General features: G+C 45.8%; 1 protein-coding gene across 2 annotated transcripts; it reads right to left on the minus strand.

Moving 5' to 3' along the window:
- Positions 1–5,639: 5,639 nt before the first annotated feature.
- On the minus strand, positions 5,640–53,090 carry LOC125632960 (stonustoxin subunit alpha-like). Of its 2 annotated transcripts, XM_075124654.1 has the most exons (5): positions 52,947–53,090; positions 50,717–50,841; positions 35,699–37,744; positions 26,570–26,643; positions 9,485–9,548 (listed from the first exon to the last, which is right to left on the minus strand). In XM_075124654.1, the coding sequence occupies exons 2-4, from the start codon at positions 50,814–50,816 to the stop codon at positions 26,600–26,602; spliced, it is 2,190 nt and encodes a 729-aa protein (XP_074980755.1). In that variant the 5' UTR covers positions 50,817–50,841; positions 52,947–53,090; the 3' UTR covers positions 9,485–9,548; positions 26,570–26,599. The 2 variants fall into 2 exon arrangements, with proteins under 2 accessions (XP_048697903.2, XP_074980755.1); XM_048841946.2 differs by lacking the exon at positions 26,570–26,643 and having other exon boundaries at positions 5,640–9,548.
- Between the last annotated feature and the right edge of the window lie 18,999 nt (positions 53,091–72,089).

Here is a 72,089-nt window from a genome sequence, read left to right on the forward strand (position 1 = left end):
CACAGGAAGTAGGGACTGGGTTCTGCGACACTGGCCGAGAACATTAGCATAGGCTGTCAAGCTGACTGATGACTTCTTAGCCACCAAAGGTAACCTGGGAGTGGCCACCCTCCCCAGGAATCTGAAGATTAAGGGCATTATGTTCCAGAGTATGCAAGGCTACCAGGGATGATGTGCATCTTGGGGACTGGTCATAGGCCCCAAATCATGACCCAACAGCAGCCCGGATATGGTCATGGGCATAGGGGTCTGGGCATACGAAAATTCCTGGCTGCCATCCAGTATGAGAATGGAGTCCCCTGACCAAACCCAGATGGCAAGAAGGGAGAGGGGGAGTCTCCTGAAAGGCCCGATTCTCCTGTGGGCAGTTGGCCGTTTCTGCCAAGACCTTCCATTTATGGATTATTCCTATGGGCAGGCATGGATGGCAGGCACCAGTGACAGGAAAAAAGGGGGCTACCAAATTGACTATCCCAGAGTGGATAAATGGAGTGTGGGGACCCAGAAACACCCAAAAGCCCCACTAGTCCCGCTCCCAATAATCAGGTTGCCATTCAAAAGGATCAGGATGGATCTGTTGGGACTGCTGAAAAGACAACAACTAGCTATGAATATTCTCTCAAAATATCAATGGTGAGGAACACCCCATACTATACCTCAGTCAGAAGATGTTTCCACAGGATATTTCCTATTCAGTCATCAAGAAGGAAGCCCCAACCGTAAAATGGGCTGTGGATGTGCTGAGGTGTTACCTGTGGAGGAACTCCTTCAAGCTAGTGATGGTCCATGCCCCGCTGTGCTGGCTGAACACTGTGAAGGATACCAATCACAGGATCATGAGATGGCACCTCTCGTTAGAGCTGTATAGTTTTGAATCCTTCACCAGGCCAGGAAGGACAATAAGAAAGTGGATTTCTTTTCATAGAATCATAGAATATCAGAGTTGGAAGAGACCTCTGGAGGTCATCTAGTCCAACCCCCTGCCCAGAGCAGGACCAATCCCCAACTAAATCATCCCAGCCAGGGCTTTGTCAAGACTGACCTTAAAAACTTTTAAGGAAGGAGATTCCACCACCTCCCTAGGTAACGCATTCCAGTGTTTCACCACCCTCCTAGTGAAAAAGTTTTTCCTAATATCCAACCTAAATCTCCCACACTGTAACTTGAGACCATTACTCCTTGTCCAGTCATCTGCTATCACTGAGAATAGTCTAGATCCATCCTCTTTGGATCCACCTTTCAGGTAGTTAAAAGCAGCTATCAAATCCCCCCTCATTCTTCTCTTCCGCAGACTAAACAATCCCAGTTCCCTCAGCCTCTCCTCATAAGTCATGTGTTCCAGACCCCTGATAATTTTTGTTGCCCTTCGCTGGACTCTCTCCAATTTTTCCACATCCTTTTTGTAGCATGGGGCCCAAAACTGGACACAGTACTCCAGATGAGGCCTCACCAATGTCAAATAGAGGGGCACGATCACGTCCCTCGATCTGCTGGCAATGCCCCTACTTATACAGCCCAAAATGCCATTGGCCTTCTTGGCAACAAGGGCACACTGCTGACTCATATCCAGCTTCTCGTCCACTGTCACCCCTAGGTCCTTTTCTGCAGAACTGCTGCCTAGCCATTCAGTCCCTAGTCTGCAGCGGTGCATGGGATTCTTCCGTCCTAAGTGCAGGACTCTGCACTTGTCCTTGTTGAACCTCATCAGATTTCTTTTGGCCCAATCCTCCAATTTGTTTAGGTCCCTCTGTATCCTGTCCCTACCCTCCAGCATATCTACCACTCCTCCCAGGTTAGTGTCATCCGCAAACTTGCTGAGGGTGCAATCCACACCATCCTCCAGATCATTAAAGAAGATATTGAACAAAACCAGCCCCAGGACTAACCCTTGGGGCACTCCACTAGATACTGGCTGCCAACTAGACATGGAGCCATTGATCACTACCCGCTGAGCCCGACAATCTAGCCAACTTTCTACCCACCTTGTAGTGCATCCATCCAGCCCATACTTCTTTAACTTGCTGACAAGAATACTGTGGGAGACAGTGGCAAAAGCTTTGCTAAAATCAAGGAATAACACATCCACTGCTTTCCCTTCATCCACAGAACCAGTTATCTCATCATAGAAGGCAATTAGATTAGTCAGGCATGACTTTCCCTTGGTGAATCCATGCTGACTGTTTCTGATCACTTTCCTCTCATCTAAGTGCTTCAGAATTGATTCCTTGAGGACCTGCTCCATGATTTTTCTGGGGACTGAGGTGAGGCTGACTGGCCTGTAGTTCCCAGGATCCTCCTTCTTCCCTTTTTTGAAGATTGGCACTACATTAGCCTTTTTCCAGTCTTCCGGGACTTCCCCGGATCGCCATGAATTTTTAAAGATAATGGCCAATGGCTCTGCAATCACATCTGCCAATTCCTTTTCAAGAGACCGGGGGGAGAAGAATTGCAAAAAGGCACCCCAAGCCTCCAAAAGGGATCTCAGGAGGAGGGTGTATGAGATGGGATGTATAGACACCTCACTGGCCAGGAGGGGATTAAGGAACAGTTATGGGCTAAGGAGGCCACACCCCTTAGCCCTTGCTGAGCATGCTCAGACTGGAAGTGGGGTTTAAAACCAGCCACTCAGCTCAGTCTAGGCCTGATCAGTCAGGGAGATGCACATACCCTGAGAGCTCCTGGGAGGACTGGATCTGAGCCTAGTCTTCTGCTGGCAAGCCAGAAAGATACAGCACCGGGTGGCAGGAGCAAGGGCTGGGAACCCCAAAGGTGACATTCCTTAGCCATTGGGTGGCAGCTAGATGGGATACAGACTGGAGTAGGAAGTGGCCCATGGAAGTTGACAGGAAGCTGTGCCTTTGTTAATGTCTTTAGCCCTGTCTCTGGACTAAGTCCTCATACTCTTCCGGGCTACCTATAAGTCCATGCCTGCCCTGGTATGCTCCAAAACAAAACTTGTTCCCTCCTCAGGGCCAGTGGGCGCCCACTACTCCGGATCCCAAACCAGGGACCTTACAAATAGCAGCCACATGCTGCTTTCTTTAACAGCTGCTGGTGCTGCATTCCCTGGGCTGCTGCCCATTCTGTCCCACAATCTTTACCCATTACTTTAGGATTACGGTCCTTGGATTCTGTGTCTGTTCCCAGTTTGCGCAGAGTTTCTCCCCTGTCCTCTTTGCCTGGAGATTCCTTCTGTCTTATCCCTTCTGATCCTAGGCAGGAACTGACCTGCTCAGGCCCAGCAATTCCTTTTAACTGAGTTTGCTGTGCTCTGATAGGCTCCAGGGAAGCAGCCATTCTAGGCAGGTCTGGAGGACTCACCTTCATTGCTCCTTTCCTGGGACAGGATGTGTTAGGAACCCCGAGGTCTCCAGCAGGGGGCCTCAAAGGTCCTGCTACACCCATCACAGAAGGTCTAGGCTTACTTGGTCCTTTCCCAACATGGGGGAATGCACTAGATGATCTCTCAAGATCCCTTCCAGCCCAACATTTCTAAGACCATGTTCAAGAGAGGGCATATCAATGATAATACAATGAGCATAAATAAGATACTACCACTCACCCCCCCATCCACCGAACCTGCACAAAGGACTATGCTTGCGGACTGCCTCTACCCACTACTGGCTCTCTTGTTTTGCCTTGTGCCTAGTATTCACCTAAGACCACTGTTTCCCTCTTTGTGCCTCTGCTCAGGGGTTTATGCACTGTGGCCAGATTTATAGAGGTATTTTGGCATTGCACCATGCAGCATTGTGAGGCCTCAGAGACTTTGATCGTAGAATCATAGAAGATTAGGGTTGGAAGAGACCTCAGGAGGTCATCTAGTCCAATCACCTGCTCAAAGCAGGACCAACACCAACTAAATTATCCCAGACAGGGCTTTGTCAAGTCGGGCCTTAAAAACAGCCAAGGATGGAGATTCCTCCACCTCCCTAGGTAACGCATTCCAGTGCTTCACCACGCTCCTACTGAAATAGTGTTTTCTAATATCCAACCTTGACCTCCCCCACTGTAACTTGAGACCATTGCTCCTTGTTCTGTCATCTGCCACCACTGAGAACAGCCTGAATCCATCCTCTTTGGAACCCCCCTTCAGGTAGTTGAAGGCTACTATGAAATCCCTCCTCACTCTTCTCTTCTGCAGACTAAATAAGCCCAGTTCCCTCAGCCTCTCCTCGTAAGTCATGTTCCCCAGCCAGCTAATCATTTTTGTTGCCCTCTGCTGGACTCTCTCCAATTTGTCCACACCCTTTCTGTAGTGGGGGGCCCAAACCTAGATACAATATTCCAGATGTGACCTCACCAGTGCCGAATAGAGGGGAATAATCACTTCCCTCAATCTGCTGTCAATGCTCCTACTTATACAGCCCAAAATGCCGTTAGCCTTCTTGGCAACAAGGGCACACTGCTGACTCACATCCAGCTTCTCATCCACTGTAATCCCCAGATCCTTTTCTGCAGGACAAGCGGCAAAGAGTCCTGTGGCACCTTATAGACTAACAGATGTATTGGAGCATAAGCTTTCGTGGGTGAATACCCACTTCGTCGGATGCATGTAGTGGAAATTTCCAGAGGCAGGTATAAATATGCAAGCGAGAATCAGGCTAGGGATAACGAGATTAGTTCAATCTGGGAGGATGAGGCCCTTTTCTAGTAGAGGAGGTGTGAACACCAAGGAAGGAGAAACTGCTTTTGTAGTTGGCCAGCCATTCAGAGTCTTTGTTTAACCCTGAGCGGATAGTGTCAAATTTGCAAATGAACTGAAGCTCAGCAGTTTCTCTTTGAAGTCTGGACCTAAAGTTTTTTTACTGCGGGATGGCTACCTTTAAATCTGTTATTGTGTGTCCAGGGAGATTGAAGTGTTCTCCTACAGGTTTTTGTATATTGCCATTCCTAATATCTGATTTGTGTCCATTTATCCTTTTAGGTAGGGACTGTCCAGTTTGGCCGATGTACATAGCAGAGGGGCATTGCTGGCACATGATGGCATATATTACATTGGTGGACATGCAGGTGAATGACTGAGGCCCTTGTGGCCAGATTTTTGAAGGTCTTTAGGTGATTATAGATGCAGACAGGTATCAAGATGGATTTTCAAAAGTATCCAGGCACTTAATTTCTTAACACTCCAAAACTGTTCGAAGGAAGCTACAGGGAAGCAGTGGGACACTATGGTAGCTCAATTTCACTGCCCCAGGGGGTAGGAAGGAAAGGTTTATGCACATGGCTAGTGGACATGGCTAGTCAAAAGATTCTGGACTCGTGCACATGAGGCACACACACACCTAGTGGGGTCTGTGTGGACAAACACTCAAAGAAGAATTCTCCTTGAGCCCCCCAAAGAGGACTTTATGACCCTGTGTGCTCCCACAGAAGTGTCCAAGGGCTGTAGTAGAAGGGAGGATCCCTTCACTCATTTATAAAAGAAAGCAAATACTAATTTTAACTATAAGGAGGCAATAACTGATCCATAGTAAATGTCGCCTTTTACTTTATTTAAAGTGAATTTAGTGATGTTGTTTGGCTCTGGTTGCTACAGTTTCCACTTCAGAGTAAAATTCCCTCTGGAGTTTTTATCAAATGTGGAGGCTCTCAAGTCTAAGGATAATGGCCACAGACACAATCACAAGTACAAAGTCTTATATGTACTACAAGTTTTATTAAAATGATAAGTAAAGTTACAATTATCCATGTGTGATGGATTCAGTCACAGAGACCCCCTTGAGACTGTCATGTGATGTGCTGAAAATACCTCTGAGCCCATTTTGTATGCCAGGCTGGGACTTCCAGAATCCTGCCTTGTTGATCCAGACATGCTATCCTGCTGCAACACAGACCCAGGGTCCGGATCACACCCCCAAAACTGCAGACTTTAACTAAAAACAGCTCAGCAGGTTATCTGTCTCCAGCACCCAGACACCCAGCTCCCAATGGGAGGCAAACTCCAAATAAATCCATTTTACTCTGTATAAAGCTTATACAGGGTAAATTAATGAATTGTTTGCCCTCTATAACACAGACAGAGAGATATGCATAGCACTTTCTTCCTCCAGGTATTAATCACTTACTCTGGGTTTACTACTAAACAAAAGTGATTTTATTACGTATAAAAAGTAGGATTTATGTGATTTCAAGTAATAACAGACAGAGCAAAGTAAGTCACAAAGCAAAATAAAGCAAAAAACACACAAGTCTAAGCCTAATACGTTAAGAAACTGATTACAGGTAGTATCTCACCCTCAGAGATGTTCCAATAAGCTTCTTTCACAGACTAGACTCCTTCCTAGTCTGGGCCCAATCTTTTCCCCTGGTACAGTCCTTGTTAGTTCCAGCAGATATCTTAGGTGGTAAGCAGGGGCTCTCTCATGACTGGCCCCTTTTGTCCTGCCCCCCCACCCTTTTATAGCTTTGGTACAAGGTTGGAATCTTTTGTCTGTCTGGGTCCCCACCCCTCCTTCTAAATGGAAAAGTACCAGATTTAAGATGGATTCCAGTACCATGTGCCATGGCCAAATGTCCTGTGAGACCCCAGCCTCCATTCTTCCCGAGCTGGCCCACATGTACACAGGAAGGTTTGCAAGTAAACAGAGCCATTTACAGTTAATTGATTCTGAAGCACCCTTAACGGCTTCCACTTAATATGTTTACTTCAGTAATACAAGTTTATATCTTATTCTCCTAACTCCAGACATAGAAATAATGCATGCAAACAAATAGGATGAACACACTCAGTAGATTATAAGATTTGTAATGATACCTTACAAGAGACCTTGTGCATAAAGCATATTCCAGTTACGTCATATTCACACTCATCAGCACATTTCAATAAAACATATGGGGTGCAACGTCACAACATGCATATAGAAAGCCTACAAAAACCTACTGAATAATTATAACTGTAATGAGACTCACATCCTGAAAAATATTCTAGGGTCCGACGACCTTCTCACCAACTGATCATCAGTCGAGGGATAGTTCCTGCTGGGATTTTTCCCGTGGGTGTTCCCACTTTTACTTAACCAGGGAACCCTTTATATATTGCAATTCTAACTGCACCTAACACCTTATGCATATGTATGAAGGTGTCAGTCCTCTTTCCCTTATCTGTACTTTTACGTCTCATAAATATTGGGGTCCCCATTTTTCATAGGTTGTTTGTAGTTCCTCTTATTCTCATTAGCATCTATGCATGACACGTACCCTGTGATCAAGAGAGACATTCAAAGATGTTACAATCATGTCTCTCATAGTCTCGGACAATACATTGCGATCTATTGCAATCACCTATTGGCACATCTTAACAGTAATCTTGGGACCTTTGGGGCATAGGGTTATTCATTGGTCAACCACTCATGTCAAGGATTCTTAAGTGTATGGCCTAGTGTGGTTAAGATGAAAACTTACAAGTCTCAGCCAGTAGGCCATGCATTTCAGTCATGTTTTATTTATATACCTAGTACACATTCATTACTTGTAAATACTTATCAGCCGTATACCTCTGTAATCCTACAACTTTAATCTATTTAGCATACATTGATTGTATATGAAATAGCATATAAATTGATCATAACATGACATAGCACAATGATACATGGAAGAGAAAATTAACTAATTGGCTACAGAAATGATACCTGGGTTAATGTGTCTTAAAATTCAGCATAAAACTACATAATGTCATCAAATTCTATAACCCCAAGTGCTGACATATGCTTAAATGTAAATAGAATTTATTTTTATAACATCATTTATAATTAATGGAAATTATCACATGACATTTCACAGCAAATCAGAAGCTGAAACAGGAAAATATAGAAGTACATTACATAATTATAGGTAGGCTATATCTATAGGTAGATGTGGTAGAACTGTGAATATTTTTAAAGCATTTAGTCACAAATAGTTTAGTGAATAGAAGTGCTGATTTGAATGTGAAAAAATATTTGCAAACCTTGAAGGTTTCATGAATTTTCAGATTATTGATTGGAAAATCCACATCATGCATCACTGATTATTCTCTTGTTTACAAAATTTTAATCCAGAAGCATAAACAATATCATGTGACTTGGGTGGCCAGTCATAATTACAAATACTGAATACTGACAAGTCTGAATGAACTGCTTGTGAACAACCAATGAGCTGAGAACTGTTCATCCAAACTGATGAGTGAATGCTTATGAATGGTTATTTTTATGAACAGATTGATTTCAGTAAGTGATTCCTGAACAGAATTAACATCTACATTTACAACCATATTGTCAACAATAGTAGTCACAATTAATATCTTATATCAACCCAAGGTTATTCCAACTCATAGTTCAGAAGAGATCAAATAACTGTAGCTGGAACCACCACCTAATGTTAAGAAAGAACAAAAGCTAATAGCTTCATTTACTCATGCTTTGTATGCATCTGCTGTAGGGTATGAAAGTATAAGCCTGACTATGAAGCTGATACAAATATAAATTTCAATGCAGAAAAAAATTAGGAGGTTAAATGGTTACAAAGCACTGAAATTTAATTTATGACTATTGAAAAACTGGCAAAGTGACAAGAGAAGGAGAAATTATAGTAAGTCAATCGTTATTAAAACCAGCTTTTGATTTTTGAAAATATATGCCTGAATTCTAATAAAATGGCTTCTATTATAGAAGTATCGTCAGCTTGTTCCCTGAATTTACGTAGCTCTTCCTGGTAGTGGTTATTTATTTTCTCTAAATCTTTTTCCAGTTTTTGTCCTAGGGCCTCCTTCTGTTGGGTCTTTTGTTTCAAAGTGATTTCATCATGTGAGCCTTCCTTCTTTAGTTCCTTATCTATATTTTTACATTCCTCATCATGCTCGCTTTCTTTTCTTTCCATCTCTTCCTTACAGCTTTCTCTGAGTAGCTTGATTTTTTCTTGAAGTTTCATGTGAGCATATTTATAGATGTTATTAGTATAATGTAAGCCTCCTTTCATTTGCACCATTTTATCAGTTATTGTAATTAGCTCTGAAATCTGGGCTTCCTGGTCCTGTCCTTTTGCTTTGTTATTGAAAGTGCAGCATCGATTCCCGCACTTTTCCATCAACTTCTGAAGATCTTTGTCATCCAAAGCTTTTAAATATTCATCTAAAGTCATGTCACCTAAGTCATCTTTTCTGGTGAACAAGAAGATCATGTACTCCAAAGCTTTTTCCCCAAAAATGTCTTGTATTCTTTTAATTGTTTTTTTCTCTTCTTCAGTGAAACGACCCAGCTGCATCACCAGAACTATAGCATGGGGTCCTGGGGAGGAGACTACAACACAACGCCCTATTTCTTTCATAGTTTTTTCTAAAGGAACTTTTGTGTCAAAAAGACCAGGAGTATCAATGACTGCAATGTCCCTGCCGTTCCAATCTCTTTTCCTGACAGTACATTTGTCTGTTACTGATTGTGCTGTGATTTTAGACTCAAATAATTTCTCACCGAGGATGGTGTTTCCCGTTGCACTTTTCCCAGCTCCAGTTTTGCCAACAAGAACAATCCTTAGTTCGGATTTCTCAATGTAATGTCTGGCAGCTCTTGGGCCTGGAAGAAGTAAGTTTGACAATGTCATGGTAAAGATAATAAAGTAACAATGTGTGAGTTTGGGGGAATTTCCCTTTCTGTAATTATATCTGTTGTAAGGCCTTAGTTAATTGGCATGGAAACATTTTGCATGTTGGAGCAGAGCAGCAAAGTGGGTGGTTAGCACTGACAGCCGGTCACCTTTGGAGGCCTCGGTTCAGATTTGAGTGAGTTCTAAGCACACAGCAGGCTTTGGGCTGGAGGGGCCAGCACAGGGAGCAGGTGTTGTTTCTGGGAGGGATGCTAATCTGGATCCTTACTGTTCTGTTTTGGAATCACTGCTCATGGTGCAGTGTTGCCACCAGGTCTCATTAGCTCCCTGTCCAGCCTCTACTACATGCAGAAAGGAGCAGCAGTCACCAGGAGCCAGCCCAGCAATGTGGGAGCAGCAGAAAGAGCCAGGGCAGACTAGAGAATGGGTCCCCTAGTTGCCAGAAGATGCCCAAGGAGTTTAACTTGGACCTGACTTCCAGAGAAGTGGAGCACGCCCAGCTCCCCCTGACTTCAGCTGGAGTTTTGGGTGCTCAGCACCTCTACAAATCAGCCCCTCTGTTTTATTTTTGGGGTAATGAGGTAAAAAGAGAAAGGAAGGAGACTAGGGAGATAAAGAACGGAATTAAAAAAAGATGAAAAGGGAAATGGGACAAATAATTGGGACAGATGGATGAAAGGGGAAAAGAGTGAAGCCTGTGGAGCAGGAGAAGAAAAACAGGAGTGAGGAGGGAAAACAGTGAAGGAAAAGAGGGCAGGACAGGAAGAAAACACTGTAGAAGAGGTACAGACAGTAAAAGTAGATGGAGAACATGCACCATGCCCACAATAGCAGCTCTTGACACTCTTAGTTAGGGGAGCTGATTAACACACCCGGGGAAATAAATGCAATAGAGCTGCATTGCCTGGCTTTAGAGCCAAATCCCACCTTCTCCGTGGCATGGAGCCCTTAGGACCTCCATGGGTAGCTGGTCTGCACAGCAGCAGAGGAGCAATGGGATCCTAGAGAGGAGCCCCTCTCTCGGCAATGGCCACAGCATCCCCCTGGCTCTTCCCCTTGCATGGAGTCGGCATGGCACTCAGCTAGGGGGGACTTATACCAGGGGAAATAGTGCCTTCCCAACTGTTTCAGCCAGTAAGGCTATTCATCATCTGGGTAACAGCCCAGGACACTGAATGGGTGAGCAGCCCAGGGAAAGCCGCTCTGGCTGACAGGTGCTAAGTGGAGCTGTCAGCTGGGGAGGGTGGGCCTGTCAGGGTGAAGAACAGCCACCTAGAGAAACTGGCCTGGGAGGAAGAGAAAATGGCCCTTGGTGATTTAGAATCATAGAATATCAGGGTTGGAAGGGACCCCAGAAGGTCATCTAGTCCAACCCCCTGCTCAAAGCAGGACCAATTCCCAGTTAAATCATCCCAGCCAGGGCTTTGTCAAGCCTGACCTTAAAAACCTCTAAGGAAGGAGATTCTACCTCCTCCCTAGGTAACGCATTCCAGTGTTTCACCACGCTCTTAGTGAAAAAGTTTTTCCTAATATCCAATCTAAACCTCTCCCACTGCAACTTGAGACCATTACTCCTCGTTCTGTCATCTGCTACCATTGAGAACAGTCTAGAGCCATCCTCTTTGGAACCCCCTTTCAGGTAGTTGAAAGCAGCTATCAAATCCCCCCTCATTCTTCTCTTCTGCAGGCTAAACAATCCCAGCTCCCTCAGCCTCTCCTCATAACTCATGTGTTCCAGTCCCCTAATCATTTTTGTTGCCCTTCGCTGGACTCTCTCCCATTTATCCACATCCTTCTTGAAGTGTGGGGCCCAAAACTGGACACAGTACTCCAGATGAGGCCTCACCAATGTCGAATAGAGGGGTTTTTTTCATTAAAACTCCCCTTCCAGGTCCCCTCTCCCTGTGGTGTTGGGCTGCACTGGGTCAGCAGTAACTGCCCTGGCCCCTGAATGGGGGAGAAATGGGGAGTAGGATCAGTGGAAGGCTCATTGGAGGAAGGGAGCTAAGTTGCATGGGAGCAGCTGGCCTGCCCACAAGTGACCCCCTCACTCTTGGTCAGGGAGGAGTTGCAGAGTCCCACCGAACCTGTGTCCACATCAGCATGACTGCCCTCAGACCAGCAAGATTGTTGCAGAGATGGAGTATGCCACAGCTCATCATTCCTACCATGCCAGGAAGCCGAGACTGTCTGTGGAGCTGGCAGTGCAGCTTGGGAAAAGTCTCTTTGCAAACTCAGAAGAAATGCAGGGACAGGATATGGAGAATTAGGAAAACACTGAGAAAACTGGAAAAGAATTATTTAAAATTTGGGGGTTTTTTTGAAGGCATTTGTGGGAGTGACTGCAACCCTCAAAGGCGTGGGATTGAGTGAGAAAATGTTTAGCCAAGTACAGTGTGAACTATGATCATTTCCAGTATAAGGACTGCTCTTCAGTAAACCTATGTTGGTTCCTCCTTGAACATAGAAAACAATTTCCCACATCACAAAACCACTGCATGATTTGGCTTGATTGTTAGTCTTCATTCAGGAGAAAACCGGGACCGAAACACCAGGGTCTATTGCAGGTCAGGACTAAGGTGCATTGGCAAAGATTTGAAGAGGCGGCTGAACACACACCAACAGTATCAAACATTTATCTGCACATGCAAAGACATTTCAAACAGTATTGTATCTAAAATGTAAATATGTTTCTTTAACCCAAACACCAAAATCCCATCAGTACTGTCAGAAGTAGAGCTGGTCAGAAAAATTTTTTTTTTTTTGGACAGAAAATTTCAAATGTTCATAAAAAACAAGAGAGTATTCAGCCTAAATCCATTGGCCAAAAGACAACAACTTTTTGGTTTTCTGATGAAAAGTCCAAATTTGCCATGGACTTCGCATAAAAAGTTTTGTTTAGTAGAAAACCCAATTTTTTCATCAAGAACCCAGCTTTGATGGAAACTTTTCGGCCAATCCTGGTTAGAATCCCACAGCACCCAGCCAGGTGACCTAGCAACTTCTTCTCTTGTTTTTAAAGCAATTGCATCTGCCCTTGCTGCTGAACAAAGAAGCCAACCTCGGGAGTGGGTACTATTGAGCCCTGTCCAAACCTGCTGAGTGAGAGGAAAAATTTCTGGAGCATGGATCAAACTCCCAATGCTAGTGATGCTCTCAATTTCATTTCAGAAAAATCTGAGCTGATAATTCCTGCAGAAATAAGGACAGCAGAGGAGAAATGTCATTTTCTTACCCTTTTCTCCTTCAGTTTTCTTTCCTGGATCACACTTTGACTGAAATATTTGATTTTTTTAAAATGCAATTATTGCAAAATGATTAGAATGCAGACATAAAGAATGCATGAAATAGCAATTGTTAATATGTAGGCTTGTTTGTCAGCCTCAGATAGAATTTTGAGTTTGACTTTTTGATACTCGTATATATTATACTAATATGTGAGAACAAAGACACTTTGTATGTTGCTTTGGCCTAGCCTAGGGTTGCTAACTTGGTTGGACCGGATGGACCGGATGATATTTGTGGCAATAGCATCCAGTCCATCTGATCCAAACGAGTTAGCAACCCTAGCCTGGCCAGATGGGTTTGTTAGTATATTGGGAACAGATAAGAACAGTTAAAATATTACTGAGCATGGTGGGAGAATAATATACAAGCTCACATTTTAAGACTCCCCCAACTCCTATATCAAGCAACGAATTAGGATGGGCAAGGAGGGCTCAGGGTGGAGGCATAAGAAACACTAAAAGCCAAAGAAAAGCCTGGCGTTGGCCAGAGCAAAACCTCATTCCTTACCCCCTCCCCCAACGGGATACAAAAGAAGTGGGATGAAGACCCCAGACTCACGGCCCTCCGAAACGGAGCATGACCATAAGTGGTAAGGTGTGTGAGTAGGGGCGTGCACTGCATGTATATTTGGGGCTGCTAAGAAGGAGGAAGTGGGAATAGAGACTGGGGAATGGGTAACAGAGACATGGACAAAGGCTCTGTGGTGTCAGAGCTGGGAAGGGGACATGGGGTAAACACTCTGCGGTGTCAGAGCTAGGAATGGAACCCTGGGAAACAGACTCTGCCGGCATGTAGAGCTATGGATATGTTTGCTTGGAACTATCCCCAGTAAACATTGCATTGCCTGCACTTCAGACTTCTTGGCACTTCAGACTTCTTGTCTTCTGCTTTCTGTCTGCATGACAAGAACCAGGGAAAGGGGTTCAGAGAAAGCCCTCTAACAGCAGTGTATCAACCTGAGCTGCCATCGCCCACTTTGGGCATCATGCAATTACATTTGGCAAAGCTTCTCTGCTCACAAACTGAGAAATGAACGTATCTGAGAATTACACCATACCCCAGCTCTCATGCTTACTTCCTCAGAAAGGCCCTGCCGCGTCACTTCTCTCCCCCATGAAGACCCCACTCCCCTGGCCAGGACAGCAGCTGGAGCCCGGGCGGGGATCCCTGGCAGCTGTGGGGCACTGCACCATGGACCCTCCACCTGCCCTGGGTTGGGAGGTCTGCAGGGTGGGGACATGGGCGGGGGAATGCTCTTGGTCCCTGTCAAGGTTCCTCCCCCACTCTGAACGCTAGGGTACAGATGTGGGGACCTGCATGAAAACCTCCTAAGATTATCTTTACCAGCTTAGGTCAAAACTTCCCCAAGGTACAAAATATTCCACCCTTTGTCCTTGGATTGGCTGCTACCACCACCAAACAAATACTGGTTACTGGGGAAGAGCTGTTTGGAAACGTCTTTCCCCTCAAATACTTCCCAAAACCTTCACCCCACTTCCTGGACAAGGTTTGGTAAAAAGCCTCACCAATTTACCTAGGTGACTACAGGCCCAGACCCTTGGATCTTAAGAACAATGAACAATCCTCCCAACACTTGCACCCCCCCTTTCCTGGGAAATGTTGGATAAAAAGCCTCACCAATTTGCATAGGTGACCACAGACCCAAACCCTTGGATCTGAGAACAATGAAAAAGCATTCAGTTTTCTTACAAGAAGACTTTTAATAGAAATAGGAGTAAATAGAAGTAAAGAAATCCCCTCTGTAAAATCAGGATGGTAGATACCTTACAGGGTAATTAGATTCAAAACATAGAGAATCCCTCTAGGCAAAACCTTAAGTTACAAAAAACATACACAGACAGAAATAGTTATTCTATTCAGCACAATTCTTTTCTCAGCCATTTAAAGAAATCATAATCTAACACATACCTAGCTAGATTACTTACTAAAAGTTCTAAGACTCCATTCCTGGTCTATCGCCAACAAAAACAGCATATAGACAGACACACAGACCCTTTGTTTCTCTCCCTCCTCCCAGCTTTTGAAAGTATCTTGTCTCCTCATTGGTCATTTTGGTCAGGTGCCAGCGAGGTTACCTTTAGCTTCTTAACCCTTTACAGGTGAGAGGATTTTTCCTCTGGCCAGGAGGGATTTTAAAGGGGTTTACCCTTCCCTTTATATTTATGACAGTCCCCCATCCCAGTCAGGTGGAGAACCTGTGGTTCCCGGCCTACTCCGGCTTTTGGCTTGGCAAGGGCAGGGACTCGGGTGGAAGAGGAGGGGTAGGGAGCCCTGCCCCCCCCCCTTTTGGGCAGGCTCTGCCATTCTTGCCATCAACAAAGGGGCGAGAAGACCTCAGCCTACATACAGAGGCTGGAGAAACTGCTTCAGAAAGCTGTCAAGAGGGGAGCAAGAGGGGTAACTGCTGAGCAGATGGAGCTGACCAAACTGGCTCAAATTGTAAGAGGAACTGAATATCAGAACCATAGTCCAGTGTGGCCAGGATGGACATGGAGCTGCCAAGTGTCATAATGAAGAAAATCCCTCCTTAGTATATGGAAAGCTGAGGACCAGTTAGGAGATGAGGAACTGCCAAAGGGGCTTGGGAATGGGGCCACCCAGGTCCACACGACTTGAAGGCTTCCCTGGAAAAGGCTGCCTAGCTGGGATAACAGCAGGACTGATAGGGCCTTGAGCAGAGGTGAGGATTAAAGGGACAGAATGTAAGGCATTGCTCGACAGTGGATCTCAGGTGACTATTATATTTCAGTCCTTCTACCAACAGATGCTTAGGCACCTGCCTATACTGCCACTGACTGGCCCTGGTCTGTGTGGCCTCAGCATATATGAATACCCCTGCCAAGGGTACGTGACAGTGCACCTGGAATGTTCAGAAGATGTTGCCAAAGTAAGACAAGATGTGGACACCACTGCACTGATATGCCCCAACCCTAAAGGAGATTCTTATGTGTTTGTGCTGATAGGGATTGTCAAGGTTCCTTCCCCACTCTGAACTCTAGGGTACAGATGTGGGGACCTGCATGAAAACCTCCTAAGCTTACTTTTACCAGCTTAGGTTAAAACTTCCCCAAGGTACAAATTATTTTACACTTTGCCCTTGGATTTTCACTGCCACCACCAAACTTTATCTGGGTTCCTGAAAAAACAGAGTTTGGACACGTCTTTCCCCCCAAAATCCTCCCAACCTTTGCACCCCACTTCCTGGGTTAGGTTTGGTAAAAATCCTCACCAATTTGCATAGGTGACCACAGACCCAAACCCTGGGATCTTAGAACAATGAAAAAGCTTCAGTCTCCTTACAAGAAGACTTAATAGAAGTAAAAAGAAAAGAATCACCTCTGTAAAATCAGGATGGTGAATACCTTACAGGGTAATTAGATTCAAACATAGAGAATCCCTCTAGGCAAAACCTTAAGTTACAAAAAAGACACACAGACAGGAATATTCATTCTATTCAGCACAGCTATTTTCTCAGCCATTTAAAGAAATCATAATCTAACACATACCTAGCTAGATTACTTACTAAGTTCTAAGACTCCATTCCTGTTCTGTCTCCGGCAAAAGCCTCACACAGAAAGACACAGACCCTTTGTTTTTCTCCCTCCTCCTAGCTTTTGAAAGTATCTTGTCTCCTCATTGGTCATTTTGGTCAGGTGCCAGCGAGGTTACATTTAGCTTCTTAACCCTTTACAGGTGAGAGGATTTTTCCTCTGGCCAGGAGGGATTTTAAAGGGGTTTACCCTTCCCTTTATATTTATGACAGGGATCAACTCCAGTCTCTTCAAGGTACCCTATGAGTACTGCAGCCAGTCAGCAGGGGACCAATACCGAAGCATCCTGAGGATCCATACGCTTTGTGCTTCAGCCTATAGAAAAACCAAGAACCCTAAAAAGGAAAGGTCTGAGCTATCAATGAGAGTGTTGAAGTACAGGGCCACAACTCTGTTAGTAGTCTCTGCAGTGATGGAGAGAGAAGTGCTTGCTATGAGTACCTGTCTAAAAGGCAGGAAAGGGACATTAGCAATGGTAGAGCAGCTGGCTAAGGGAGGGCTCCCTGAAGGAGTGCTGGTTCTCAGTGGAGTCATAACCCTACCTGCTGAAGCCCAGGAAAAGGTGATTATACTGATTGCTAACGAAACAAGCCATGATGTTGTTGTGAAATATGGACTGAAGATAGCAGACCTCTTTGAGCCTGAAACCATTGTGAGACTCAATGTGAAGCTGAGGGTCCACCAATAGACCTGACAAAGTTTGACTTTGGAGATTCCCCATTGTCTGAGGAGTGGAAGGATCATGTAAGGAAGGAACTTTGGGAAAAAATCCAAGTATTTTCACGCATGCATAGGATGTGCAAAGGGAGTGGAACACAACATCAGACTACAAGACTCCATAACCCTTCTGGGAGAGATCTAGGAAGATTGCTCTCTCAGAAATGGAGAATGTGCAGCATCATCATCAGGAGCTTACCGTGATCATATGCCTGAAACCCATATTCCTCCCCCATTGTGGCATCTGTTAGAAGAGTGGGAAAATCCAGATGTGTTTTGACTACTGCACTCTAAATAGGTGTACTGTAGTTGACCAGCACACCATGCCTCAAGTACAAGAGGCCTTGGACTGTTTGCTGGTGAGACAGTAGTTCCTAGTGTTGAATCTTCTAAGTGGATACTACCAGATTCTGCTGGGAGCAGAAGATAGGGAGAAGACAGCCTTCATCAGCCCATTAGGTTTCCATCAGTGTGAATGCATGCCCCAATTAATTTCTGGAGTCCCTGCCACGTTTCAATGTCTTATGGAGATAGTTGTGGGAGACATGAACTTACTGCAAGTCTTTGTTTATTTGGATGACCTGATTGTGTTTGGAAGAACCTTGGAGGAACATGAAGACAGACTTCATAAATTGCTAGAACAGCTGTAAGCCTATGGACTGCAACTTTCAGTTGATAAATGCCAGTTCTGCAGGTCAAATCCATGGGTCACATTGTGTCCCGTGCAGGCATGAGTATTGATCCAGATAAAATAGAAAAACTCACTACCTGACCACAGCCACATAATTACAGAGAGCTCAGGACCTTTCTAGGATTTAGTGGCTACTATCACTATTTGTGAAGAAGTATGCTACCATTGCAAAGCCTCTGATTGATCTCACCAGGAGGTACCTGTCCAGCAAGAGTAACTCTAGGACCAAAGGTAAGGCCATCCTGAGCAGTGACATTATGGCCCCTTAGAAGCCTTTGGACCCCGATGGGATGAGAGATGTGAGGAAAAGCTTCTCAATAAATCATTAATTGCCTAGCTCATGCTCCAGTCCTCATCTTTGCTGACTCAGGCAGCTGATGCCAGTTTGGAGGGCTTGGGAGCAGACTTATACCAGGAAGTTGAAAGTAAAAGTTAACCTGTGGTCTTTGGCAGAAGCAGACTCTGTGATAGCAAGACTCACTACCCCATTCACTAGCAGGAGTTCTTGGCCTTGAAATGGGCTGTCACTGAGACGTTTCAAAACTACTTGTATGTGCTCAGTTTCAAATGTGGACAGACAACAATTCATAGACTTACATGTTAACAAGTGCTAAGCTGGATGCTGCAGGCCACCTTGCCTAGCTATGAGTTCAGCATTCAGTACCAATCAGGGAGAAATAATAGAGATGTGGATACATTGCCCCAGCATCCACAGACATCAGAAATTGCTGTGAATCCTATAGGTGGAGTGAGAGCTATTTGCACTAGGTCATCAAGAGTCAGAGGTGCATGAGTCTCCATGGTTGTGTTTCTCTGGGGCTGTCCCCTGAAAGTATGCCATTAGCCATGGTGAATTACATTGTATTGGACCAATCTCCATTGCCTAGGCTCAATGTTGTTGTCTGGCAAGAAGCCCCACTGTAAAATAAGGATGTTCGTGAAACACTGCTTGCTGAAAATGAGGGTCAAGCTGTGATTATTCCATCTACCACTGAGGGTAAATTACCATTGAGAGAATGGAGCAAACTAAAACTGATTCAGTGAGTGCTGCACCAAATCAGAGCAGATCCTTTACAAAATCAATGAACACATCTAGTACTACCAAAAAAGTGCACACTCATGGCCATGAGGGCTCTGCATGATGACTTTGGACATTTGGGAATGGAGTTATTGTTCATAAACAGTAATACTTTTAGTTCTTTCTTTCTGTATATTTGATTCATATATACATTAACTATTCTTTAGAATCTTTATCTTCAACAAAGAGTGTCTGAATTCTAAGGCCTAGAACACTGGTCTGTTGACCAATAAGTAACCTTATTTAGGAATTTATTCATTATGCTGTATTTAATAACTGGGATGCCTTCATGTCTTTAAAACTCCAGATATTCTTGGAAAAGATCTCCTGAACATATATATATTGTGACAAAGCTCTGTCCTTGTCTACATGGGTCCCGCGTTTCCTGGCGGATTTCGCTAGCCTCAGAGACTCACTGTAACCCTCCACGTAACCCTTCTCTCTCTCTAGAGCCATTTTCATCATAAGCCAGTGAGGGAGGTGAGGAGAAGCTATCCTCCCTTGCTCAGTCTCTGTTGTCTCCCACACTCAGTGATTAATCTGGGGGGGGGCAAAGAGGGGAGCCCAGGCCCACCCTCTACTCCAGGCTCCAGCCCAGGGACCCTAATAGCATCAGTTATGGTAGCTGACCTTTTAGAAACATGACACATACAATTCCCTGGGCTACTTCCCCCACAGCAGGCCCCGCTTCCTCAAGCTCCACTTCACCCTTACCTCAGGGCCTCCTTCCTTTCGCCTGATATGATGTGTACTGCTCAGTCTTTCCAACAGCGCAACTTCCTCCCACAGCTCCTGACATGTGCACCCACCTGACTAACTGGGAGGCCTTTAACCAGCTCCTGATTGGCTTCAGGTGTCCCAATCAAACTAGCATTTTCCCTGCCTTCTGGAAAGTTCTTAATTGGCCCCAGGTGTCTTAATTGACTTGGAGCAGCTGCCATTTAACGTATCCTGGTACCAGGGATTTGTTTAGCCTGGAGCTAATATATCTATCTCCCACTACTTTTCTATAGCTCTCTGACCTTGCCCCGTCACAATATATAAAATGCTGACATAAGCATACATAGACTTGGGGAACTAATAAGAGATTATTGTTTGCCAGATGTTTTCAATGGGGGAAATCAACATGGAAGAATTATTGTGGGGTAAGAACAAACCTCGGAGAGATATTAGTTTGGAGAATTGTTAGTGCTCTCACCTGTAAATAATCATGCCTTCACATGAGTCAGGTAAAGTAAGACTGTATAGAAATGACATCACAACATATGTTTCTGGGAGCCTATTCTTGGCAACTTTCCTTTGTCTGAAACTCCATATAATGATAATGATATGAAAACTTAGGTTGGGGGAATGAAAATTGCATGTCTCTTCCAGATGCGGGAAAGACACATATCCAGTTCTCAGTCTGCTAACAAAAGGTGGTAATGTGTCTATTTCTGTATTCTGTAGTGGTGTACTAATCTCAGATTAATAATTTTAGATTAAATACTTTTAATTGAGCCTGTTATTTTGACAATCTGAAATCATTAACTCAGACACTGAATGGGGGAGGTGACATACTGACAGATGATGTTGAAAAAGATGAAATACTCAATGCCTTTATTGCCTCGGTCTTCACAGACAGAATCAGCTCCCAGACTGCTGCACTGGGAAACACAGTATGGGGATGAGATGAGCAGCCGTCAGTGATGAAAGAACAGGTTAAGGACTATTTAGAAAAGCTGGACATGCACAAGTCCATGGGTCCAGATCTAATGAATGCAAGGGTGTTTAGGGAGTTGGCTGATGTGATTGCAGAGCCATTGGCCATTATCTTTGAAAATTCATGGTGATCGGGGGAGGTCCAGGATGATTGGAAAAAGGGAAATACAGTGCCCATTTTTAAAAAAGGGAAGAAGGAGAACCCAGGGAACTACACACCGGTCAGCCTCACTTCAGTCCCCAACAAAATCATAGAGCAGTTCCTCAAGGAATCCATTTTGAAGCACTTGGAGGAGAGGAAGGTGATCAGGAACAGTCAACATGGATTCACCAAGGGCAAGTCATGCCTGACCAACCTGATTGCCTTCTATGATGAGATAATTGGCTCTGTGGATATGGGGAAAGCAGTGGATGTGATATATCTTGACTTTAGCAAAGCTTTTGATATGATCTCCCACAGTATTCTTGCCATCAAGATAAAAAAGTATGGATTGGATAAATGGCCTATAAGGTGGATAGAAATCTGCCTAGATTGTCAAGCTCAATGGGTAGTGATCAACAGCTTGATGTCTAGTTGGCAGCTGGTATCAAGCGGAGTGGCCCAGGGGTTGGTCCTGGGGCTGATTTTGTTCAACATCTTCATTAATGATCTGGACGATGGAATGAATTGCACCTCAGTAAGTTCGCAGATGACACTAAGATGGGGGGAGAGGTAGATACACTGGAGGATAGGGATAGGGTCCAGAGTGACCTAGACAAATTGGAGGATTGGGCCAAAAGAAATCTGACGAGGTTCAACAAGGACAGGTGCAGAGTCCTGCACTTAGGAAGGAAGAATCCCATGGACTGCTACAGGCTGGGGTCCGACTGGCTAAGCAGCAATTCTGCAGAAAAGGACCTGGGGATTACAGTGGATGAGAAGCTGGATATGAGTCTAGAATGTCCCTTGTTGCCAAGAAGGGCTATGGCATATTGGGCTGCATTAGTAGGAGCATTGCCAGCAGATCAAGGGAAGTGATTATTCCCCTCTATTCAGCACTGGTGAGGCCATATCTGGAGTACTGTGTTCAATTTTGCTTCCCCCACTACAGAAGGAATGTGGACAAATCGGAGAGAGTCCAGCGGAGGGCAACAAAAATGATTAGCTGGCTGGGGAACATGGCTTACGAGGAGAGGCTGAGGGAACTGGGGCTATTTAATCTGCAGAAGAGAAGAGTGAGGGGGGATTTGATAGCAGCCTTTGACTACCTGAAGGGGGGTTCCAAAGAGGATGGAGCTCAGCTGTCCTCAGTGGTGGTAGATGACAGAAAAAGGATTAATGGTCTCAAGTTGCAGTGGGGGAGGTCTAGGTTGGATATTAGGAAACACTATTTCACTAGGAGGGTAGTGAAGCGCTGGAATGGGTTACCTAGGGAGGTGGTGGAATCTCCATCCTTAGAGGTTTTTAAAGCCCAGCTTGACAAAGCCCTGTCTGGGATGATTTAGTTGGGGCTGGTCCTGCTTTGAGCAGGGGATTGGACTAGATGACCTCCTGAGGTCTCTTCCAACTCTAATCTTCTATGATTCTGTGATTCAAATGAGCTCTCCCCTGTCACAGACACACCCATGGACACAGTGTTGTTGTAGCCATGTTGGTCCCAGGATATCAGAGACACAAAGTGGATGAGGAAATGTCTTTTATTGGAGCAGGTTATGTTGTTATTTTTGTTGAATCAGCTGTGACACTCTGAGTACATTTCCTAGACCTGAAGAAGGGCTCTGTGTGGCTCAAAAGCTGGTATCTGTCACCAACAGAAGTTGGTCCAATAAAAGATATCACCTCCCCCACCTTGTCTCACTAATAGACACACCTACAGTGCTTCAGTGATCAATTTTGGCTGGTATTGGGTTACTATTCACTTTAGCATTGCATGCAAGGGTAATGCATCAACTACTTAACATGCCCTGATTGAGGGGGTCACCTAAACTGAAGCTCACTTGCTAAGCAGGGGGTAGAGATGCCAAATCCCAATGAAGGGCGGGGGGGGAGGTGTTCCTACCTGATGGAGTGAGTTTTGCCTGAAGAGTCCTAGACACCATTTGACCCTCCCCTGTGCAGTGTTGACAGGGCTGATTGGATTCACCTGAGAGCACTTGTTTCTGTTCAGTGGTTACTAGAGCTGACATCATTGAAGATGTCAATTAGGAGGAGCTAAGCCTTAGGTCTGGTCTGGGGACAGTGTTGCAGTAAAAGACAGTGAAGCAGCCCAGTAGCAGAGAGGTTTCCCCACCACCTGCTAAAATCACTAAGAGCTGGGCTAAGCGGGAGAGTCTCAGAACATGACAGCGCAGAAGTGGCAGTGAGCCACGAGCAGCAGCTGTGAACAGCAGCAGAGATGAGTGGTGGCAGCAGTGGAGGCATTGGTCAACACCCACCTCCCATTTCAGGGAGGGGAGGTGGGCCCAGGCAAATGCACCTCTGAGCTCTGCACCTTCGTGACCAAGGACAACCAACTTTGAGTCGGGTGGAGGAGAGGGAAAGGGGAGGGGCATGTAAAAGGGACAGTTATTTGTTGGACTTTCACACTGTAAGGTGGGAAACTGAGGCAAAGGACACTGCCCAACGTACTGGGGGTGAGTATTCACTTAGGGTTTCATGCTTTTAAATCATGATTGTGGTGTTTTCCCAAGTGAATGCTGAGTTCCTTTTTTAATAAAAATTTTCTTTTGCTATACACAGACTCAGTGCTTGCTACAGGGGAAGTATTGCCTCTTAGAGGTGCCCAGATCTTTAGTTTTCCCAGCTTGCTGGGTTGGGGTTGTTCTGGTTCTGTTTTTTTTTTTTAAGTGTCAGGGGTTAAGAGGCTGTGATATACACCAAACATGCCTGTTCTCAGCTCCCCTCCAATAGGGGCAGGACTTATTCAAATGCCTGCTCATGGGGTGGGGGGGAGAGAGGGAGAGGCTCACACACTTTCAGAGGGCCAGGTCCCCTAGGACCATGGATCACATGGGGGAAAGGGAGAAGGGCTCTGACCCCCTTAATAGAGATGGGCTCCTCCAGATCCCAGACACACACACACACAGGGACTCAGACCCCTTCAAAGGGACAGACAGACATATGTGGGGGGCAGGGAGAAAGTCTCAGACCCTCCAAGAGATTCAAGGTCCCTCCACATTCTCGCTCCTACATGAAGGGGTGACAGGGTGAATGGTGGAGATAACCCAAGAAGGGAAGCCCACCACAGATCCCAGCTCATGTGAGGGGAGCAGGAGGAGTCAGACCCTCATAGAGAGGTAGAGGCTCCCCATATCCCAACACACACATAATGGCAGGGAAATGGGCCCAGACACCACCAGAGAGGCAAGGCCCCTAGATCCAAACTTCCCTGGGGAGGGAAAAGGAGGTCAGACTTTCTGACCTCAGCTAGTATTTTTCATAATGACATATTGGATTAGATCAGCAGTTCTCAAACTGTAGGTTGGGACCCCAAAGTGAGTCACAACTCCATTTTAATAGGGTTGCCAAGCCTGGCATTAGATTTGCTGAGACCCAGGGAGAAAGATGAAGTCTGAGCCCCACCACCCAGGGACAAAGCCAAATCCCAAGGGCTTCATGCCCCAGTGGTGGGGCTCGGGTTACAGACCCCCACTCCCTCACCCAGTGAGATGGGACTCAGGATTTGCTCCCCTCCCCCACCCAGAGCAGTGGGGCTGGGGTGGGCTCAGGCTTCGGGCCCCCCTCCCTGGTGTGTGTAGTAATTTTTGTTGTTGCCAGAAGGAGTCACAGTGCAATGAAGTTTGAGAACCCCTGGATTCGATCAATTCATGGTGCTGCTGCAGACACCCTGGAAGGAGAAAGGGCAGTGCAGCCAGCTTTCCTGTCTCCCCACCTTTTGGGCAAGGTCAGGCCCCATATCACAGAACTGTCTGTCTCTGAAGAAGGAATGGATTCCATGAGTATTATTGCCCTTGTGAAGCAGAGCCAGAGTGAGGGAGAGCAGTAGCCTCAGGAGGAAAATACTCTCTTGGATTATGGACTATTTTCTTTAATATTAGCTTCTGTATGCTCAATATTTCACTTCTCCCTGATTTTCTAGCCCTGTGGGCAATTCTACTACTCTCAGTCCACAACCTGGGCCTTGTTTTCATCTCCTTTCAAGCCTCCTCCCCATTGCTGCTGATGCTGTTGTCTCCTGAAAGGTTTTTCCTCTTGAACATCATTTCAATGTCACTTCAACTCAGACCCTTTCCTAGCGGCTGTGTATGCACAGCCTGTTGCCTTAGAATCATAGAATATCAGGGTTGGAAGGGACCCCTGAAGGTCATCTAGTCCAACCCCCTGCTCGAAGCAGGACCAATTCCCAGTTAAATCATCCCAGCCAGGGCTTTGTCAAGACTGACCTTAAAAACCTCTAAGGAAGGAGATTCTACCACCTCCCTAGGTAACGCATTCCAGTGTTTCACCACCCTCTTAGTGAAAAAGTTTTTCCTAATATCCAATCTAAACCTCCCCCACTGCAACTTGAGACCATTACTCCTCGTTCTGTCATCTGCTACCATTGAGAACAGTCTAGAGCCATCCTCTCTGGAACCCCCTTTCAGGTAGTTGAAAGCAGCTATCAAATCCCCCCTCATTCTTCTCTTCTGCAGGCTAAACAATCCCAGCTCCCTCAGCCTCTCCTCATAAGTCATGTGTTCTAGACCCCTAATCATTTTTGTTGCCCTTCGCTGGACTCTCTCCAATTTATCCACATCCTTCTTGTAGTGTGGGGCCCAAAACTGGACACAGTACTCCAGATGAGGCCTCACCAATGTCGAATAGAGGGGAACGATCACGTCCCTCGATCTGCTCGCTATGCCCCTACTTATACATCCCAAAATGCCATTGGCCTTCTTGGCAACAAGGGCACACTGCTGACTCATATCCAGCTTCTCGTCCACTGTCACCCCTAGGTCCTTTTCCGCAGAACTGTTGCCTAGCCATTCAGTCCCTAGTCTGTAGCGGTGCATTGGATTCTTCCATCCTAAGTGCAGGACCCTGCACTTATCCTTATTGAACCTCATCAGATTTCTTTTGGCTCAATCCTCCAATTTGTCTAGGTCCTTCTGTATCCTATCCCTCCCCTCCAGCGTATCTACCACTCCTCCCAGTTTAGTATCATCCGCAAATTTGCTGAGAGTGCAATCCACACCATCCTCCAGACCATTTATGAAGATATTGAACAAAACCGGCCCCAGGACCGACCCTTGGGGCACTCCACTTGATACTGGCTGCCAACTAGACATGGAGCCATTGATCACTACCCTTTGAGCCCGACAATCTAGCCAGCTTTCTACCCACCTTATAGTGCATTCATCCAGCCCATACTTCCTTAACTTGCTGACAAGAATACTGTGGGAGACCGTGTCAAAAGCTTTGCTAAAGTCAAGAAACAATACATCCACTGCTTTCCCTTCATCCACAGAACCAGTAATCTCATCATAAAAGGCAATTAGATTAGTCAGACATGACCTTCCCTTGGTGAATCCATGCTGGCTGTTCCTGATCACTTTCCTCTCATGCAAGTGCTTCAGGATTGATTCTTTGAGGACCTGCTCCATGATTTTTCCAGGGACTGAGGTGAGGCTGACTGGCCTGTAGTTCCCAGGATCCTCCTTCTTCCCTTTTTTAAAGATTGGCACTACATTAGCCTTTTTCCAGTCATCCGGGACTTCCCCGGTTCGCCACAAGTTTTCAAAGATAATGGCCAATGGCTCTGCAATCACAGCCGCCAAGATTAGATTCTATTTAGTTGCTTTGGTGCCAGGGACAATGGTGGTGGGTGTGGAGAGAGGTAAAACTGGCTCAGCCAAAGCATTCTTGGAACAGGGCTTGGTTTTGTGTTCTAAACATTTCCCAGAAACACAGAGTGTTGTGCCAAGGAACTTCCTGGGCTTGTCCCCTAGCCCTACTCCACATACCTGGGACTGCCACCTGACTCATCCCTGAAGCTAGACAAACATCAGTGGGGAAGATGTGGGGAGATCATTGGGAGCTGAAAGAAAAATATACAGGAGTGATGGTTGTGGGTGCTCCTCCGGAAAGTTTTGGAATTCCACATTAACGGATCTGAAAAGCAACTAGTAAAGAAACAAAAAGTAACAACAAAAAAAGGTTTAAGCATATCAGAAGCAGGAAGTCTGCCAAACAAATAGCGGGGCTACTGGCTGGTCGATTTACAAAATGAGCACTTAATGAAGACAAGGCCATTGCAGAGAAGCTAAATTAATTCTTTTTATCAGTCTTCACTGCAGAGGATGTGAGGGAAATTCTCAGACCTGAGCCATTCTTTTTAGGTGACATGTCTGAGGAACTGTCCCAGACTGAGGTGTCAATAGAGGAGGTTTTTGAAAAAAAATGATAAATTAAACAGTAATAAGTCACCAGGACCAGATAATATTCATCTACAAGTTCTGAAGGAACTCGATTTTGAAATTGCAGAACTGTGGTATTTAACCTTAAATCAGCCTCTGTACTAGATGACTGGCACATAGCTAATGTAATGGCAATTTTTCAAAATGGCTCCAGAGGCGAACCTGGCAATTACAGGCTGGTAAGCCTAACTTCAGTGTCAGGCAAATTGTAAAGAATAGAATTATCAGACATACAAACTAATACAATTTGTTGAGGAAGAGTCAACATGACTTTTGTAAAAGGAAATCATGCATCACCAATCTATTAGAATTTTTTAGAGGGTCAACAAATATGTGGACAAGGGTGATCCAGTGAATATAGTGTATTTGGACTTTCAGAAAGCTTTTGACAAGGTCCCTCACTAAAGGATCTTAAGCAAAGTACGCAATCATGGGATAAGAGGGAGGGTCCTCTCATGGATCAGTAACTGGTTAAAAGACAGGAAACAGAGGGTAGGAATAAATGGTCTGTTTTCATAATGGAAAGAGGTAAATGGCAGGGTACATCAGGGATCTATACTGGGTCCAGTGCTGTTCAACATATTCATAAATGTTGTGGGAAAAGGGGTAAACAGTGAGTAGGCAAATGCGGCAGATGGTACAAAATTACTCAAGACAGTTACGTCCAAAGCAGACTGTGAAGAGTTACAAAGAGGTCTTACAAAACTGGGTGACTGGGCAACAAAATGGCAGATTAAATTCAGTGTTGATAAATGCAAAGTAATGCACATTGGAAAACAATCCCAAATATTGTTAAGGAAAAGTTAGCACATGTGATTCCATTTTGGTTTGGGGCCCACCATTGTCTAAAAGCAAGCACATTATACACCAGGAGGAGTGATCCTTAGATACTGAATCCCTGTGAAAATCCTCCTCCTTGTCTCCAGCCTGCCTTGACTCCCAGTATCTGTTTTTTGTCAGTCTCTAACTCCCTATCTCTTGGCCTTTGATGTGAGGCCTCCCATCCTGATAATAAAAGTTACTGATGCATGGCTTTAGGACCATGCTGTGTAATTAACATACTGGTTTAGCACGAGGAATGCACCAAGCAGGGATAGGTGGTAGATAAGAAAAGGGTTTGCTTATTGGCTAAGGTTTCCGATGCACGAGGGCAACATGCTTTGCTAAAAAGTATATAACCTTTGTATAATCTGCATTCAGGGTCCCCTCCTGGCTAGCAGGGGGGCACCACGCTCGAGCGTAATAAACTTAGTGTCTTTTGGGAACTCTGCAGTTGTGGACTTTGTTTATGTGCCTCAGCCTAGATTCGAACTGTGCGTGACCTATCAGGTATAATTCGCAGCATTTGTGTGCGTGTCCTACCAGGTGTAATCAGTAGCATTTGTGTGCGTGTCCTACCAGGTATAATTCGCAGCAGTTGTGTGCGTGTCCTCTCAGGTGTAATTCGTAACAATATATATAGAAAATGCTGTGGTGTAAATCAGTGGTTCTCAATTAGGGGTATGTTTACTTTGGGGGGTACACAGAAATCTTCCAGGTGGTACTTAACCTCATCTTGATATTTGCCTAGTTTTCCAACAGGCTACATAAAATGCAGTAATAAAGTCAGTACAGACTAAAATTTCATACATCTTGTTTATACTGCTCTATTTAGTTGGGGATTGGTCCTGCTTTGAGCGGGGGGTTGGACTAGATGACCTCCTGAGGTCCCTTCCAGCACTGATATTCTATAATTCTATATACTATACATTGAAATGTAAGTACAGTATTTATATTCCAATTGATTTATTTTATAATTATATGGTAAAAATGGAACATAAGCAAATTTTAAAGTAATTGTGTGCTGTGACACGTCTGTATTTTTATTTCTGATTTTGTAAGCAAATAGTTTTTAAGTGAGGAGAAACTTGGGGGTAGGCAAGACAAATCAGGCATCTGAAATGAGTACAGTAATCTGGAAAGGTTGATAGCCACTGGTCTAAATTAACTGTTACTCAAGAAAGAGACTTTGCAGTCATTGTGGATAGTTCTCTGAAAACAGCCACTCAATGTGCATCGGCAGTCAAAAAAACTAACAATGTTAGGAACCACTAGGAAAGGGATAGATAATAAAACAGTAAATATCACAGAGACACTATGTAAATCCATGGCATGCCCACATCTTGAATACTGCATACAGTTCTGGTCACCCATTTCAAAAAAGATAAACTGGGGCAGGAAAAAGTACAGAGAAGGGCAACAAAAATGATTAGGGGAATGGAACAGCTTTGGTATGAGGAGAGACTAAAAAGACTGGGACTTTTCAGCTTGGAAAAAAGACAGCTAAGGGGGCATAGGACAGAGGTCTATACAATCATGAATGATGTGGAGAAAGTGAATAAGGAAGTAAGTGTTATTTACTTCTTCACAGAACACAACAACCAGGGATCACCTGATTAAATGATAGGCAACCAGTTTAAAACAAACAAAAGGAAGTACTCCTTCACAGAATGAACAGTTAACCTGTGGAAATCGTTGCCAAAACTATAACTGGGTTCCAAATACAATTAGATAAATTCATGGAGGATAGGTCCATCAATGGTTATTAGCCAAGATGATCAAGGATGCAACCCCATGCTCTGAGTGTCCCTAACCTCTGTTTGCCAGAAGCTGGGAGTGGATGAATCATAGAATCATAGAATTCTATGGATGGATCACTTGATGATTCCCTGACCTGTTCATTCCCTCTGGGGCACCTGGTATTGGCCACTGTAACCTTTCCAGATTACTGTACTCATTTCAGGTGCCTGATTTGTTTTGCCTACCCCCAAGTTTCCCCTCACTTAATAACTATTTGCCTACAAAATCAGAAATAAAAATACAGAAGTTTCACAGCACATGATTACTTTAAAATTTGCTTATGTTCTCATTTTTACCATATAATTATAAATATTGTACTTACATTTCAATGTATAGTATATAGAACCAGCTGAGCGGCGAACAGCAGAGAGGGAGTTTGCCTGGGATCTGCCTGAGAGGAGGTACGCTAAGGGCTGCATTAGGGAGGCTGTGTTGGTGAATACCTGAGTGTCTGTTGTGGGGACAGTTTGACCGTGTGCTTGATTGGTTGTTTGAAAAGTGTGAATTGGGAGTGCTTTGTTCCAGATGAGCCTTGAGTGGGCCTGACTATATAAAAAGCCTGTCAGTGTGAACCAGCTGAGCAGCGAACAGCAGAGAGGCTAACAGAGGGAGTTTGCCTGGGAGTTTGCCTGGGGAGAGCCCACTGAGGCTGACATCTTGCCGGCTTCTCTGAGTAGTTACTACAACTCCTGAGGAAGCTCGTAGAAGGAAGGTAATATGGATGGGGAGTGTTCAGCTGTTGCGACCTGCAGTGGATGTGCCATGTTTGTCTTTCTTCCACAGGACAGAATCGACTTTGTCTGTACAAAGTGCAAGCTGGTCTCCATATTGGAAGAGAAGATTCAAGGTCTGGAGCAACAGGTATCGACCCTGCGTTGCATAAGAGAAACTTTCAGAGTAACAGCCGTGTTAGTCTGTATTCACAAAAAGAAAAGGAGTACTTGTGGCACCTTAGAGACTAACCAATTTATTTGAGCATGAGCTTTCGTGAGCTACAGCTCACTTCATCGGATGCATGCCGTGCAGTTTCCACGGCATGCATCCGATGAAGTGAGCTGTAGCTCACGAAAGCTCATGCTCAAATAAATTGGTTAGTCTCTAAGGTGCCACAAGTACTCCTTTTCTTTTTATAAGAGAAACTGAAGATTTCCTGGACAGACGTCAGGATATGCTTCTACGGACACAACGTTCTGAAGATTCAGAGCAAGCTGCACTGCGGGGACAGGAGGACGGTGAAGAAATTTGGCAGCATGTGACCTCCAGAAGAAGAAAGGGGAGCGTCCATGTACCGGCAACGCAGATACAGGTAAGTAACCGTTTTCATGTTCTCTCCACAGGTACTAATGCGGAGAGTGGACTAGATGATACATGTGAGGGAAGGGAGCAGAAGGAGACTCCGCCGATTGGAAGACATGAGATCCACTGTCCTAGAGATGGGGGTTCCACGATCACCACTCCCAAGAGAAGGAGGTGGGTGGTGGTGGTCGGGGACTCTCTCCTCAGGGAGACTGAGTCATCTATCTGCCACCCTGACAGGGAAAACCAAGAAGTCTGCTGCTTGCCAGGAGCTAGGATTCACGATGCGACGGAGAGACTGCCGAGACTCATCAAGCCCTCGGATCGCTACCCCTTCCTGCTTCTCCACGTGGGCACCAATGATACTGCCAAGAATGACCTTGAGCAGATCACTGCAGACTAGGTGGCTCTGGGAAGAAGGATAAAGGAGTTTGAGGCGCAAGTGATCTTCTCATCCATCCTCCCTGTGGAAAGAAAAGGCCTGGGTAGAGACCGTCAAATCGTGGAAGTCAACGAATGGCTACGCAGGTGGTGTGGGAGAGAAGGCTTTGGATTCTTTGACCATGGGATGGTGTTCCAAAAAGGAGGAGTGCTAGGCAGAGACGGGCTCCACCTAACGAAGAGAGGGAAGAGCATCTTCGCAAGCAGGCTGGCTAACCATAATGAGGAGGGCTTAGAATCATAGAATCATAGAATATCAGGGTTGGAAGGGACCCCAGAAGGTCATCTAGTCCAACCCCCTGCTCGAAGCAGGACCAATTCCCAGTTAAATCATCCCAGCCAGGGCTTTGTCAAGACTGACCTTAAAAACCTCTAAGGAAGGAGATTCTACCACCTCCCTAGGTAACGCATTCCAGTGTTTCACCACCCTCTTAGTGAAAAAGTTTTTCCTAATATCCAATCTAAACCTCCCCCACTGCAACTTGAGACCATTACTCCTCGTTCTGTCATCTGCTACCATTGAGAACAGTCTAGAGCCATCCTCTTTGGAACCCCCTTTCAGGTAGTTGAAAGCAGCTATCAAATCCCCCCTCATTCTTCTCTTCTGCAGGCTAAACAATCCCAGCTCCCTCAGCCTCTCCTCATAAGTCATGTGTTCCAGACCCCTAATCATTTTTGTTGCCCTTCGCTGGACTCTCTCCAATTTATCCACATCCTTCTTGTAGTGTGGGGCCCAAAACTGGACACAGTACTCCAGATGAGGCCTCACCAATGTCGAATAGAGGGGAACGATCACGTCCCTCGATCTGCTCGCTATGCCCCTACTTATACATCCCAAAATGCCATTGGCCTTCTTGGCAACAAGGGCACACTGCTGACTCATATCCAGCTTCTCGTCCACTGTCACCCCTAGGTCCTTTTCCGCAGAACTGCTGCCTAGCCATTCGGCTTTAAACTAGGTTCATCGGTGGAAGGAGACCAAAGCCCTGAGATAAGTGAAGAAGTGGGATATCGGGAGGAAGCACGAGCAGGAGTGCGCGAGAGGGAAGGGCTCCTGCCTCATACTGAGAAAGCGGGACAAACAGCGAGTTATCTCAAGTGCCTATACACAAATGCAAGAAGGCTGGGAAACAAGCAGGGAGAACTGGAAGTCCTGGCACAGTCAAGGAATTATGTTGTGATTGGAATAACAGAGACTTGGTGGGATAACTCACATGACTGGAGTACTGTCATGGATGGATATAAACTGTTCAGGAAGGACAGGCAGGGCAGAAAAGGTGTGGGAGTTGCACTGTATGTAAGGGAGCAGTATGACTGCTCAGAGCTCAAGTATGAAACTGCAGAAAAACCTGAGACTCTCTGGATTAAGTTTAAAAGTGTGAGCACCAATGGTGACATCGTGGTGGGAGTCTGCTATAGACCACCGGACCAGGGGGATGAGGTGGATGAGGCTTTCTTCCGGCAACTCATGGAAGTTACTAGATCGCAGGCCCTGGTTCTCATGGGAGACTTCAATCACCCTGATATCTGCTGAGAGAGCAATACAGCGGTGCACAGACAATCCAGGAAGTTTTTGGGAAGTGTAGGGGACAATTTCCTGGTGCAAGTGCTGGAGGAACCAACTAGGGGCAGAGCTCTTCTTGACCTGCTGCTCACAAACCGGGAAGAATTAGTAGAGGAAGCAAAAGTGGATGGGAACCTGGGAGGCAGTGACCATGAGATGGTTGAGTTCAGGATCCTGACACAGGGAAGAAAGGAGAGCAGCAGAATACGGACCCTGGACTTCAGAAAAGCAGACTTTGACTCACTCAGGGAATTGATGGGCAGGATCCCCTGGGAGAATAACATGAGGGGGAAAGGAGTCCAGGAGAGCCGGCTGTATTTTAAAGAATCCTTATTGAGGTTACAGGGACAAACCATCCTGATGTGTAGAAAGAATAGTAAATATGGCAGACGACCAGCTTGGCTTAACAGTGAAATCCTTGCTGATCTTAAACACAAAAAAGAAGCTTACAAGAAGTGGAAGATTGGACAAATGACCAGGGAAGAGTATAAAAATATTGGTCAGGCATGCAGGAGTGAAATCAGGGAGGCCAAATCACACCTGTAGTTGCAGTTAGCAAGAGATGTTAAGAGTAACAAGAAGGGTTTCTTCAGGTATGTTAGCAACAAGAAGAAAGTCAAGAAAAGTGTGGGCCCCTTACTGAATGAGAGAGGCAACCTAGTGACAGAAGATGTGGAAAAAGCTAAAGTACTCAATGCTTTTTTTGCCTCTGTCTTCAGAAACAAGGTCATCTCCCAGACTACTGCACTGAGCAGCACAGCATGGGGAGGAGGTGACCAGCCCTCTGTGGAGAAAGAAGTGGTTCGGGACTATTTAGAAAAGCTGGACGAGCACAAGTCCATGGGGCCGGATACGCTGCATCCGAGAGTGCTAAAGGAATTGGCAGATGTGATTGCAGAGCCATTGGCCATTATCTTTGAAAATTTCATGGCGATCGGGGGAAGTCCTGGACGACTGGAAAAAGGCTAATGTAGTGCCCATCTTTTAAAAAGGGAAGAAGGAGGGTCCTGGGAACTACAGGCCAGTCAGCCTCACCTCAGTTCCTGGAAAAATCATGGAGCAGGTCCTCAAGGAATCAATTCTGAAGTACTTAGAGGAGAGGAAATTGATCAGGAACAGTCAGCATGGATTCACCAAGGGCAAGTCATGCCTGACTAATCTAATTGCCTTCTGTGATGAGATAACTGACTCTGTGGATGAGGGGAAAGCAGTAGATGTGTTGTTCCTTGACTTTAGCAAAGCTTTTGACACTGTCTCCCACAGCGTTCTTGCCAGCAAGTTAAAGAAGTATGGGCTGGATGAATGGACTATAAGGTGGGTTGAAAGTTGGCTAGATTGTCGGGCTCAACGGGTAGTGATCAATGGCTCCATGTCTAGTTGGCAGCTGGCATCAAGTGGAGTGCCCCAAGGGTCGGTGCTGGAGCCAGTTTTGTTCAATATCTTCATAAATGATCTGGAGGATGGTGTGGATGCACCCTCAGCAAGTTTGCAGATGACACTAAACTGGGAGGAGAGGTAGATACGCTGGAAGGTAGGGATAGAATCCAGAGGGCCCTAGACAAATTAGAGGATTGGGCCAAAAGAAATCTGATGAGGTTCAACAAGGACAAGTGCAGAGTCCTGCACTTAGGACGGAAAAATCCCATGCACCGCTACAGACTAGGGACCGAATGGCTCGGCAGCAGTTCTGCAGAAAAGGACCTAGGGGTTACAGTGGACGAGAAGCTGGATATGAGTCAATAGTGTGCCCTTGTTGCCAAGAAGGCCAATGGCAATTTGGGATGTATAAGTAGGGGCATTGCCAGCAGATCGACGGACGTGATCATTCCCCTCTATTCGACATTGGTGAGGCCTCATCTGGAGTACTGTGTCCAGTTTTGGGCCCCACACTACAAGAAGGATGTGGAAAAATTGGAAAGAGTCCAGCGGAGGGCAACAAAGATTCTTAGGGGACTGGAACACATGACTTATGAGAAGAGGCTGAGGGAACTGGGATTGTTTAGTCTATGGAAGAGAAGAATGAGGGGGGATTTGACAGCTACTTTCAACTACCTGAAAGGGGGTTCCAAAGAGGATGGACATTAGGAAAATCTTTTCCACTAGGAAGGTGGTGAAACACTGGAATGCGTTACCTAGGGAGGTGGTGGAATCTCCTTCGTTAGAAGTTTTTAAGGTCAGGCTTGACAAAGCCCTGGCTGGGATGATTTAGTTGGCGATTGCTCCTGCTTTGAGCAGGGTGTTGGACTAGATGACCTTCTGAGGTCCCTTCCAACCCTGATATTCTATGATTCTAAGACAGGATACTGGGCTAGATGTATCATTGATCTGACCCAGTATGGCCGTTCTTATGTTGATCCACTCTGTGATCTGGGTCTGGGGTATCGATCACCTAAGCCAGTGTTTCTCAATCTTTTTGATACCAGGGACCAGCGTGCTGCCTTCCTAAACTGTGTCAAGGAAATCTCAGGGACCAGCAAGGAGGCTGCCACAGACTGGCACCGGTCCATGGACTGGTCATTGAGAAACATTGACCTAACCCATCTAGTCCATGCATAGGAACCAGCTTGGGTGTTTAAGTGGATGCTAAGATTTATTTGTAATTTTATTCCTTATTTGAATCAAAGCTGATTCTGCATTATACACTCAGGATATTTTAGATTCATTCCCATGATAAGGATTCTCTTACCTGATCCAGTAGCTCCAGGCACTAGAGGGCTTTAATTGAGGGGAAAATAGGCAGATTTATTTATGTTTACCTTTCTTTAGGGTTGAGATGCAACTCTCCTCACTTGCGTCACTTACAGCCCCGTCCGCACACACAGCTGACACTCGAAATCTGTAGGGCGTCTCAGGCTTCAGTTCATCAATGTTACAAGATCCAATTCTGTCTCCTGTCCTCCGTTCCAGCCATTTGTCTTTCTGCTCATTTCTTTCACCTCCACCCTCCTCTTTATATTCTACCTTATACTCCCTTATACTGACTCCATCTTCAATGACACTTGGACTCTGCCAGGTGAGGGTGATGGAAAATATTTCTACAGTAGCCATTGCCAGGTTTCCAGGAGGGCTGGAAGGGGGAAGAGTCTTCACAGTATGACTCATGTCACTGCTTTCGCTGAGCCCTGGTTTGCTCACTGCCGCGTATCGGAACTGGTACTCGGTGTTTGGATGTAGCCCTGTTACTGTGAATGGCTCTTGTGTGTTATTTACATTCACAGCTGTCCAGTTTTCCTCCCCTACAATTCTGTACTCTACCAGATAGCCAGATATTGCAGCCCTTCCAAAGTCTGATGGGTTAAATGTGAGCTGCGCACAATTGTGTCTGATTCCATCAATCAGAGGAGGGAGAGGTTTTGATGGGGGCTCAAAGTTGGTGCTGACCAGCTCTCCATCTGCATACAGGTAAATTGAAGCTCCTGGATTGTCCTCATCTGGAACAGAGGCCACAATGAACTGGGTGTTTCCATGAGATTTATTGACGTTGGTAAAGTCTAAGAAGGACTTTGTGATTTTTTGTACTTTTCTTCTTATCTCTTCATCCTCAAACCACTGTTTGGAGTTTGATTTCTCATGGGGAGAACTGGCTGAGGCTGAATCATGAATTTTCTCCAGAAACTCTCTTCGAAGCCAGAAGTTCAAATCTGATAAATATGGTTCTTTGTTGTGTAATGAAGTAAGTGTGAAAGACACAACAGAATCATGCTCAGGGCTGAGTACTATTTTTTCTAGTTCACTCTCAGAGGATATGACTTCCACATTCTGTAGCCTAGTAAGGTAGGAATCCACTAAATTCATCTCTCGCTCCTTTGTATCCAGAAATTCATTGAGTCTCTGTGTATTGAATAGTGATTGATTTTTGCTTATTAAAATGTCCACCAGGACTCCTTCCTCTGCTCCACCGCCACGGATAGCAGGTAAGATTCCTGCTAGTTGTTTCTGGAAAGTCTGTCTGTGTTGCTGACACTGATCTCTGAATTGCTGGATTTTCTTTTTGAATTCAGGGAAGGTTGTGGCAATTGGATTTTTCATCATGTCATTGCATCGCATGTCCAGTTCTGTCAGTTGCTCCAAGGCTATTTGAGTATCAAAAATCAGTACGCTGCTGATCTCACTCACCAGCTTAGCAGCTTTGGAATCCAGCAGCTGCAATGGGTACAGCCAGGCTCTCACTGGTACAGCCATATCCCAATGGTCACCCAGCAGCTTCGGGAGGGTGGAGTATGTTTCCATGGCATCTAGATAAGTAAGTGGATTGTTCTTAAGAGCAAAATCACCATAGAATGTGCAACTGAAGTCTTCAGCATTTGATGCTTTCTTGTACTCGGGCCCCTCTCCTCCTCCTGCAATTTTTGGTAATTTTTCTATCATACGTTTCATGTTTCCCTGTATCTCTTCTATACTCTCTGATGAAGAAACTTCCCTATCAAACACAAAGAAAGCCTGAGCCCCATACAGCACAGCTGTGACCACATGGGTGGCTTTCTTTTGGTCATATACAGCAGGATAAGAGATATTCTGGCGCTCTGAATGGCTTATAGCCAGCTGCTCAAACCTGGTTGTTGCTGAATATTTCAAAGTAACTCGGGCTTGATTTTTGGATTTCTTGGTATCATTTAAAAATCCTGCTGCTCCACTCACTTCTACTAGGCCTCCCAGGAAACTTGCCTTCAGGGATCCTGAGAGACTGAGAGCAGAGGCCTTATCTTCCATGGTGTCAGATGCAATGATCTGAAATTCAGTCTTGTGCTGCATCGTCATCCCCACTTGTTTGTTAAGGGTATCGGTGTTCCATAAAGTGATACCTGAGAAATTCCACACAAACACTCAGTTAGTGACAGATTAATATGATATGAAATCCTTCTCATTTAATTTAATTGTCTCATATTAAAGTAACATGCAACCAGTGAGCGGTGTCGAATGACAGTGCTCTCTTGGAAGGTCTGTCCGTCGGTCTGAGGCTTTTATTTAGCAACTATTTTGTGTCTAAGGGCCAATAATAGAACTCCTTGACAGAACGAGGAGTGATGGTCTCAAGCTGCAGTGGGGGAGGTTTAGGTTGGATATTAGGAAAAACTTTTTCACTAGGAGGGTGGTGAAGCACTGGAATGCGTTACCTAGGGAGGTGGTGGAATCTCCTTCCTTAGAGGTTTTTAAGGTCAGGCTTGACAAAGCCCTGGCTGGGATGACTTAGTTGAGGTTGGTCCTGCTTTGAGCAGGGGGTTGGACTAAATGACCTCCTGAGGTCCCTTCCAACCCTGATAGTCTATGATTCTATGACCACCTATCAATACCATATTAGGGTTATAATGAGTTTGGGGTGCTGAGTATAACAGTAGTTAGCACATGAAGAATTCAAACACCATCGGAGGCAATTTAAAAGGAGAGATTTTATTTCACATCATCTATAGTACATGTCATGAAAGTATTGTAGTGTTTTATATTTACTGTATCATCCTTTAAAAACAACAGAGCTCTGTGATTTAAATGTCTAACGACTACTTCAGCAAATGAAAAAAGACCTGGAGTTGTGGGGGGAGTATGCAATTTCTTGGTGGGGGAGAAGAGCCACAGTCCAAATGAATATTCTGCCAAGGATATTTTTCTTATTTTCAAAATCTTTCTGTGATTATTCCAGATAAAATCCAAGCAGGAACACAGAGGATGTTGTTAGAATTTATATGGAATAAGAAAAGACCAAAAGTGAGACCAAATACATTACACAGACCTATTAAGCAGAGTGGACTAGCTGTTTGAAATATTCTGTGGTACTGTCAAGTCAGTCAGCTCAAAGCAGTAGTGGACTGGGGGGCCCTTTAACCTAGCCAAACACTGGGTCTTTATTGAACGAGAAAATTGTGGCAGTGTACACATCGTTAGGCTACCACGGATTAATAAATAAATCACACCTGCCAGAAATGGACACACATCCTTAATAAAGGTTACTCAATGGGTCTGGAATAGAAGTAGAGATAGGATCAGTTCTCACCAATGATACCCAATGCAAATAATCCCAATCTGAACCCAAATCAAGAACCAGAGGGCTTCAAAGTTTGGGAAAGCAATGGAATACACACAGTTGGCTGGTTATTCAATAAAGAAATGTTCTAATTTATTTAGAGATTAAAACTAACTTTAACTGGCCCACTGTCCCCTGGTAGCAGTACTTTCAAGTCAGGCATTAATGTTTCTCAACTTTCTAGAAAACCTGTCTGTTACAGAAAGCCAACTTTAATAGAAGCGATAGCATCTGGTCAGTTAAGAAACAAAAAAATAACTAATTTATCAATCTTTGCAGACAGCTTTCCTGACCCAAAAAAAAAGTGTCCCTACATGACATGCAGGGAAAAAAATGTGGATAGACAAATTATCCCAAAGGAATGGGATTTGATCTGGAAAAGAGGATGAGAAACCGCAGTCTGTAGCACAACAAAAGAGAAAAAAATAAGATACTGTTTCAATGGTACCTCACACCAGTCAGGTTAAAAAATATAGAGACACTAAATGGGGATAAATGTTGGAGAAATTGTGATGAAAGATTTTTATGCATGTATGGTGGATATGTCCAGTCATCAGAGTATTGGGATGTAATCAGTAACCAAATATCACAAATTGTTGGATATTTATTTACAAATGATCCTCTGGTAATCCTCTTGGGGCTTCCTAGTAGAAATGGTCATACAGAAGGAAACTAATAATATCTCATCTGCGAATAGCTGCTCAGTTATTGGTATCCTCGCATTGGAAAAAAAATAACCCAACCATTGAGGAATGGTTCTAAAAATATGGGAGGTTGTGTTTATGGAAAAATTAACAGACCATGACATAGCCAGCAAAGTAGACAGAGGACAGGTAGATACTTAGATATTTGGTTACCTTTCATTCAGTACTCAGACAAAGTAAATTTACCTGCCCCCCCCGCCCCAATAAAAAGTACACATATCCATTTTTTTGGAATATTAACATTTGATAGATATGTCTGATCTGTCAAATGAGTGTATGTCATAAATATAAAGGGAAGGGTAACCACCTGTCTGTATACAGTGCTATAAAATCTCTCCTGTCCAGAGGCACAAAAACCTCTTACCTGTAAAGGGTTAAGAAGCTCAGATAACCTGGCTGGTACCTGACCAAAAGGACCAATAAGGGGACAAGATACTTTCAAATCTGGCCCGGGGTGGGGGGGAGGCTTTGTCTGTTCCTTGTGGCTTTTCCCGGAGACAGAACAAGAAAGCAAGCGCTCCAACTACTTAGTAAGTATTTAGCAAGGAAATGCATTAGATTATCTTTTGTTTTGGCTTGTGATTTTCTCTGTGCTGAAAGGAAGGTGTATTCCTGGTTTTTCTTTTTGTAACTTTAAGGTTTTGCCTAGAGGGAAATTCTCTGTGTTTTGAATCTAATTGCCCTGTGGGATTATCTCCCATTCTAATTTCACGGAGGGGCTTCTTTTACCTTTTTTCTTTCTAATAAAGTTCTGATTTTTTTTAAGAATCTGATTGGTTTTTTTAGTATCCTAAAAAACCCAAGGTTGGTCTGTGCTCATCTTGTTTATTCTCAAGCCACCCCAGGAAAGGGGGGGTGTAGGGCTTGGGGGGATATTTTGGGGAATTAGGACTCCAAGTGGTCCTTTCCCTGATTCTTTATTAAATCACTTTGTGGTGGCAGCATTTACCTAATCCAAGGTACAAGGGAGAATTTGTGCCTTGGGGAAGTTTTAACCTAAGCTGGTAGAAATAAACTTAGGGGGTCTTTCATGCGGGACCCCACATGTGTACCCTAAAGTTCAGAGTGGGGAGGGAACCCTGACAGAGTACCTAGAGATTTAACTCAATTTAATAAATCACTAGAAACAATGTACATTTTGTAATGATGCTCATTCTGTAATGTGGTAACACCGTGTTAAACAGAAAGATGTGATGACTATATTCCTGTATAATGTTTCTTTAAACAAAAGATAACTGTTGTAATGATTGTTTTGTTTTGTTTCTGATATTTACATGGCAAGGATTTCTAAACTTGTTAAAACTTCCTAAATAAACAGAGTAAAAAGTGAAATTTTAGCATACCAAAAGAAACAAAAGTAGACATCCCTCCCCACCCCAAATGAATTTTTACAAAAATGTAAAACTAAACATTTTTTTTCCTCAAGTAGGGCTTGAAGTTCCTATTTAACAAGATAAAACAACTGAGGTGTCCACGCCAAGCTATTGCTGCTACTAAAGAGAAAGAACTGTACCAAGACACCTACACTGAATTTTAGCATTGCATTACTAGGATTATAGATCAATTGAAAAGTGAGCTATAGAAAATCACACTGATTCACCTGGTAAAATCCCAATATAGACTAATTTTATTCCATGCACAAAAACTATATTAAAATGAAAAAGTCACTAAAGCAGGGGTCTCAAACTTAAATCACCAGGAGGGCCACATAAGGACGAGTACATTGGCCTGAGGGCGGCATCACTGACACCCCGCCCCCCTGCAGCCCCCGGCCCTTCCCCCCATTCCACCCCTTCTATGAGGCCCCGCCCCTTCCCACCTCTTCCCACCCCTTCCCTGCCCCCATTGCAACCCCTTCCCCAAATCCCCACCCCTGCCCCGCCTCTTCTCCACCTCCTGCCCTGAGTGCGCGGCTCCCTTCTCCTCTCCCCTCCCTCCTGGAAAGTGCTAAGCGCCACCAAACTGTTTAGGGGTTTGGAACAGGTCCCATATGAGAAGAGATTAAAGATGCTAGAATTTTTCAGCTTGGAAGAAAGGAGAATAATGGGGGATATGATAGAGGTCTATAAAATTATGAGTGGTGTGGAGAAAGTGAATAAGGAAAAGTTATTTACTTGTTCCCATAATATAAGAACTAGAGGCCACCAAATGAAATTAATGGGTAGCAGGTTTAAAACAAATAAAAGAAAGTTCTTCTTCATACAGTGCACAGTCAACCTGTGGAACTCCTTGCCTGAGGAGGTTTAAAAGAGAACTGGATACATTCATGGAGGTTAAGTCCATTAATGGCTATTAGCCAGGATGGATAAGGAATGGTGTCCCTAGCCTCTGTTTGTCAGAGGGTGTAGATGGATGGCAGGAGAGAGATCAGTTGATCATTACCTGGTAGGTTCACTCACTCCAGGGCACCTGGCATTGACCACTGTCGGTAGACAGGATACTGGGTTGGATGGACCTTTGGTTTGACCCAGCTCGGCCATTCTTATGTTCTTATGTAACAGTGGTTTGTAACCTATCATTTAAATCAGATTCTGAACCAGATGACTGGAGGATAGGTAAAGTGATGCCAATTTTTAAAAAAGGCTCCAGTGGTGATCCCAGCAATTACAGGCCAGTAAGCCTCGTTTCAGTAATGGGCAAATTGTTTGCAACTATATTAAAGAACAGAATTATCAGACACATAGATTTGTTAGGGAAGAGTCAACATATTTTTTGTAAATGGAAATCATGCCTCATCAATCTACTAGAATTCTTTGAGGGGGTCAACAAGCATGTGGATAAGGGTGATCCACCTCGCCAAAGGCTCTAAAGCAAAGTAAGTTGTCATGGAATAAGAGAGAAGGACCTCACAAGGATCAGTAATTGGTTAAAAGATAGAAAACAAAAGTAAGGAATAAATGGTCAATTTTCAGAATGGGGAGAGGTAAATAGTGGTGTCCTCCACTGGTCTGTACTGCGACCAGTACTGTTCAACATATTCATAAACAATCTGGAAAATGGGTAAACAGTGAGGTGGCAAATTTTGCAGATGATAAAAAAATACTGAAGATAGCTAGTGAGCAGGACAGCAGGTGTGGGCTCAGGGGCTAGTGTGATGATAGCAATGAGCCAGGGGCTTAATGGTGGGGGGGGCTCCAGGGCCACATGGGGATGGGGGTAGGTGGTGCAGGGCCACAGGGGGTAGGGGGATGCTGGGTCACATGGGAATGGAGGAGGAGGGCTGCAGGGCCTCATGGGAATGGGCGTGCAGGGACACTCAGGAACAGAGGCAGAAAGATCTAACTGAATGTGAGACTCTCTGGGTCAGCAAGGGTCTGCATGGGGGAGGCTCCCTAACACTCTAACAATCACTCTTCCCCCAACCCCCTCCCCGCCGTTCCACACATCTTCCACCCACACCCAGCAATCCTCCGGGATCACTCCCATGCTCCTTCCCTCTCCCTCAGCACTTCCGTTAACCCTGACTCCCCTGAGCCTTTGCACTGCTTCTCAGGGGTGTGGGAAATACATGTCTGTATTGTATCTTAAATGAATTACTCAGTGTTCTGTAGCAATATGTCTAGTAAGGAATATATTTGTAAAATAAAAACAAAACAAAAAAAACCACCTGTTGCTGAATTTTTGTTTGTATAGTTACAGACATACTTGCCGATAAGTATTTTGAAATAAATTACCAAAGTAATTGAAACTGGTGTGGTTATATTGTGTTATTTTGACAAATAAAATATACCATATTTTAAAATATTGTGCGCAGAATTTTTAATGTTTTGGTACAGATGTCCTCCAGCATAACTTAATCATTTTCAGTACTACTTTAGCCAACATTTATATGAAAATTCATATTGATTAACCTCTTTTTGATTGCATTAAGAGAGCATTAGCTTACTAAGTTTAATGCTGGTTTCCTTTTTTGGAAAAACTTCTACTTTGGAGAGTACTCTCAAATCAGGACACTTTGATTTAAAAACTACCAAGTGTTTATTTTTATATATAATTGTAACAATATGATGAGATATATATCAATCAGTTGAAAAATGACTTATGAATCAAGTCTGGAGGCATGTGAAGTTTCATAGAATTTATGGCCATAAAGGGCAGTTAGATCATCCAGTCTGACTTCCTCCAACATAGTTCTAGGCATAATTTACAGAGTTTGTATTAAGGCTAAATATTTCTATAGAAATAACAGTTAATTTCCACATTTGTTTGTAACCTTCAGTTATTAAATATCTCTCGTAATTCTAATAGTCCAACCATGCAACACAGTAACTCTCAAAGGAAAATAGGTTACACTGTCTTAACGTGGCAAGAAATCATAATGTTTCCTTATGTTCTTAAACTGGACATTAAGAACATTAATTGACATGGAGGATGTGGCACTGGATGATCTAGGGTTAAGCTTCTTGCTTTATGCAGATGGCACTGTATAACTGACAGACACATTTGAAGTAATAATAATACTTTGGGACTAACAATAAATCCCAAGATAACAAAGTGGTTGCATCATGGAAAAGAGACAATAAAAATTTTGAAATCTAGCAGCGATGAATTTGTAGAATGAGCACATAAGTTTGGCCGTACTGTATGGGGAGATGTCAGCAAACCAGTAAAGTGCCTAAAACCACTATGGCTTATTGCTAAAAGCAGCCAACTCAGCGGGCTGTAAATTGAGCATGCTGCAGCCTCACCTTGACCCAGGCAGGAGGGGAGAGGATTTTGGGTGCCACAGAAAGGGCAGCTTGACCCTGCGTCCTTCCTGATAAGAATTGTGTTAAAGTTGCTGATACATGGATTTTAGAAGAGCAGGATGTGCCCCCAGGATTGTCTATTAGGGTCTCAAGGCTGCAAACTCTGGAAAAACCCACACCTGGTTAATCAATGATCAGAAGGAAACCTCTTGCTGACCATTGAAACGGAATGCATCCGATGAAGTGAGCTGTAGCTCACGAAAGCTTATGCTCAAATAAATTTGTGAGTCTCTAAGGTGCCACAAGTCCTCCTTTTCTCCTTGCTTAACAAGTTTTCTTTAAGGGACATGTCATTCTATTAATAATGTATAAATAAGGGGGGGAAATTTGAAGTAGTTGGACTCTTCTGGACTCTCCCTCTGGATACATCTTGCAGTCCCCACCAGCAGATTGAAGATTTGGCCACCGGAAGCCTGCTGCTGTGCCACTCAAGAGCCACACTCAGCTTTGGTAATTATCAAGGGTTGGGGGTATCTTACTAACCTGTTGCGGACGTGTGTATAAGTGCTTGAGACTAAATAAAGTTTAGCTTTAAGTGAAAGCACTCTTGTGTTGTCCTGTTTGTGCCAGCCATCGATCGGTCGGACAGCCATGTCTCCCCTGATTTATTTCCTTACACTACCTCTCACAGAGTGAAAGTTACCAAGAGCTTTGGGTAAGAAAACTGGGTAACAATACTGGGTCAGACCAACGGTCCATCTAGCCCAGTACCCTGTCTTCCAACAGTGGCCAATGCCAGGTGACCCAGAGGGAATGAACAGAACAGGGAATCATCAAGTGATCCATCCCCTGTCACCCATTCCCAGCTTCTGGCAAACAGAGGCTCGGGACACCACCCCTGACCATTCTGGCTAATAGCCATTGATGGACCTGTCCTCCATCAATTTATCAGTTCTTTTTTGAAACTTGTGTGTCCTAGGAAGTTTGATCAGTGCTAATCGTTCCATCGAGGATGGGGTTAAAAAGATATGTGTTTTAGCTACAAGTGCTGCACAGAAATTGATGAAATTATGGACTGGTAAAAGTTATGTTTGCTACCAAAGGGAAAATTTATCAAACCAGTGTAGTAACAATATTACTCCATGGTCTAGAAGCAGCTGCATTAAATGAAAAAAATCAACAAAAGGCTGGAGGCAGTAGAGATGAGATGGTAGATAAAAAAGTGGAATGATTTTAAGAGAAATGAAGAAGTTAGAAGGAGAGAAGAGTGGGAAACCAAGGTGTGGGACTGGCTAAAATCAAAATGATTATGGTGGTGGAGATTTTCTGCTCCACTAACAGAGGATAGGATGCCAGAGAAGTAATGCAATCATGATTAACATCAGTCTGACCTAGAGGCTGATCACTGACTAAATTGTAGAACATATTATTTAGGGATGTAACAATGCTGGACTTAATGGAGGAACAAGCCAAGGACAGGAAGGGATGGTGATGCTGTATAGCTCCCTATGTCTGCAAAGATGCTTGGGAATGAAAAGAAAGAAGGGGAGGAGGTTCCTAGCCCTTATGGCTGTGATCATAACATGGAAAACATGAACCAAAAAATCAGCCAGTGCCTGGATGCCTGCCCAAGTCTCCAGAGAGCCTGAAACAACAGCTCGAAGAGGTGTGAACTGCTCCATTCATCTCTATCATTCCGTGTCTACAGAATCTGGCATTTTTATATCAAATTAGATAGATAGACAGATAGATAGATAAATTAGATTAGATAGAAGGGTGTATGGGGATAGACAGATAGGAGGGGTGTATGGGAATAGATGGATAGAGAGGGTATATAGTGATAGATGGATAGATTCATGGGGGGGATAGGTAGATATAGGGGGTGTATGGGGATAGATGGAAAGAGATAGAAGGAGTGTATGGGGATAGATAGGTAGATTAGATAGATAGATGAGTGGTGTATGGGACTAGATGGATAGATGTGGTGCATGAGGATAAATAGATAGATGGGCTTTATGGGAATAGATAGATAGATCGATCTTGTGTATGGGAATAGATGGACGGATAGATAGATAGATTAGATGAGGTGAATCAGAATAGATGGATAGATCGATCTTGTGTACGAGGATAGATAGAGGAGGTGAATGGGGATAGATAGATACATACATACACGGGCTGTATAGGGATAGATGGATAGATGGGGGGTATGGGGATAGATGGATAGACAGACAAATTGATAGAGGGGGTGTATAGGGATAGATGAATAGACTGATAGTGGGGTTGTATGGGGATAGATCGATAGACAGATAGAGGGGGTGTATGGGAATAGATAGATAGATAGATAGATTAGATGAGGTACATTGGAATAGATGGATAGATCGATCTTGTGTACGGGGATAGATAGATAGATAGATAGATAGATAGATAGATGGGGTTTATGGTAATAGATGGATAGCTAGATAGAGGAGGTGTATGGGGATAGATAGATAGATTAGATGGGGCGCATGGGGAAAGATAAATAGATTTGTGTATGGGGATAGGTAGAAGAGGGGGTACATGCGGATAGATGGGGTGTATTGGGATAGATGGATAGATGGGGTGTACGGGTATAGATAGAGGGGGTGTGTTGGGAGAGATGTAAAGCTAGATAGAGGGAGTGTATGGAGGTAGATAGATAGATAAGATTAGATATAGAGAGGGTATATGGGGATAGATAGATAGAGGGGGTGTATGGGGATAGATAGATAGATGGTTTGAGGATAGATGGGATGTATGGGGATAGATAGATAGAGGGGGTGTATGGGGATAGATAGATAGATGGTTTGAGGATAGATGGGGTGTATGGGGATAGATAGATAGATAGATAGATAGATAGATAGATAGATAGATAGATAGATGGTGTATGGGGATAGATGGATAGATGGGGTGTATGGGAATAGATGGATAGATGGATTGATGGGGTGTATGGGATAGATGAAAAGATTTGGTGTATTGGGATAGATGGGGTGTATGGGGATAAATAGATAGAGGAGGTGAATTGGGATAAATAGATAGATGGATAGAGGGGGTGTATGAGGATATGTGGGAAGATAGATAGATGTGGTTTATGGGGACCGATAGATAGATGGGGTGTATGGGGACCAATAGATAGATAGATAAAGTTTATGGGGATAGATGGAAAGATAGATAGAGGGGGTGTATTGGCATTGATGGATACATAGATAGATGGGGTGTATGGGGATAGGGTCATAGAATCATAGAATCATAGAATATAAGGGTTGGAAGGGACCCCAGAAGGTCATCTAGTCCAACCCCCTGCTCGAAGCAGGACCAAATCCCAGTTAAATCATCCCAGGCAGGGCTTTGTCAAGCCTGACCTTAAAAACCTCTAAGGAAGGAGATTCTACCACCTCCCTAGGTAACGCATTCCAGTGTTTCACCACCCTCTTAGTGAAAAAGTTTTTCCTAATATCCAATCTAAACCTCCCCCACTGCAACTTGAGACCATTACTCCTCGTTCTGTCATCTGCTACCATTGAGAACAGTCTAGAGCCATCCTCTTTGGAACCCCCTTTCAGGTAGTTGAAAGCAGCTATCAAATCCCCCCTCATTCTTCTCTTCTGCAGGCTAAACAATCCCAGCTCCCTCAGCCTCTCCTCATAACTCATGTGTTCCAGACCCCTAATCATTTTTGTTGCCCTTCGCTGGACTCTCTCCAATTTATCCACATCCTTCTTGAAGTGTGGGGCCCAAAACTGGACACAGTACTCCAGATGAGGCCTCACCAATGTCGAATAGAGGGGAACGATCACGTCCCTCGATCTGCTCGCTATGCCCCTACTTATACATCCCAAAATGCCATTGGCCTTCTTGGCAACAAGGGCACACTGCTGACTCATATCCAGCTTCTCGTCCACTGTCACCCCTAGGTCCTTTTCCGCAGAACTGCTGCCTAGCCATTCGGTCCCTAGTCTGTAGCTGTGCAGACTAGGGACCGAATGGTCAGATAGATAGACGGGATTGTGAGGCAAGAGATAAAATTTTGGGTGATCCATCCATCCCCTGTCACTCATTCTCAATTTCTGGCAAACAGGGGCTTGGGACACCATTCCTGCCCATGCTGGGTAGTAGCCATTGATGGACCTATCATCCATGAATTTATCTAGTTCTTTATTGAACCCTGTTATGGTCTTGGCCTTCACAACATCCTCTGGCAAGGAGTTCCACAGGGTTGACTGTGCATTGTGTGAATCCATGAGAGTACCTTCCCTCTTATCCTGTGTCAGCTTACTTTGCATAAGAGCCTTTAGTGAGGAACCTTGTCAAAGGCTTTCTGAAAATCTAAGTACACTATATTCCCTGGATCCCCTTTGTTCATATGCTTGTTGACCCCCTTCAAAGAATTCTAGTAGATTGGTGAGGCATGATTTCCCTTTACAAAAGCATGTTGACTCTTCCTCAACAAATTACTTTCATCTATATGTCTGACAATATTATTCTTTATTATAGTTTCAAACTGTTTGCCTGGTACTGAAGTCAGTCTTACAGGCCTGTAATTGTTGGGATCACCTCTGGAGCCCTTTTTAAAAAATGGCATCACATTAGCTATCCTCCAGTCATCTGGTACAGAAGCTGATTTAAATGATAGATTACAGACTACAGTTAGCAGTTCCGCAATTTCACATTTGAGTTCCTTCAGAACTCTTGGGTGAATACCATCTGGTCCTGGTGACTTATTACTGTTTAATTTATCAATTTGTTCCAAAACATCATCTAATTATACCTCAATTTGGGACAGTTCCTCAGATCTATCACCTAAAAAGAATGGCTCAGGTTTTGGAATCTCCCTCACAGCCTCAGTCATGAAGACCAATGAAAATAATTCATCCTTTTTTTAAAATAACCAGTGATGGAGAACACAGCATTTCCCTTGGTAAACTCTTTCAATAGTTAATCACTCTCACTGTTAAAAAGGTATACCTTATGTCAAGGTTCCTTCCCCACTCTGAACTCTAGGGTACAGATGTGGGGACCTGCATGAAAACCTCCTAAGCTTACTTTTACCAGCTTAGGTTAAAACTTCCCCAAGGTACAAACTATTTTACCCTTTGCTCTTCGACTTCCACTGCCACCACCAAACGTCTAACCGGTATTATTATTAGGAAAGCGTCCGTTTGGAAACATCTTTCCCCCCAAAATCCTCCCAAACCTTATACCCCTCTTCATGGGGAAGGCTTGATAAAAATCCTCACCAATTTGCAGAGGTGAACACAGACCCAAACCCTTGGATCTTAAGAACAATGAAAAAGCATTCAGTTTCTTAAAAGAAAAACTTTAATAGAAGAAAAAAAGTAAAAAAGAATCACCCCTGTAAAATCAGGATGGTAAATACCTTACAGGGTAATTAGATTCAAAACATAGAGAACCCCTCTAGGCAAAACCTTAAGTTACAAAAAGACACAAAGACAGGAATACACATTCCCTCCAGCACAGCTTATTTTTCTCAGCCATTTAAAGAAATCAGAATCTAATGCATCTCTATCTAGATTACTTACTAAGTTCTAAGACTCCATTCCTGTTCTGTCCCCGGCAAAAGCATCACACAGACAGAGAGAGAGAGGCTTTGTTTCTCCCTCCCCCCAGCTTTTGAAAGTATCTTGTCTCCTCATTGGTCATTTTGGTCAGGTGCCAGAGAGGTTATCCTAGCTTCTTAACCTTTTACAGGTGAAAGGGCTTTTCCTCTGGCCAGGAGGGATTTTAAAGGTGTTTACCCTTCCCTTTATATTTATGACACCTTAATATAGACTAATTAATAATAAATAATAATAATAATCTGGACAAAACAGAGAGAAGGAGATCAAAGTAATAATATAAGCATGTATTAATAACATGAAGCGATTGCTGGGTGGGTCAGAGCTGGTCCATGGGACAGTGATGAAGCTGGTTCAGGATGGACGCCTGAGGTGAGCTGGTCGGGACCCGGAAGGACCAGAGCTGAAGGTGGGGGAGATCAGAGTTGGACCAGGCCAGAGATCGGTATAAGAACTGGGATTGGGGGATCTGAGCTGGGTTGGGATTGCACAGAGGAAAGAGGGTTTGCACAGGGGCCGTTAAGGATGAAAATAGGGCTGTGCGGGGGAGGAAGCAGAGAGCCATGTACCTCAGCCTGTACTGTCCTGCCTTCTTGCTTCCTTCTCTTCTAACACAAGAGGCTGATGTTAATGGGAACACATTAGGATTTACTTTGAGTGAACTAACAAGTGACCTGGGATCTGCTGTTATAAAGATCCTGCAGTGTGGGTAAGTTGGCAAGATGGATGGATGGGAGCTACCATAAAGAGGTGTTTGGTGCAGCTCTAACCGTACCTGGTATGAGACTGTCGCTGCGGCAGTCGTACAGCATCCCCAGCTGGAGAGGGCGGCCCAGGGCTGGCATCTCAATTGCTGCAGTTTCAGACCAGGCCATGGTGGCAACAGAAGTTCAGGCAACCCTAAAACACAACAGTAACACTATTATACTGAGGATGTGATCTGCTCTTATTCCTGCTCTCCCTGTTTGACTTTTATCCCCTATTCATTTTCTACTTGCTACACATTAATAACAGAAACACTAAAAATTCTGTTCTCTAATCAGCAAACAATTGTACTGAAACTGAGGCAGCTACACAATATACTGCTTGTGGCAATGGGATTTATCTATTTTTAAGCGTATTTTAAAAATGCTCTTTTTAAACAAATCGCAGAACAAACATACTGCACAAAATCTAACTGAGTAGGGCTGGCCAGAAAACAACAACTGTGTTTTGTGAAAAATGTTGAGGGTTTGAAAGTAAGCTGGAGCTACAGTTGTTGCAGAGCAGAGCTTTGTGCTCCTCTCGCCCTTCCTCAACGAAGGGAGGAAGCAGAGCTGGGGACCTGTAATGAGAGCACTCCACTGGTCAGTGCTTCTCCCTGGGCAAGTGACTTCAAGTTTGCCCCACAGACTCTGCTGGGCCCAGAACTGGCACAGCAGTTTTTCAAACCTATGTCTGTTGACCGAAGGGAGGAGTGACAATTCGGATTTCAACAGTAACCATGTTATAACCTTAAATATGGTATGAATAGTCACCACCCCATAAAAATGTATGATTGGTCTGTAATGGCCTAGGTGATCTACAGCTGACTCTATGCAGACCCCTTCTATACTGTACACAACTGAAAATAATTTAATTTATCTGGTACCAGGGGATGGTGCAATAAAATCCTGCTAAGATACAGAAGTGGGGGTAGAGTAAAATTGCTGACAACACTGCATTAAATAACCCCATATGAACTATCAACCATTTCCTAAAGCTGTATCTAGAGGGCAAGTTACTTTAATAGCTGCACAAAGGGATTTCTGACCAAAAACACAGCAGAGACAGAGGACTCGTCACGTACAAAGAGAAACCAACCAGGGAAAAACTAAACAAACTAAACACTTAACTGAAGACATATCAAAGCAAATGAGCTGGAGTAAACCATATTCTTATGGCAGAGGAGCAGACGCAGACATATGACTTGCTTTATTGAATCTGGAGACAGTCAAAGTAATACAATGGGCTTGGGGGGGTGCTGGTCTCTTGAGAGTGCCCCTTGGTGTGTTGATGGGGTTGTAAACCCATTCTGGAACTGGCCTCTCTAGTGGGGAAAAACTGTAGCACTGCAATGGGGACAGAGTCTCAGCCCTCCCGCCCTCTGGGTGCTCACCCTGTGCAGGTTCCCAGGATACAGACAAGTTAGCAGCAGGAAAACGAACAAAAGAAAAGGTAATATCCAGACACTCCCAGCTGGGCCACTGGCCTCTTTTCCAGAAGGGCCTTGGATGGGCTGCAGTCCAGCTCAGTGTCTGCTGTTTCACCAGCAGAGGAATATGGTACAATCCCCTTCACATCAGGAGACTTAGCCCTACTTTCAGGCCCGGGCATAGGCTCTGCTCTCCACCAGGTCTCTTGCTTACAGCTCAGCACCCAGCTCTCCTCCTAGAACTGCTCACCGCTGAGCTTGGCTACCCCCATCTTGAACTCCCACTCCGCTCTTGACATGGCTCGTGGGTGCGCTGGGGGTGGGTTTGCTCCATCCCAGAGCAGCTCATTGACCACTTCTTGCCTGGTGCAAGGATTAAACACCCCCTCACAGAGCTCAGCCTAACACACAAAGGGCATCAGGATGATCAACACACACACAATAAACGGGATTTTAATGGGCTATATAAATAATACTGCTCCCGTAGGAATCCCGACCCTCCCCACACAGAGAAGCTTCCAGAATGTATCCCATCCAGCACTCAATACACGCCCTCCGGCTCAGTTAAATAATATCATTTTTACAACTGAGAAAAAAAGCACCTTGGCAGCACCTGACACTTACCCTGTAGATTTCTATTCAAAATTCAAACCCCAGTTGCTTGCCCTCTAGCCCTTGAGACTACATTTAACAGCTCATCTCCAAGGCTGACAGGCTCAGACACAGCCCTGGAGACAAAAGTGTCACCAGAAAAAGAACAAATAAAGAATTCTGAAGTTTGTACAGGCCAATATCGTTCCATTCTGACAAAGAGATTTGCTTAAATCCTTACCTGGAGGATGGATTCCCGGGCTCTAATAACATAAATTAAACAGGAGAGTTCACAAAATGTCACCACTTTATCCAACAGCTTCACACAGAATCTCCTCGGAGAATGAGATGAGACCTGAAAGTGAAATCAGCCCTGAATGCTGCATTTCTTAAATGCAGTCAGCAATAGACCACTCCCATCCCAGAGACCAGAGGCCCATCTACAGTAAACCAGACACTTTTGCAGAGACACAGACTCTAGTGAGATAAGAGCAAATCTAGAGACAAAAATCCTGTTTGAAGAGGGCCACACTGTAGAACGTGCCTAGGTACAAACCCCAAATCACCATCTTACACATAAAGTAGTAGGGTTACACATCCAGCTTCCCAGCAGAAAGAGGAGATCCACTGAACAATGTTGGCAGAGATCAAAAAGACAATCTTCTAATTGAACCCTGACTGACACTGGAGTGTGGGAAGAGCTTCAGCACAAAGGTGTGTCCGCTGTCAAGAGGCAGAGAGAGAAGAAATTATTTAACTGCCTGTATAGCACAGATATGAGCCTGGGTAGTAAACGAGGCTTTGTGAAGGTATAAGGGTCAGCCACAGCTAGCTGGCTGACTGATTAGCCCTGTCCACTGCACCTGAGAAAGAGCTGGACTTGAATTAGCTCACTTTTATAAAAGAGGGTAGCTGGACATGGAGGGGGTGGGGGTGCACCATTCCTCAGAACATGGATGCACGAGGAGTTATTGCTCTCAATGGACCACTGCTGGAGCCACCAAACATCGGAATGGCTCCAGAAACCAAGTGGTCATAAGGTGTGTGTGTAAGGTCCTTTACGGCTAAGACTCTGCGATAAAAGCCAGGGAACTTTGGTTTCTGTAGTTACTGGTGTGACTTGGGAAAGGGACTGCTGGGCTTGCACAGACCAGGAGGACAGAGTCTGCAAGGTTTTTGATTTGTTTGCCTTAAAATAAAATGTAATGTTGATGTAGATATGTCACTCAGAGGTGTAGGTTTTTTTACACCTCTGACCAACATAGCTATGCCAATATAACTTTCAAGCTTAACAAACGTATTCACAGAATCATAGAATATCAGGGTTGGAAGGGACCTCAGGAGGTCATCTAGTCCAACCCCCTGCTCGAAGCAGGACCAATCCCCCACTAAATCATCCCAGCCAGGGCTTTGTCAAGCTGGGCCTTAAAAACCTCTAAGGAAGGAGATTCCACCACCTCCCTAGGGAACCCATTCCAGTGCTTCACCACCCTCCTAGTGAGATAGTGTTTCCTAATATCCAACCTAAACCTCCCCCACTGCAACTTGAGACCATTACTCCTCTTTCTGTCATCTGCTACCACTGAGAACAGCCTAGATCAGGGGTGGGCAAACTTTTTGGCTTGAGGGCCACATTGGGGTTCAAAATTGCATGGAGGGCTGGGTAGGGAATGCTGTGCCTCCCCAAACAGCCTGGACCTGCCCCCTATCTGACCCCTCCCACTTCCAGCCCCCTGACTGCCCCCCTCAGAACGCCTGACCCATCCAACCCACCTGCTCCTTGTCCCCTGACTACCCCCTCCAGAGACCCCCTGCCCCAACCACCCCCCCAATACCCCACCCCTATCTAAGCCTCCTGCTCCTTGTCCCCTGACTGCCCCAACCCCAAGCCACACCCCCACCCCCTGACAGGCCCCCTGGGACTCCAACGCCCCCGTTCCCCCTCCGCTGATCGCCCCCTGAGACCCTCTGCCCCTTACCCAACCCTCTGGCCCCGGCCCCCTTACCATGCCACTCAGAGCACAGTGTGTGTGTGGAGCCAGACAGGCTGCCGCGCTGATCTTCCAGAGCACGCAGCCCCACCTCCCAGGGCACTGGCAGCGCGGCACGCTGGGGCTGCGGGGGACAGCGGGGGATGGATGGACAGACTGCCGAGACTCATCAAGCCCTCGGGTCGCTACCCCTTCCTGCTTCTCCTCGTGGGCACCAATGATACTGCCAAGAATGACCTTGAGTGGATCACTGCAGACTACGTGGCTCTGGGAAGAAGGATAAAGGAGTTTGAGGCGCAAGTGGTGTTCTCGTCCATCCTCCCCGTGGAAGGAAAAGGCCTAGGTAGGGAGCGTCGAATCGTGGAAGTCAACGAATGGCTACGCAGGTGGTGTCGGAGAGAAGGCTTTGGATTCTTCGACCATGGGATGGTGTTCCAAGAAGGAGTGCTAGGCAGAGATGGGCTCCACTTAACGAAGAGAGGGAAGAGCATCTTCGCGAGCAGGCTGGCTAACCTAGTGAGGAGGGCTTTAAACTAGGTTCACCGGGGGAAGGAGACCAAAGCCCTGAGGTAAGTGGGAAAGCGGGATACCGGGAGGAAGCACAGGCAGGAATGTCTGTGAGGGGAGGGCTCCTGCCTCATACTGAGAATGAGGGGCGATCAGCAGGTTATCTCAAGTGCTTATATACGAATGCACAAAGCCTTGGAAACAAGCAGGGAGAACTGGAGGTCCTGGTGATGTCAAGGAACTATGATGTGATTGGAATAACAGAGACTTGGTGGGATAACTCACATGACTGGAGTACTGTCATGGATGGTTATAAACTGTTCAGGAAGGACAGGCAGGGCAGAAAAGGTGGGGGAGTAGCACTGTATGTAAGGGAGCAGTATGACTGCTCAGAGCTCCGGTATGAAACTGCAGAAAAACCTGAGAGTCTCTGGATTAAGTTTAGAAGTGTGAGCAACAAGGGTGATGTCGTCGTGGGAGTCTGCTATAGACCACCGGACCAGGGGGATGAGGTGGATGAGGCTTTCTTCCGGCAACTCCCAGAAGCTACTAGATTGCACACCCTGGTTCTCATGGGCGACTTTAATCTTCCTGATATCTGCTGGGAGAGCAATACAGCGGTGCACAGACAATCCAGGAAGTTTTTGGAAAGCGTAGGGGACAATTTCCTTGCGCAAGTGCTAGAGGAGCCAACTAGGGGGGGAGCTTTTCTTGACCTGCTGCTCACAAACCGGGAAGAATTAGTGGGGGAAGCAAAAGTGGATGGGAATCTGGGAGGCAGTGACCATGAGTTGTTTGAGTTCAGGATCCTGACACAGGGAAGAAAGGTAAGGTTTGACTCCCTCAGGGAACGGATGGGTAGGATCCCCTGGGGAACTAACATGAAGGGGAAAGGAGTCCAGGAGAGCTGGATGTATTTCAAGGAATCCCTATTGAGGTGACAGGGACGAACCATCCCGATGTGTCGAAAGAATAGTAAATATGGCAGGTGACCAGCTTGGCTTAATGGTGAAATCCTTGCGGATCTTAAACATAAAAAAGAAGCTTACAAGAAGTGGAAGATTGGACAAATGACCAGGGAAGAGTATAATATTATTGCTCGGGCATGTAGGAATGAAATCAGGAAGGCCAAATCACACCTGGAGTTGCAGCTAGCAAGATATTAAGAGTAACAAGAAGGGTTTCTTCAGGTATGTTGGCAACAAGAAGAAAGCCAAGGAAAGTGTGGGCCCCTTACTGAATGAGGGAGGCAACCTAGTGACACAGGATGTGGAAAAAGCTAATGTACTCAATGCTTTTTTTGCCTCTGTCTTCACTAACAAGGTCAGCTCCCAGACTGCTGCGCTGGGCATCACAGCATGGGGAGTAGGTGGCCAGCCCTCTGTGGAGAAAGAGGTGGTTAGGGACTATTTAGAAAAGCTGGACGTGCACAAGTCCATGGGGCCGGACGCGTTGCATCCGAGAGTGCTAAAGGAATTGGCGGCTGTGATTGCAGAGCCATTGGCCATTATCTTTGAAAACTCGTGGCGAACGGGGGAAGTCCCAGATGACTGGAAAAAGACTAATGTAGTGCCAATCTTTAGAAAAGGGAAGAAGGAGGATCCTGGGAACTACAGACCAGTCAGCCTCACCTCAGTCCCTGGAAAAATCATGGAGCAGGTCCTCAAGGAATCAATCCTGAAGCACTTACATGAGAGGAAAGTGATCAGGAACAGCCAGCATGGATTCACCAAGGGAAGGTCATGCCTGACTAATCTAATCGCCTTCTATGATGAGATTACTGGTTCTGTGGATGATGGGAAAGCAGTGGATGTATTGTTTCTTGACTTTAGCAAAGCTTTTGACACGGTCTCCTACAGTATTCTTGTCAGCAAGTTAAAGAAGTATGGGCTGGATGAATGCACTATAAGGTGGGTTGAAAGTTGGCTAGATTGTCGGGCTCAACGGGTAGTGATCAATGGCTCCATGTCTAGTTGGCAGCTGGTATCAAGTGGAGTGCCCCAAGGGTCGGTCCTGGGGCTGGTTTTGTTCAATATCTTCATAAATGATCTGGAGGATGGTGTGGATTGCACTCTCAGCAAATTTGCGGATGATACTAAACTAGGAGGAGTGGTAGATATACTGGAGGGCAGGGATAGGATACAGAGGGACCTAGACAAATTGGAGGATTGGGCCAAAAGAAATCTGATGAGGTTCAACAAGGTTAAGTGCAGGGTCCTGCACTTAGGACGGAAGAACCCAATGCACCGTTACAGACTAGGGACCGAATGGCTAAGCAACAGTTCTGCGGAAAAGGACCTAGGGGTGACAGTGGACGAGAAGCTGGATATGAGTCAACAGTGTGCCCTTGTTGCCAAGAAAGCCAATGGCTTTTTGGGTTGTACAAGTAGGGGCATAGCCAGCAGATCGAGGGATGTGATCATTCCCCTCTATTCGACATTGGTGAGGCCTCATCTGGAGTACTGTGTCCAGTTTTGGGCCCCACACTACAAGAAGGATGTGGAAAAATTGGAGAGAGTACAGCGAAGGGCAACAAAAATGATTAGGGGTCTGGAACACATGACTTATGAGGAGAGGCTGAGGGAACTGGGATTGTTTAGTCTGCAGAAGAGAAGAATGAGGGGGGATTTGATAGCTGCTTTCAACTACCTGAAAGGGGGTTCCAAAGAGGATGGTTCTAGACTATTCTCAGTGGTAGAAGAGGACAGGACAAGGAATAATGGTCTCAAGTTGCAGTGGGGGAGATTTAGGTTGGATATTAGGAAAAACTTTTTCACTAAGAGGGTGGTGAAACACTGGAATGCGTTACCTAGGGAAGTGGTAGAATCTCCTTCCTTAGAAGTTTTTAAGGTCAGGCTTGACAAAGCCCTGGCTGGGATGATTTAATTGGGGATTGGTCCTGCTTTGAGCAGGGGGTTGGACTAGATGACCTCCTGAGGTCCCTTCCAAGCCTGATATTCTATGATTCTATGATTAAGTGGGAGGAGCCTCCCCAGTCAGGAGCTCAGGGGCCGGACAGGACGGGCCTGTGGGCTGGATGTGGCCTGCGGGCCATAGTTTGCCGACCCCGGTCTAGATCCATCCTCTTTGGAACACCATAATAGAGGCTCAAATTCAATGTATACCCCAAATTAAAAAAAAACATAATGAAGACAAAAAAAGTGCCATGGTGGCTAAACAACAAGGTAAAAAGTAGTTAGTGGCAAAAAGGCATCCTTTAAAAATTGGAAGTCATATCCTGCTGAGCAAAATACAGTAGAAGCATAAACTCTAACAAGTCATGTGTAAAAGTATAATTAGGCAGGCCAAAAAAGAATTTGAAGAGCAACTAGCACAACACAAACTAACAGCAACATTTCTTTTATGTATATCAGAAGCAGGAAGCAATCATTTGGACCACTGGATGATCAAGATGCTAAGTGGAGAAGCTAAATGAATTCTTTGGCATTGGTCTTCACTGCAGAGGATGTGAGGGAGATTCCCACACCTGAGCCATTCTTTTGAGAAATCTGAGGAACTGTCCCAGATTGAGGTGTCAATAGAGGAGGTTTTGGAACAAATTGATAAATTAAACAATAAGTCACCAGACCAGATGGTTCTTGCTCTAGAGTTTTGAAAGAACTCAAATGTGAAATTGCAGAATTATTAACAGTGGTATGTAGCCTATCATTTAAATGAGCCTGTATACCAGATGACTGGAAGATAGCTAATGTGACATCATTTTTTTAAAAAAGGATCCAGAGGTGATCCTGGCAATTACAGGCTATTAAGACTAACTGAAGTACCAGGGAATCGATTGAAACTGTAGCAATATCACTGCAGCATATCACTGCAGGCCATGTGGCTCCAATAAATGAGTTTGAAATGCAAGTGGTGTTCTCGCCCATCCTCCCTGTGGCAGGAAAAGGCCCAGGTAGAGACCGTCGAATCATGAAAGTCAACGAATGACTATGCAGGTGGTGTCGGAGAGAAGGCTTTGGATTCTTTGACCATAGGATGGTGTTCCAAGAAGAAGGAGTGCTAGGCTGAGACGGTCTCCACCTAACAAAGAGCATCTTCACAAGCAGGCTGGCTAACCCACTGAGGAGGGCTTTAAACTAGGTTCACCGGGGGAAGGAGAACAAAGCCCTGAGGTAAGTGGGGAAGTGGGATACCGGGAGGAAGCACGAGCAGGAGAGCACAAGAGGGGAGGGCTCCTGCCTCATACTGAGAAAGCAGGACGATCAGCAAGTTATCTTAAGTGCCTATACACAAATGCAAGAAGCCTGGGAAACAAGCAGGGAGAACTGGAAGTCCTGGCACAGTCAAGGAATTATGATGTGATTGGAATAACAGAGACTTGGTGGGATAACTCACATGACTGGAGTACTGTCATGGATGGATATAAAGTTTTCAGGAAGGACAGGCAGGGCAGAAAAGGTGGGGGAGTAGCACTGTATGTAAGGTAGCAGTATGACTGCTCAGAGCTCTGATATGAAACTGCAGAAAAACCTGAGAGTCTCTGGATTAAGTTTAGAAGTGTGAGCAACAAGGGTGATGTCGTGGTGGGAGTCTACTATAGATTCAAAACATAGAGAACATAGAGAATCCCTCTAGGCAAAACCTTAAGTTACAAAAAGACACAAAAACAGGAATATACATTCCATCCAGCACAGCTATTTTACCAGCCATTAAACAAAAGAAATCTAACACATTTCTAGCTAGATTACTTACTAACTTTTTACAGGAGTTCTGAGCTGCATTCCTGATCTGTTCCCGGCAAAAGCATCACCCAGACAGACAGACCCTTTGTCCATCCCCACTCCAGCTTTGAAAGTATCTTGTCTCCTCATTGGTCATTTTGGTCAGGTGCCAGCAGGGTTATCCTAGCTTCTTAACCCTTTAGAGGTGAAAGGATTTTGCCTCTGGCCAAGAGGGATTTTATAGCACTGTGGAAAGAAAGTTGGTTACCCTTCCCTTTATATCTATGTTTTGAATCTGATTACCCTGTAAGGTATTTACCATCCTGATTTTTACAGAGGGGATTCTTTTACTTTTTCTTTAATTAATATTCTTCTTTTAAGAACCTGAGTGCGTTTTCATTGTTCTTAAGATCCAAGGGTTTGGGTCTGTGTTCACCTGTACCAATTGGTGAGGAGTTTTATCAAGCCTTCCCCAGGAAAGGGGGTGTAGGGCCTGGGGGGACATTTTGGGGGAAGACATCTCCAAGTGGGCTCTTCCCCTGTTCTTTGTTTAACATGCTTGGTGGTGGCACCATAGGGTTCAAGGACAAGGCAAAGTTTGTATCTTGGGGAAGTTTTTAACCTAAGCTGGTAAGAATAAGCTTAGGGGGTCTTTCATGCAGGTCCCCACATCTGTACCCCAGAGTTCACAGTGGGGAAGGAACCTTGACAGGGATAAATGCCTGTTTTTGTCAAAGAAGTCAGGATGGCGGGAACAGAGCTTAAAAAGGGAACTGTCCCAGCCAAATGGGGACGTGTGGTCATCCTATTTTCAGGCAAGTGGGTCCTGAGGGAGTCCGGCCAGGGTGTTGGCAGACCCTGACCTGGCTAATCACGCCACTCCTAAAAGGTGGGCATGATTCCCTGCCCTGGCACTGGACCGGCCCTGGCCATGCTGCCAGCTCAGCCTGGCAGACTCCGTCACCTTCCAGCAGGGCCGGTGAGTGTAGCTGGGGGCAGGGTGTGAGGGAGTAGGTCTCTGGAGGTGCGTGTGGGGGGCTGCTGACCAGTGGGGGGTCTCTTGGGCGGCGGTGGGGGATGTCTGTGTGTTGGGATGCTGGGCAGTGCGGGGTCTAAGTGGGGTGCTGTGTAGTTATGGTACTGGGCTGTGGGAAAGTGCATTGGACAGTAGTGGTGCAGCTATGGGGCAGGTGCTGGGCAGGGGTGGGGGTGCGCAGGCCACTGTGCATTTGTGGTGGAGGGTCTGTGTGGGGGGCTGCTGGGCATAGCAGTTCCAGGGGATGCTGGGCATAGGGAGTCGGGGGCTGTGTGGCATGGCACGGGCCCACCCCCAAGGGGAAGGGGCAGGCTGGCAGCTCAGGACTGGGTGGGCCAGTGTGCATCTGGCTACTGCTGGTTTGTATGCAGTACCCTTGCATTGAGCTGGGTGGAGCGGGGCTGGCCCCACCAGGCTATGCCCTATTGCCCCTGGCTGGCCCCTTGATCCGGGGACCAACCTCCCCATGCCATGCTCCTTTGCCCCCATGGGGGCCCACAAATATGTTTGGCGCTGGGCCCACAACAGGTTAATCCAGCCCTGCATGTGCTTGGTCCCCACTTTTCTCTGTGCATCCCCCCCTGCCCTCCTTGGGGCTGTGTGTGCAGAAGTGCCTGGGCACCAGGCACTTTGAGTGCAGAGAGCGGGAGCCAGCCCCCAAACCTCCCTGCAGCATCCAGTGGTGGCAGCTGAGGCACCTCCTCGCTGCTGTGCAAAGTTTGCTGGGAGCAAGGACCAAAGTTGACAAACGAGAGGCATCTCCCGGCTGCCAGGATGTTTGGGGGTCATCCCTCCCCCAGCCAGGAGCTCTGCTGCTTCCCCACCCTGCAGGGCAGTCTCTTGGTCCTGTTCAGCTTTCTGTCCCTTGCTCCTGCCCACCGTCCCTGGGGCTGTGTGTGCAGTGGTGCCCAGGCAGCATGCACTGAGAGGGTGGGGAGTAGAAGCCAGCTCCCAAAGTTCCCCACAGCCTCCCAGGAGGGATCAGGGACCCCAAGCAGGGATCAGGGATCCCCGGGAGTGCACCCCAAGCCTTACCTCTCTGTAGCCAGCAGCATCAATGCTGGAGTGTGTGTGCACACTTTCCCTCTGAAACCCACTTTTCATGCCAAACTTCAAAACGAACAGACAAAAATGAATAAAAACACCTTCTTTGAACAGTCCATTTAACTAATTAAGAATTACAAAGTTTTGTTTTAATAGTTTGCCAGCCCTGGAGGCTGATTTGTCCTCAGAAGAGGTGCACATGGGTATTTTCCTGCCAACACGACACAGCCTAGAGCTGGAGAGTCCAGTTCTCAGATTAGATGGTAGTTCAGCTTCTCCAACTCTAGGCAGTCTAGAGACGGTCACCAAAGGAGCTAATTGTGCCACCAATGTGCTCTTTGTGGGCCGCCTGAGTCCCATGAACAGCACCATCACAGTGAGGATACAGGGTGGGTTGCAGAGTTTTCCTACAGTGCAACACATTTGAAGGGCTAGAGTGTGGACAGTAGTGAGACGGTGGGAGTGCTACATACCCTGGGGTAGGGTTTCTTTGACACAGTCTGTGCACTGCAGTGTGGATGCCAGAGCCCTAGGTTCAAGCACAGATGAGAAAATCCTTAAGCTAGGGCTCAAATGCAGTGTAGAGGCTCAAGCCCAAGATGAAGTGTTTCATCTTACTCAAGTACCACTAACCCTATGCTTACATTGCTCTGTAGATATACCCTCTTGGGCCAGTTTGCTTGGACTTGTGTAAAGGAGGACACGGACATAGCATTGGTTGGTGGCTGAAATGCAAAATAAAGTTACTTAATGTCTCACTAAAGAGTGTAGAATCAAAACGCTAACCTTCAGTTATTGATATTATAGACCAGAAGGGGAAATAGTATCTTTGAAATGAAATCTCGGTGCTTCTTCTTATCTTATCCTGATAAGCTGGGAATAAAGGAGAGTCCAGTCCAGACAGCTGGCTTGGGTGTGTGTCAGTCACACTTCTGGATGCTGCAGCTGATTTGTGGGTTCAGTCAACTCTCCTTAGTCCTGTGACCCTGACACGAAGTGGCGGGATTTCCTACCACCTCTGGAGGGTGAGGAATCCCTGTGGGCCAGCCCATATTCCACCCTGGTCCCGAGGCCTGCCAGGGCATCAGCTGGTGGCTCCTTCATGGAGCCATGAGCACAGGCATGTACTTGGCACGCTTCACCCCCGTCCCGGACACCTGCCTCTTCTGTGGCATGAAGGAGACCCTGGAGCACGTTTACCTGGAGCGTGCTAGGTTGCAGCCCCTATTCCAGCTCCTTTTGAACATCATGTTACATTTTTGGTTGCACTTTTCCCCTCACCTTCTCATCTTCGCACTCCCTATCCATGGCCCCACAATGTCACGGGACCTCCTTGTCAACCTCCTCCTAGCCCTGGCCAAAATGGCCATCTACAAAACCAGGGAGAGGAGGTTGGCCGACAGGGTCTCCTGTGACTGTGGGGCCTATTTCTGATCCTACATCCGCTCACGCATCCGGGCAGAGTTCCTCTGGGCAGCATCCGCTGGCTCCTTTGACACCTTCGAGGAGCAGTGGGCGCTGTCTGAGCTTCTCTACTCGGTGTCCCTGTTAGGTTCCCTTCATTTAGCCCTCTGACCTCAATCCTGTACCTGTTTTATCTTTAGTTGTCCCCCGTACTTGCTTGGTATCCAGGTCCTGTGGATACTCCCCTTTGGCTGGGGGGAGATCCCAAAGATCACTCTCCTGTAGCCATCTGGCCTTACCCTGTCACACTGGTCACATTCCTCTGTCCAAAGAAAATTGGGTATTTTAGTAGGACCCCCTCTGATTTCTCCCTCTGGTCCGGGCTTCCCCTGTAGTTAGTCTGAATAATGGGGCTGCCAATTTGGAGTAGCCTTTGATGTATCTCCTGTAATAGCCAGTGAATCCAAGAAACTGTAACACTTCCTTCCAATCCCTCATCTGCTGTATCTTGTGTGGATCTGTTGCAATGCCTTGGACAGACACTATAAACCAGTCGGAGAACACTTCAATCTCTCTGGTCACGCGATTACAGACATGAAAGTTGCGATATTACAACAAAAAAACTTCAAAACCAGACTCCAGCGAGAGACTGTTGAATTGGAATTCATTTGCAAATTGGATACAATTAACTTAGGCTTGAATAGAGACTGGGAGTGGCTAAGTCATTATGCAAGGTAACCTATTTCCCCTTGTTTTCCTACCCCCGCCCCTCCTCAGACAATCTTGTTAAACCCTGGATTTGTGCTGGAAATGGCCCACCTTGATTATCATACACATTGTAAGGAGAGATCACTTTAGATAAGCTATTACCAACAGGAGAGTGGGTTTGTGGGGGGAGGTGGGGAGAGAAAACCTTTTGTAGTGGTAAACACCCATTTTTTCATGCTTTGGGTGTATAAAAAGATCTTGTGTACTTTCCATAGTATGCATCCGATGAAGTGAGCTGTAGCTCATGAAAGCTTATGCTCAAATAAATTGGTTAGTCTCTAAGGTGCCACAAGTACTCCTTTTCTTTTTGTGAATACAGACTAACACGGATGTTACTCTGAAATATGTGCCTTAGGTATCCTACCTCTTCTCATTGCAAGTGACACTTCCTGGGCTTCAGCTTGAGACTGTGTTGATGGAATCTATCAAAAAACATCTCCAGGTGCTGCAGATGCTCCTCAAAAGTACGGGAGAACACTATCATGTCATCAAGGTAAATCAGTACTGCTGAGAAATTTTAATCCCCCAAGACATGTGTCATCAGCCTCTGGAAGGTAGCCGGGGCATTCTGTAGACTGAAAGGCATCTGATTACATTCAAACAGCCCCAGATGGGTGATGAATGTGGTTTTGGGTCTATCTTTCTCTGCCATTTCGACCTGCCAATACCCTGAGGTAAGATCTAGCATGGAGTAATATCTGGCTCCTCCTAGGGCATGCAGGGCTTCTTCAATACAGGGTAGAGGAAATGCATCTCAAGTGGTTTTAGCTTTCAACTGTCTGTAGCCAATACACACTCGCATAGAACCATCTTTCTTCCTTGCCACCACCATTGGTGAAGCATAAGGGCTTTGGCTCGGTCTGATCGCTTCCACCTCTGCCATCCCCTACAAGTGTTTGCGGATCTCCTGGTATTGTGCTGGAGGTATTCTCTGATAGGGTTGTCTCACAGGAATAGTGTCAATCAGGGGTATCTCATGCTTGACTGCGGAAGTGCAACCCAAGTCAAGATCATTTTAAGAGAATACATCTGCATTCCGCCTCAGCAATTCTTCCAATATCTTCAGTTGATCTGGGTCCTGCACAGCTGTTTGACTCAGGTCCACTTCTGGCACAGCAGCATCAGACTGAGCCACTTCCCTCAGTTCTTATCCTGGAGAATATTTTAAGTTGCTGCTCATTCTATCCATGCTGTAGACTACTGAAGCTGTAACTAGATGTTGGTTTTTCTTTATTATAGCTGTTGTTTGGCCTACATTCTGCAGATAAATATAAGCCTTCCCATGTTCAACATCCGTTATGCCTTCCTCCACCCTCAGATCTTCTGGCAGGTGAGTCTTAACATCAGGTTCTACCAGAATCATGTAAGGTCCCCATTCTGTACCCCAGGAGGGCTTCACAGGTACACGTCTTCCTTTTCCAGCTCTTAACAAGATGGGCTGTTTGCCAGTGTATCTCAAGGATGGCCTCTCTGGGTCAGAGATCACTTGCTTATAGGCTGCACACCAGGCTGGTGACTTCCCTGTCAGGCAGGCTGGGAATTGGTTGCCCCACTGGTTAGCTCAATCCTGCCAGCTGGAACAGATGACATTTGTCCCTAACAACATGGGGAATTCCTGGCGGCACTTGGTCCCAGGCACCACAAGGGCAGGGACTCCCTTGTTGGTTTGGCTAAGGAAAGATAAATCTAATTTAATTGCTCCTTGATGGGAGACTCGTTGGCCACTGGCTCCCTCTATTAGGATATCTACAGGCATGGGATGCAGCTTGCTCAGGGTGGGGTGATTTCTCCAGAAATCCTCTGTGATGGTTGTGACCTGAGACTGTGAATCAATTAGAGCCTTGCACAGGTTACCATTCACTTCCACAATTTCCTCGTTCAAGGGCCCTCCCAGACTGGGATGCCAGGTGCCAGCTGGTAGAGTATGCTGGGAAGTTGTGCACACTGAAATTACTGGGGGGCTTCTCACCCGCTCTGTGCCCTTCACCTGCCCCTCGGTGTCAGGCTTCAGCAGTTTAAAGAAGAGGGAGCCTTGCCTTGCCCTGATCCCGTGAGGTGAGGCTGAGGGGGTCAAAGGCAGCCCCGGGATATGTAACCTTCTTGACCACAACGGTGGCATATGAAATGGCCTCTGGCACCATGGACACTAACATCGGGGGTTCTTTGACCACTTTCCCATCTAGAATTTTGGGGTGTCGTCCTCCCTAGTGTGTCCTTCTTCAGCACCTGTGCCTCTAGTTGTCCCATTCTCTCATGGCTGTGTCTCTGGAGGACAGTTAGCTCTCGGACTAGCCTGGTCAGGCCCTTGACTGCCTCCAGCATCACATGATCTGGGGTACTGCTGGATGGAGGCACTTCAGGAGCAGCCTGCACAGCGCCATCTGACAGAGCAGCTTGTTGCATGCTGTTTATCCTCTAGGCTGGCCTATCCATTCTGCCCTCCACGTTCCTCTCCTGGGCCAGCTGACACAGTTCTCCTTGCAGCTGTCGGAATGTCATGTCACAAGGCCACATAGGTGCCAGCCTGTCCCTTGCTTCTCACTCCCAGATGCCCTGCATGAACTGCTGTGTCAATTTATAGTCCTGACCAGGGAAAGGTTGGCCCTCTTGGAGCTTCTCCTCTACTACCCGCAGTAGGGCCTCTAGCTTGATGGCATAGGATGAAGCTGTCTCTCTAGGGTGTTGGCGTCTCTCATAAAAGTCTGCCATGGAGTCCATCGATAAACAGCAGTCACAGTACTCTGCTCTAAGCTCTTCAGTAGCTCGGGATGGAAACTGCTCCTGAGGAGGAAGGTTAAGGACTAGTTTACACCCCACCCACCCCCCACTTAGGTATCTGATGAGGGTGGGGAACTTCAAAGGCTCAGGAATTCCAGTGGCTGCTAGCAGATACTGTATATCCTTTATGCAGTCCTCTGTGTCTAACATGCAATCTGCACCACCACTGAACACACAAGAACCCCATAGATTTGGTGGTGTGCAGGGAGGTATGGCATTACCATGCCCCCCTGCCCCAAGACTTTTCCCCCACTACCTTCAGCCTTAGCAGAAGGAGTCTCCTGTCTACAACACCCACTGGGGGGTTTCTACTTTCACTGACACCAAACCATAGAATCATAGAATATCAGGGTTGGAAGGGACCTCAGGAGGTCATCTAGTCCTACCCCTGCTCAAAGCAGGATCAATCCCCAACTAAATCATCCCAACCAGGGTCAGACCAACCCCCCGTGGGCTCCAAACTATGAATCCATGCTGTCCTGTCTCTCCTTGTGTGGCAGCTTCCTTACTGTGTGCAAAATATCAACCTTCCCCTATCCCAGTCACACCACAAACGCAAAAAATGTAGCGCCCCCACCCCGCATTCACTGGCCCAGTATGAGGTTGTTCAAGACAGGAGAAACCTGCTTGTGACTTTTTACACAACTTTTGGGAACTTGGCCTGAGGCTCCTTTCTATGCTCTGTGTTGTGTGTCAGTGTGTTCACCTCAGACCAGACCCACTTAGATAAACCACTAAAAACAGGCTTTATTCTGTAAAGAACATGATACAGGATAACAGTTCAGCACCTCTCCTCTCTGCTTGCCTGGTAAGTGCTCCCAGCCTAGACAGTGCTGAGACCCCAGGTGAGGAGGGCAGGAACCAGGAAGTTCTCCCAGCAAGCTGAAGTTTGTAGTCCACAACTTGTAGTTCCCAGGGCTGCTGTTGACGGACACTGGACCGTGGGCTACACACATAACAAAATTCATTCCACTCAGGGGTGGGAAAAATTAGAGGGACCACTGCTCAAGACCATCTCTTCAACACTGAAAGCTCAGTAATTAGTTTGCCACTTCATCAAAGGATAGTGATTATACACCAGCCTTTGTAATCTGAGCAGGTTCCCAGAGAACTTTAGACAAACTCACTGGTAAGGATAAAACATTAAAATAAGTTTAACTACAGAAAGATAGATTTTAAGTGATTATAAGTTATAGGCAGAAAGGTCAGAGATAGTTACCAAAGAAAATAAAAAGTAAACACACATTCTAAATCCTAAACTTTCAGAAAAAAGAACAGGAGTACTTGTGGCACCTTAGAGACTAACAAATTTATTAGAGCATAAGCTTTCGTGAGCTACAGCTCACTTCATAGAATCATAGAATATCAGGGTTGGAAGGGACCTCAGGAGGTCATCTAGTCCAACCCCCTGCTCAAAGCAGGACCGATCCCCAACTAAATCATCCAAGCCAGGGCTTTGTCAAGCCTGACCTTAAAAACTTCTAAGGAAGGAGATTCCACCACCTCCCTAGGTAACGCATTCCAGTGTTTCACCACCCTCCTAGTGAAAAAGTTTTTCCTAATATCCAACATAAACCTCCCCCACTGCAACTTGAGACCATTACTCCTCGTTCTGTCATCAGCTGCCACTGAGAACAGTCTAGATCCATCCTCTTTGGAACCCCCTTTCAGGAAGTTGAAAGCAGCTATCAAATCCCCCCTCATTCTTCTCTTCTGCAGACTAAACAATCCCAGCTCCCTCAGCCTCTCCTCATAAGTCATGTGTTCCAGTCCCCTAATCATTTTTGTAGCCCTCCGCTGGACTCTTTCCAATTTTTCCACATCCTTCTTGTAGTGTGGGGCCCAAAACTGGACACAGTACTCCAGATGAGGCCTCACCAATGTCGAATAGAGGGAAACAATCACGTCCCTTGATCTGCTGGCAATGGCCTACATATACATCCCAAAATGTCATTGCCCTTCTTGGCAACAAGGGCACACTGTTGACTCATATCCAGCTTCTCATCCACTGTAACCTCTAGGTCCTTTTCTGCAGAACTGCTGCCGAGCCATTCGGTCCCTAGGCTGTAGCGGTGCATGGGATTCTTCCATCCTAAGGGCAGGACTCTGCACTTATCCTTGTTGAACCTCATCAGATTTCTTTTGGCTCAATCCTCCAATTTGTCTAGGGCCTCTGGATCCTATCCCTACCCTCCAGTGTATCTACCTCTCCTCCCAGTTTAGTGTCATCTGCAAACTTGCTAAGGGTGCAATCCACACCATCCTCCAGATCATTTATGAAGATATTGAACAAAACCGGCCCCAGGACCGACCCTTGGGGCACTCCACTTGATACCGGCTGCCATCTAGACATGGAGCCATTGATCACTACCCGTTGAGCCCGACAATCTAGCCAACTTTCTATCCACCTTATAGTGCATTCATCCAGCCCATACTTCTTTAACTTGCTGGGAAGAATTCTGTGGGAGACCGTGTCAAAAGCTTTGCTAATGTCAAGGAACAACACGTCCACTGCTTTCCCCTCATCCACAGAGCCAGTTATCTCGTCGTAGAAGGCAATTAGATTAGTCAGGCATGACTTGCCCTTGGTGAATCCATGCTGACTGTTCCTTATCACTTTCCTCTCCTCTACGTGCTTCAGAATTGATTCCTTGAGGACCTGCTCCATGATTTTTCCAGGGACTGAGGTGAGGGTGACTGGCCTGTAGTTCCCAGGATCCTCCTTCTTCCCTTTTTTAAAGATGGGCATTACATTAGCCTTTTTCCAGTTGTCCGGGACCTCCCCAGATCGCCATGAGTTTTCAAAGATAATGGCCAATGGCTCCGCAATCACATCCGCCAACTCCTTTAGCACTCTCAGATGCAGTGCATCCGGCCCCATGGACTTGTGCTCGTCCAGCCTTTCTAAATAGTCACGAACCACTTCTTTCTCCACAGAGGGCTGGTTACCTCCTCCCCATGTTGTGCTACCCAGTGCAGCAGTCTGGGAGCTGACCTTGTTCGTGAAGACAGAGGCAAAAAAAGCATTCAGTACATTAGCTTTTTCCACATCCTCTTTCACTAGGTTGCCTCCCTCATTCAATAAGGGGCCCACACTTTCCTTGACTTTCTTCTTGTTGCTAACATACCTGAAGAAACCCTTCTTGTTACTCTTAACATCTCTTGCTAGCTGCAACTCCAAGTGTGATTGGCCTTCCTGATTTCACTCCCACATGCCCAACCAATATTTTTATACTCTTCCCTGGTCATTTGTCCAATTTTCCACTTCTTGTAAGCTTCTTTTTTGTGTTTAAGATCAGCAAGGATTTCACTGTTAAGCCAAGCTGGTCGCCTGCCATATTTACTATTCTTTCTACACATTGGGATGGTTTGTCCCTGTAACCTCAATAAGGATTCTTTAAAATACAGCCAGCTCTCCTGGACTCCTTTCCCCCTCATGTTATTCTCCCAGGGGATCCTGCCCATCAGTTCCCTGAGGGAGTCAAAGTCTGCTTTTCTGAAGTCCAGGGTCTGTATTCTGCTGCTCTCCTTTCTTCCCTGTGTCAGGATCCTGAACTCAACCATCTCATGGTCACTGCCTCCCAGGTTCCCATCCACTTTTGCTTCCCCTTCTAATTCTTCCCGGTTTGTGAGCAGCAGGTCAAGAAGAGCTCTGCCCCTAGTTGGTTCCTCCAGCACTTGCACCAGGAAATTGTCCCCTACACTTCCCAAAAACTTCCTGGATTGTCTGTGCACCACTGTATTGCTCTCCCAGCCGATATCAGGGTGATTGAAGTCTCCCATGAGAACCAGGGCCTGCGATCTAGTAACTTCCATGAGTTGCCGGATGAAAGCCTCGTCCACCTCATCCCCCTGGTCCGGTGGTCTATAGCAGACTCCCACCACAACATCACCCTTGTTGCTCACACTTCTGAACTTAATCCAGACACTCTCAGGTTTTTCTGCAGTTTCATACTTCAGCTCTGAGCAGTCATACTGCTCCCTTACATACAGTGCAACTCCCCCACCTTTTCTCCCCTGCCTGTCCTTCGGGAACAGTTTATAACCATCCATGACAGTACTCCAGTCATGTGAGTTATCCCACCAAGTCTCTGTTATTCCAATCACATCATAATTCCTTGACTTTGCCAGGACTTCCAGTTCTCCCTGCTTGTTTCCCAGGCTTCTTGCATTTGTGTATAGGCACTTGAGATAACTCGCTTATCGTCCCTCTTTCTTAGTATGAGGCAAGAGCCCTCCCCTCTCAGGCTCTCCTGCTCGTGCTTCCTCCCGGTATCCCACTTCCCCACTTACCTCAGGGCTTTGTTCTCCTTCCCCCGGTGAACCTAGTTTAAAGCCCTCCTCACTAGGTTAGCCAGCCTGCTTGCAAAGATGCTCTTCCCTCTCTTCGTTAGGTGGAGCCCGTCTTTGCCTAGCACTCCTCCTTCTTGGAACACCATCCCATGGTCGAAGAATCCAAAGCCTTCTCTCCGACACCACCTGAATAGCCATTCATTGACTTCCACGATTCGACGGTCTCTACCCAGGCCTCTTCCTTCCATGGGGAGGATGGACGAGAAGACCACTTGCGCCTCAAACTCCTTTATCCTCCTTCCCAGAGCCACGTAGTCTGCAGTGATCTGCTCAAGGTCATTCTTGGCAGTGTCATTGGTGCCCACATGGAGAAGCAGGAAGGGGTAGCGATCCGAGGGCTTGATGAGTCTCGGCAGTCTCTCCGTCACGTCGTGAATCCTAGCTCCTGGCAAGCAGCAGACTTCTTGGTTTTCCCGGTCAGGGTGGCAGATAGATGACTCAGTCCCCCTGAGGAGAGAGTCCCCGACCACCACTACCCGCCTCCTTCTCTTGGGCATGGTGGTCGTGGAACCCCCATCCCTAGGACAGTGCATCTCATGCCTTCCAATCGGTGGAGTCTCCTTCTGTTCCCTTTCCTCAGATGTATCATCTAGTCCACTCTCCACATTAGTACCTGTGGAGAGAACATGAAAACGGTTACTTACCTGTATCTGCGTTGCTGGTACATGGACGCTCCCCTTTCTTCTTCTGGAGGTCACATGCTGCCAAATTTCTTCACCGTCCTCCTGTCCCCGCAGTGCGGCCTGCTCTGAATCTTCAGAACACTGTGCCCGTAGAAGCATATCCTGACGTCTGTCCAGGAAATCTTCAGTTTCTCTTAT

This window comes from Caretta caretta, chromosome 2 (assembly GCF_965140235.1).
Source record: "Caretta caretta isolate rCarCar2 chromosome 2, rCarCar1.hap1, whole genome shotgun sequence".
Taxonomy (NCBI): Eukaryota; Metazoa; Chordata; order Testudines; family Cheloniidae; genus Caretta; species Caretta caretta.

What these genes read in the sequence shown, in the direction of transcription:
- LOC125632960 (XM_048841946.2), bottom strand. Translation starts at nt 50,816, where the DNA reads ATGGCCTGGTCTGAAACTGCAGCAATTGAGATGCCAGCCCTGGGCCGC. An exon ending in CAGCGACAGTCTCATACCAG is followed by an intron (nt 37,745 to 50,716) that starts GTACGGTTAGAG and finishes GGAATTTCTCAG; the next exon opens with GTATCACTTTATGGAACACC. An exon ending in CATCTCAACCCTAAAGAAAG is followed by an intron (nt 9,549 to 35,698) that starts GTAAACATAAAT and finishes TACTTCTTCCAG; the next exon opens with GCCCAAGAGCTGCCAGACAT.